This window comes from Pinus tabuliformis, chromosome 3_2 (genome assembly GCF_031772625.1).
Source record: "Pinus tabuliformis cultivar Carrire ecotype Pingquan chromosome 3_2, CPIR1, whole genome shotgun sequence".
Classification (NCBI taxonomy): Eukaryota; Viridiplantae; Streptophyta; class Pinopsida; order Pinales; family Pinaceae; genus Pinus; species Pinus tabuliformis.
The window spans coordinates 981737371-981809459 of NC_142302.1; the positions used below are offsets into that span (position 1 = coordinate 981737371).

The following is a 72089-nucleotide window of genomic DNA, read 5'->3' on the forward strand; positions in this document are numbered from 1 at the left end:
AAAGGTGTGTAATTTTTATTTTTTATTTTTGCATAAGCTTGGTTTGAAGGAATTCAAAGGGCATAGTAAAGCATTATTATCGGTAACTGATGCCCCGAGGAAAGAAAATGCAAACACCTAGTAAGGAACCTGAAAGCTCTAGCATGACTCATGAAGAAGAGGAAGAAATGCTACATGATATATCAAAACTACAAGAACAAGTGCAACAAATGTCACGCTCACAAAAGCTAACAGATGCTAAGATAAATGGCGTGGAATCTAAGATAAAGGGCATGGAAGCTAAGATGGATGATCTGAAGACAGATTTGAGGACAGATTTGAAGACAGACATGGCAGATTTGAAGACAGATTTGACAAATTTTCTACAAGAAATACTTACTAATGGTGAAAAGGTTGTAAAGGAAACTCATGATGTGAATAAAAGAAATGTTAATCATGATTCCATAGACTCTAATGTTGGATCGAAGACCCACCATATTCCAAAAATCGATATGAGGAAGTTTGATGGCAAGGATCCCGCCACATGGATATTACAGATGGAGCAGTTCTTCGATCTCAATAATGTGCAAAACACACAAAAGGTACGTATGGCAACTTTATATTTGGAACCAAATCAATTTGTATGGTATCAATGGCTTTGCTCTCGTAAACAATTTATCACTTGGGCAATTTTTACGGAAGAATTGATAGCACATTATGAGGATACAAAAAGCAACACTTTTTTTAGCCAATTGATAAGTCTCAAACAAAAGGGTTCAATAATGGAGCACATTGAGGAGTTCCAAAAATTGAACATAAGGGTAAAAGATATTCCAGAGCAGCATAGGATTGATGTGTTCATAGGGTCTTTAAAGGATAATATCCAACATGATGTTCGACTTTGGGAACCTGATTCATTAGAGAAGGCATTTAGGTTAGCAAGAAAAATGGAAAGCAAAATTATGGCAACCAGGAAGCATACCACTCACAACTATAAAGACGGAAGTGCAGTTGCCCCTAGTCTTCCACAACCTATAAGGTTGACACCACAACAATTGGAAGAAAAAAGAGCAAAAGGGCTTTGTTATAGTTGTGATAGCAAATACACTAAAGGTCATAAGTGTGCTGAGAAGAAATTATTCTACATAGATTGTGAAGAGGAAGAAGAAAAGGAGCAAGAAAGGTCAAAAGAACAGGATATGCTCCAGGAACAAAGCCTAGATGAAGAACAAATAAATCCGACCATATCTTGTAATGCATTGGCGGGAATTACCACTCCTCAAACCATCAAGATAGAAGGACAAATCAAGAAGAAAAAGGTGATAGTGTTGATTGATTCAGGAAGCACCCACAATTTTATTCATTGTAGGGTAGCAAAAGAATTGAATTGCTTCCTATATCCAGCACCAGAGTGTCAAGTGATGATTGCAAATGGAGGAACAATAAATTGCTCTGGAAAGTGCCATAATATCAAGCTATCCATGGGAGAATATGTATTGACTAGCCCAATGCTTTCCATTCCAATGGGAGGTGCTGATGTTGTACTAGGAGTCCAATGGCTACAATCCTTGGGTACAATAGCTTTTAATTTTCAAGAACTTTTCATCAAATTTTCTGTGGAAGGAAAGGAAGTTGAATTAAGGGGTATTGCAGGGAAACCAGGAAAGATAATCAGCTCTAATGGTATGACAAAGCTTCTAAAAAAGGAGCAAAGGGGTGTAATTGCACAATTATGTTCGCTAGATGTTTCCACATTAGAATCATCTATTTCTCCAGATCTCCAAAAAGTCCTGGACAATCATTCCAAGGTATTTGAGACTCCCAAAGGTCTCCCACCTATGCGTGATCATGATCATGCTATTCATCTGATTCCAGGAAGTGTTCCTCCAAACATCAGGCCGTACAGATATCCCTATGTCCAAAAAAGTGAAATTGAACGTATGGTTGCAGAAATGCTAGAGGCTGGTATAATTCAACCGAGTCAAAGTTCTTTCTCTGCTCCAGTAGTATTAGTGCACAAGAAGGATGGATCATGGCGCATGTGTCCGGATTATAGGGAGCTCAACAAGCTCACTATTAAAGATAAGTTCCCCATTCCTGTCATTGATGAATTACTGGATGAATTGCATGGATCAATTTACTTCACCAAGTTGGATCTTCGTTCAGGATATCATCAAATCAGAATGAAGATTGAAGACATTCCGAAAACGGCATTTAGAACTCATGAGGGTCATTATGAATTTTTGGTCATGCCTTTTGGCCTTACCAATGCACCTTCAACATTTCAAGGTTTGATGAATTCAATTTTCAAACCATTCCTTAGAAAGTGTTAGTATTTTTTGATGATATACTTATCTACAGCAAGTCTTGGAAGGATCATGTTGAACATGTTGACAGGGTGCTACAATTATTGGAAGAGAAACAATTATATGCCAAAAGATCCAAATGTTTCTTTGGAGTCCAGGAGGTGGAATATTTGGGTCATATTGTATCTCATGAAGGAGTTAAGGTAGACCCTACCAAAATAAAGCCATTAAGGAATGGAAAATCCCCACATCCATAAAGCATTTGCGCGGATTTCTTGGGTTGACAGGGTATTATCGCAAGTTTGTTAAGAATTATGGGAGAATAGCAGCACCTCTAACGACATTATTGAAGAAAGATGCATTTTCATGGACTCCGGAAGCAACAAAGGCCTTTGAACATCTTAAAGAGGCAATGTGCCAAGCACCGGTCTTAGCTACACCGGACTTCACAAAAACCTTTATTGTGGAATGTGATGCTTCAGGAAATGGAATTGGTGCTGTTCTAATGCAAGATGAAAGACCCATTGCTTTTGAAAGTCGTCCAATCAAGGGAAAGTTTCTAAGCAAAGCTATTTATGAGAAGGAAATGTTGGCAATACTCCATGCACTTAAGAAATGGCGACCCTACCTAATGGGAAGACACTTCAAGGTAAAAACGGATCATGATAGCCTTAAATACTTTTTAGAACAAAGATTATCCTCTGAAGAGCAACAAAAGTGGGTCACAAAGATGTTGGGTTATGACTTTGAAATCATCTACAAAAAAGGGAAGCAAAATGTGGTGGTAGATGCACTCTCAAGGAAGGATGAGGATGTGGAAGCATTGTTGTGCGCTATTTCTATCATCCAACCAGATTGGATAAATGAAGCAAGGGAGGAATGGAAGAATGACGAAGAAGTGTGGGCACTTATTCGAAAGCTACAATAAGATTCCAGTATGTCTGATACATTTAGCTGGAAAAATGATTCGTTATGGTACAAAGATCGCTTATACCTCTGTAAGAATTCCCAGCTAAAACAAAAGATTCTTATGGAATTGCACACTTCTCCCTTAGGAGGGCACTCAGGATTTTTAAAAACTTACCACAGGGTTAAGAAGGAATTTTTTTGGGATGGCCTTAAATCAGATATTCAAAAGTTTGTGGCAGAATGTTTGGTTTGCCAACAAAATAAAGTTGAAACAATTAAGACACCGGGTCTATTACAACCTTTATCCATTCCAAGCCAACGTTGGGAGGAGGTATCAATGGATTTTATCACAGGTTTACCCAAGTCTGAGGGAAAGAGTGTCATCATGGTGGTAGTTGACAGACTTACCAAGTATGCACACTTTTGTGCATTATCACATCCATTTAAAGCTAGTATAATTTCTACTGCATTTATGGAAACAATTCAAAAGCTACATGGAAACCCAAAGATTATTGTAAGTGATAGAGATCCCATTTTCACTGGAAATTTTTGGACACAATTATTTTCTTGTCTTGGTACTCAGTTAGCTCATAGCTCATCTTATCATCCTCAATCTGATGGGCAAACTGAGATAGTAAACAAATGTTTGGAAGGATATCTTCGTTGCTTTGTATCTGATAAACAGACACAATGGGTCAAATGGTTGCCTCTGGCTGAATGGTGGTATAACACTTCCTTTCATACAGCAACAAAAATGACCCCATTTATGGCACTTTATGGGTATCAACCACCATCCATCACATCATATTTAAGAGAAAATTCTAAGGTTCAGGCAGTGGAACATCACATCGAACATCAACAACAAGTCCTCCAACTCTTAAAGGATAACCTCGTGTTGGCACAGAATAGAATGAAACAACAGGCAGATCAACATCGCAGTGAAAGAAGTTTTGATGTAGGTGATTGGGTATTCCTACGGCTACAACCATATAAGCAAATGTCCCTCAAGCAAGCTAAGAAGGATAATAAATTATCACCAAAGTATTATGGTCCGTACAAGGTGTTGCAAAAGATTGGTACTATGGCATACAAATTGGAGCTTCCTGCAGCTTCTCGATTGCACCCAGTTTTCCATGTTTCATGCTTAAAGAAGGTTATAGGCGACAAGCTCCCAGTTCAAACAATATTGCCAGAACTTGACGAGGAAGGAAAAATTATATTGGAACTAGAAGCAGTTACAGAAACAAGAACTCGACAGCTACGAAATCGATCAATTTCAGAGTACCTTATCAAGTGGAAGAACTTATCCGCTGAAGATTCCACATGGGAGGATGAGAATTTTATGCAGAAGTATCCAGAACTACTCAAGCGTTGAGGACAACACTTTTTTGAAGGAGAGGGGCATGTTGGGTCCCTATAATACTAGTGATTACCCCATTACTATTGTAGTTATACCCCTTATTTATATTGTTGTGCCCCCATTACCCCCATATTGTTATTAATGTGCCCATAGAATCCCTCTATTGTTATTTTTGTGGCTTTATATTATTATTGTTAGGTCGGCTGGATTATATTGTGACTCCATAGACTCCTATATATAGAAAGGAGGTTTTGTCATTTGTATCATCCAAGAATTGTTCATTTATGTAATGTAAAGGAGGTTGCCCCCTCGAAGAGGCTGAATTCTAAGGCGTTGATCTATCTTTTCTATCTTTTCTTGAGCTGGTTACATAACAGACACAGACATAGTTGACATTCAGATCAAAGATAAGGATTTGATCCAAGACCAAATTGAAAAATTAATTATATGGAAGAAGAAAGAAGACTCTCATGTAATTGGTATCTCAAAAAGAAAAGAAAAGGATGAGGCATATTTTATTTGGAACAAAGAAAGTTTAATTTCTCAATTATCAAGGATTGGATTAAAGAATCCAATGAATGGTGTGATGAAATTTGGGATAACACATTAGAGTTGTAGAAGAATTTAATATTCCTTATTCTACATATATTAGTGAAGTCTTACCTTTATCCCTATCTGTCCAATGCATAAATGAAAATAGGGATACAAGTAATAGTCAAATTATTCAAATTATTGGTTGGAACACTATAGATACCCGGAAACATTTTCAACTTCCATATTAATCCATGAAATCGATTTCAATTATTTCTTCTAAATATAGAAGAAAAATAAATATGTATTAAGGAGGATTGGTCAAGGTAGAATCATTATTAAAGTCAAATGATTTTTATTTTTAGAAAAAGTTTGAGGAAAATTGGAAAAATATATTTTTGTTGTTTTCCTATTATTTATACAACTCTTTTCTATGAGGAATGAGTTGATAATTATTGTAATCAATCAAATTGATATTTGTTATCACGCATTGTACATATATTTTGAGGAACTAGAATTTTTTTGAACGATCTCTTTTGCGCAAATGGAGTGTATGTGATACACCTTTCTTTTTCCCTTTCAGTTCCACAAATTTGAATTTATCAAATTGTTTCCTTTCATGAATAGTGAATTGCTTATTTTTTTCTTTAATCAATACATGTATATGGTTTATTAATCTATTTAATATTTTAGATTTTTTTAAGTTCTTAATTTTATCATTTTTTGTATATGATATTCATACTATTATTTATAGATTTCTCTCATTTGAGATATGTTAATTAGTTTATTTCCTGCGGATTAGATTAGAATTGCATGCAAATAGTTCAAAAATTAAAAAAACATAATTTTTTCAAGCTCTCTCATTAGAGCACAAACCCTTCAAGTGGCTGACTGAATTCAAATTTCATCAGGAGTAATACCACCTTTAAATAATTGTATATCTCTTAAAGGCCTGCATTCATATACTTTTCCCTTCCCTATTGTTGGTTAAAGGTGTTGGAAGCAATATTGAGAGGGGGGTGAATTAGTATTAATCAAGTCAATAATATTTTTCTTTTTGCATACTCAAACTCATATACGCTACTTCAGTTAAGGGAACTCACGTGTACATGCAACTATGTTTAAGGCAACTAGGGTATATCCAAAAAACTTATGATTCAGTTAATTCATCATATGTTGATCTTCAATGCATCAGTGCTTCATTAACCATATAAACAGGAACCAAGTGCAGTAAAGAATAGACCATCACACATAAGAAACACACATGAACACCAAGATATAAGGTGGAAACCCAATGCGGGACAAAAACCACCTGTTGCTGTCTTCTTTTTAATATAAGAAAACTTATTTACAATCTTGTACTGGTGTTGAATCATACCAGTACGTAGGCACCCACCTGCAAAAGGCTACAACCTTCTCTCATTCTCCAGCTGCTACTGGAAGGGAGCTACAACCCCCTAGCTCTTGTACTAGTCAATCTGTTTACTAGTACATAGGCGTCGACCTACTGAAGGCTCCAACCTTCACTCATTTTATAGCTGCTATTGGAAGGGATCTCCAATCCCCTGGCTCTTGTACTGGCCGATATGTTTACCAGTACGTAGGCACCAGCCTACAGAAGGCTATGACCTTCTCTCTTCCTCCAGGGTTCACGTTTCATAAATTTTAGACTGGTTACTCCTGGAACACAACACCATAATCTGAAGGCCACGTTTCATCCAATTTTCATACTGGACCCATCAACAACATTGAAGCTCAAAATCAATCACCACTACAATACAACCATTGCATTAACCAATCATTGAATACTCAATCATCAATCTCTGAATCATTGAAGGCCTATCATCAAAACAAAGTCACCAGAACACAGAGCAAAACCCAGAACTCTGCAACACCCACTAGAACCAACTGCAAATTCAGATATCATATTTCATCATGTATATGCTACTTTGATGAGTCAAACCAGTGTGTATACGCGCTTTTGCCAAAGCGAACCCGCGTACAGATTTGCAAATATTTACTCATAACTTTGCAACTATTCCAAACATCAGTCATGCTGAGATCATAACATTTAGAGAATAAAATGTGGGTCAATAATTCAGATCTAGTCTATCCATGATCAAACAACATAATGATAATACATTTCAAGCCTTAAGATCCTGATCCATCATCCATTATCATCCACATAGGTGCATCCTTAGTTCAGATCAAGCAAAGCATCACAAACCCATAACCTGCATACTGGATCTCACACTTCATCAGATATTAAATACTTGCACATCTTGGCCTAATGATCTTCTCCTCCTTATATAGTTTTAGGCCTTTCTCAATACCATGGACCAAAACCACTTAGGACCAATACCTTGGACCAAATACCTAGGGTTGATACCTTGGACCAATACCATGGACCAAATACTTCGGACTAAAAACTTAGTTTTCCAAGGATACACGCTTTTCCTTCTGTGAAAGTGCGTGTGTACGTTATATGCTCCTTTTGTTCTGTTAACTGCGTGTATATGCAACTTTGTCATGGTGAACCTGTGGGTACCTCTTTTTCTTCATTCTTTGTAGTCTAATCATTAATTCTTTGCTATTGACTTGCTACACTGTGATCTGTCATCTGAGTGAGTTGCCATCAAGGACAACACATGTATCATAATGCCAACAAAAGGAGCTTCTCAAACACTAGCACTTAGTTAATATTAGGTAGTTATTACCTATTTAAACTTAGAATAATCAGTCAATAATAGTGTGAGGTCATATATTTTCTTTTTTTATTTAGTTTTAATAATTTTTAGGCTATTTTATCACAGGAAACCAGGCCTATATACGAGTGAGTACCACCAACCAAACAAGGGGCCTAATTGGGTGGTATATCCCATCTTTTCGAGTGGAGTTTTTTGGTCTGTCAACAAGTACCTACAAGGAGTTGCATTCATTTTTTAGAAGCATCCATTGAGTAGTACCTATGTAGTCTTTTGTATTGTATACCAATGTTAGTACAAAATAGAAACACTTTCCTAAAATATGCATAAGAATAGGCATTAAAATGGCACATAGAAGGATATTCGTAACTTGAAAAAAATGTATCAATTTGGATGGAAAAGGTAATAAGAAAGGATGTAAAGTGGGAATATGGTGAAAATAAGGTATTAGATGGGTGCTAAAAATATTCCAATTTGGCAACCTATCACATACCACTCATCACTACTTCAAGTACATGTGACTTTACTCTCTATGCAAGGTTGAATGTCCCCTGTGGGGGTTTGTTTTGCACAATTTCTCCCATTTCCCGACACCACTCATAGGTCAATTCTTGAATTATGTGATGAGTTCCCACGCTTCCCATTGGAGTCTAATAGCACTCCACAACCACCACTTAGACTTTATAACTATGGAAGGTGGTTTTTGTAGCCATCCCATGCTTTATTTAATGAGTTATGGGTTGGTTGGAAGAATAAGGAAATTTTTCAAATTTAAAATTTGGCATAAAAAATTTGGGTGAGGTTTTTTGGAAATAGTATGAAAGGATAATTCTAGCAATCCCCCTCCTGAATTCCCACTTGTTGTATCATAGTTTGTATCATTCCTAACATTCTTGGTCAATTGTCTAAAATTTTTACATTAATGAGAAATAATGACATTGTAAACCATATAGTTTGTTTTATCATAACAATGTCATTTAAATGTTGATATAGGTGATAATAACTAATTATTTATAGTAGTCTTAGAGTTAAAAATAGGTTTGTTACATTACCCAAGTTGACATTAGCATTAGTCCTTGCACCAAAGAAATAAGGAAGATTCCATTCTAAGGAGCATGAAAAAGTCCCTTGAGGGTAAACTGAAGAGTCGATCCCTCTGGAGAAAAACTCGACTAAGATTTTTTTATAAACTAAATATAAATTATTCCAGTCATAATATTTTGAGACTCATTTCCACCTAAAACATCCTCATCTAACTAAAATTTCTAAGACTCTATTAGTTGATTATTATGATCAAACAAAGTTTGAGAGACTCCCAAAATCAAAGAACCCTCCTTTGGCACCTTCATCCAAAACTTGTGAGAAAATGTTTTATAACAATCTACAAGAATGTGGCCATAGTTATGGAAATACACACAAGAGAAACGAACATGGGCGCAATTCAGGAGTCAAGTATTTTATACATATATTTGGACACTGCAACCCAAATCACATATGTCCATAAACCAAGGGCTTCTAAGTCCCTAAAAGTGTTGTTTCATACCCTAAAGGAGCAAGGTCAGTTGATTACATCATCTCCCAGAAGTTTTCCATGAAAAACCACTCAGAACTGGTCAAAGCAGGACCATACAGACTGCCCAGTGCAAAGGGTGCAATGCATCTCACCTGCCACATGCAAAAAGTGTGATGCATACTGGAAATCCCTTTTACAGGGTGCGATGAGCAAGAGCAGACAAATGACACAAGCATTTTGCTAGGTGGAGACCCTGAGAATCTTCTAGAAGCTGCTCATTTGACACTTGCCTCCCTGAATTCGCCCAAGGATGAGTAGGAGATCATGAAATCTACAAATGGAACCAAGAACTATTAGAGAGATGACACTAATCAAAATCCCAGAAGCTAACTCACCCCCCTGCAAATATCTATAAATGGATCCCTCATCCCAGAGATCCAGAGGTTGGAATTTGGTAATTTTCAAAGAGGTGTTGTTGGTTTCCCTTTGAAGACATTGTTGGGTGATCTTGCTTTATGTGAGGTGAAGAGGGTTTTCATGCTGGGAGGATGGTGCTGGGTCAAACCAAGTGGTTGTAATTCTCTCTTCTACTACTCTTACTAATAAAGCTATTTGAGTTTTCCTACATATTCTTGTGTATCTCTGAATATTGTGTTGATATATGCATTTGTATGCTCAATATATATATGATCCTATATTGTTTACAGTGAAAGATCTCTATGCTTTGATGGTATTATGCTGCTGTGAATCTACAGGTGCTCTTTGAAGCGGGACAAGTAAGGAAGAAGTGGCGAGATTCTATCAAAGGGGAAAGGAAACAAGCAAGGAGCCAAGCGGAAGACTGAGGTTGGTACTCTCTGCTTCTTTCTCATCTCTCTCTTGTAAAGGAAAAAACAATTGAATTTAATCTGTTTGTTTCTAAGATAGCTACCCGTCTTAGTGGGACTAGCAGCTCTGAATAGACACTAGATTTCCCGATAACAAAATGGCAACTCCGCTGGGGACCGATTGGTTTGATTTCTTGTCTCTATTTGTTTGATTCATAAACCACAGATGGAGCTTGAAGTCAAGTCAGCTAGCCTTCGAACTGCATTTGCTATGCAAGTGCAAAGTAGATCAACGCTGCTTCAGTCAATCTCCGGGTTTGTTTATGAACTGAACAATTGACTTGAAAACATCTTAAGTGCCCTAGAGGTAGCTTGAGTAACCTCAATAGATGAGCCCTATACTTTGTAGTTACTAACTATCATTTGCTCGGCCTAAATCCCTGAACTAAACTGCAAATTATGACCAAAAACCAAGTTAAAGTCTCGTCCCTGGACCATCACATCTTGTCTTCTTGGCAATCTAGATGCATCACACCTCTCGTGTGCAGTAGGTGGGATGCATCCCTGTTTCCCTGTGTTATAGGTGCAATGATCAGACAAGAGTAGATCTGCCTCCAGATTTTGGTTTTTTCTTCACTCTCTTCAGCTTTATTGAGGAGTTTTGTTGTTATTGATCAGTAGACCACTGTTGAAACCCCCTTTCTTTGCATCATCCAACCTCCATTGTGCAAAGATTTGTGAATGTTTTTATATATTTTTCGCCATTCATGGTTCTCATTTACAAAATGGTAGCTTAATCGAACTGTCGTCTTTGGATTTGAAAGTGTCGCAAGTGTCATTTTCAGTCAAGGAAAAGAATCTCTCTTTTTGATAGTCGATTACATTGTTACTATTGTATTTGATCTGAATTAATAGTACTTCAAGTGTCGAAAGTAGTTTTCAATTCAAAATCGCAAAGAGTCGTCTTGTCTCCCTTTTGTTTTTTCTTTTGAAAAGAAAATCGTTAGTACTGTCGCTTTGAAAGAAGATATAATTCAGATTTGTGCTTACCATTCTTTTTGTCATTCACACATTAAGAAAGCAGAAAATAAATACATGCACGTGCATTTGCATTTAGACTGCTTGTTGATTATGATTTAGGACAGTGCATCTAGTGTGTGCTCTCTGCTCTATGTTGAAAGAATTTCATTTCTCTTTCCTTAGTAGCTAGGATTTTCATTGCAAAAAGAAGATTAAATGAATGTTTATCATCTTAGATTGCATTTTAGGAATTGTATATCTACATCACGCGGTGAACCTGAAAGGAAAATTTCTTAAGAAAGATCAACTATAAAATAAATTCAATGAACATAAAAATGCTTTGGAACCTAACGCACACCATTTAGAAGTCTAGGCTAGAGACGTATTTCGGTGTCGTAAAGCTTGGTAACTATCACTTTCATCGTAGGTTGGGTGATTCCTCCTCTTTGAGACGAAAAGTACCAGTACGGAATTGTGCTCCCACGTACCATCGAGTATATATTTGGAGACCAAAATAGGCTATATCCTTTATCCTTAGGAAGCCGTGTTTGCCACCCTATCGATCGCAATGCACTAAACATAGCATTCGGGAAGACTGAATGTTGTACCGTAAAAAGTATTCTGCAATTTTGTGATTGGTTTGGTAATCCCTCTATCTAGATTTCCAGAGTAGTCTCTTTCATTCCTTTTCAAACTCCTTAAAGGAAAAGGTCCATCTGAGCACTTGTCACTTCAAGCTCATTAAAAATTGAAGGTGATTAGAGTCATCTTTAGCTTTTTCTCAACTCTTTAAAATTGAAAAAGCAAGTTGTGTCAAAGTGTCTAAAATTTATTTTAATCAGAATAACATCATTGTTCCCTCGTTGGTCTTAGGTTGAGAAAATGGAGTCCACCAACCAAGGATTTCCCCTTGGGGGAAATCCTAGTCCTTTCTCCTCTTGGGGAGATTTTGGTGCACCTCATATGGCCACATTGTCCCTTCTAGGACTGACGATTAACCTGTCGGTATGGATTTTCTTGACCTCTATTGTTCAAAGCACTGTGTTTCCTGAACAATCGAATCAGCGACTAGATGATACCAGAGTTCCCCCCCAACCTTCTACTTCATTTGTCTCTCCCTCTCCTTCTTCCTTTTCACTTGGTGAAGATAGTAAAACTAAAAACCAAGTAACTGAGAAGAAGAAGAAGGAGCCAATGGCAAAAAGGGGCAACCGTGCATCGTCTAGTGAAAATCCACACACTGCACCGTCCAAACCTAAATCTCCATGTGTCATCTGCAAAGGAGACCACTATCATTGAGATTGTCCTTGCATCCCATGGATCCTAAGGGACTGGTCTCCCAGCTTGCGCAATCCGGTGTCGTCAACCTCTGATGATCATGTTGAAAGTACATCGTCAATTAGTGAAAGCGAAGTCACCGCCAGAAAGGAAAATATAAATTTCCCTGTAGACTGTGTGAAGGCGATCATGCCCTCCACCGTTGTCCCTTCCTGGACAAAGCTAAAAGAGTCTTGGATAATCGCCCTGCATCACCGCAACGACTCCCTCCTGGATACAAGAAACTCTTGCCGAATCCATTGCTAGCTGAAAATCCCACTGACCCACCTTTGGTGTCAGTCGAAGCACCTATCAATGAAGATAAACCCTCTGAGTCCACATCGGACCAAAGTCAACAGGTCGAGACGGCAGTTGACCCCATTTTGGCTTCATAAGATTTACCTTTAGATGATACAGTCACCAAAGAGAATGAGAATGACACCGTTCAAATTCTTTTCGTAAACACAGACTCTGATGAACATGGGGGAAATCTACCCATCCCTTTAACGCAGCAAGGAATTTCATCAGAGTTGTATCCGGCCGTTTATTCGGTCCCACCTCCAAGCAACCTAGTCGTTTCTTTCGATTGGAATCTAGTAGGTAGACCCTGTTGACCATCTAATGTACCATTCCGAATCATAGTGCAAACTTACAAAATGGTCATGGTTGGTACCATCATAGATGAAGGGGATTCTATGAGTATCCTTTCCTCAACTGCTTGGAAAGCGCTTGGTTTGCCATCGCTTTTGCCTAAGACGCGAAATCTGACAGGCTTCGATAAAGGAACCAGTCGACCGTTAGGGATCCTTCCAAGCTTTCCTATAACTTTGAGAAGGAAAACCATTTATCTGAATGTAATGGTAGTCCAAGGACCTTTAGATTACAATCTACTCCTTGGGTGTGACTACATTTATAGCATGGGAGCCATTGTCTCCTCACTCTTTCGAACAATGTGTTTTCCGCATGAAGGCAGAGTGGTCCAGCTCGTAGACCAGCTTTCATTCCCCAGTTCACCCATATCTAATAGTCAAATGCCATCCCTAATAGGTCTTTTTGCGCAAGGAATGTCTCATAAATCTCCAGTCCATCCACCTGATGAGTGCGAGTGATTCAGTGGTCGTGACTGAAACCCAAGGGGCATGCACCCTGGTCTGCCTTGGCAGGAAAACTTTAGGTATAGGGTAGGTTTCCACAGAGGATATATGACTGGTCTGACACACCCGTCTGTTTAGGAAAATGGGATTAGACCAGAATAAAATACCTCTGTTAGAAGGTAGGCCTTTCCTGATAGAACAAATGTTTTGTCTGCAAATTGAAGGGTAACTTTGAAAAGGTGGGCCTTTCCCGATAGAACAAATGTTTTGTCTGCAAATTGAAGGGTAACTTGGAAAAGGTAGGCCTTTCCCGATAGAACAAATGTTTTGTCTACAAATTGAGGGGTAACCTGGGAAACTCTACTTCGCTATACCTGGGGGCATGCAATCATTTTTGCATGAAAGTGAAAAAAGACCATTGATTTTCTTAGTTTGTAGGTTCTTAACGCTTTAAACTCGTAGGATTGGTTGTTCCTAGCTTACATAATAAAAGGAGTCGAAGCATAATTTCGAATGGTGCAAGCTCCCTAAAAAATGAACCTATCGATGAGACATCCTTATTATACAACTGGCATGAGAAATTTTACGCGAAGTTCAAGCTCGTTAAAAAATAAACCTAGAGTTTAAGCTCATTAAAAAATGAACCCACCTTTGGTAAATAACCATTGTGAATGATTATCATCAGCTTTTGAGCCTTGGTCGTGTTCTTACCATCACCTCCACTCTGTTTTAGCCGATCATTCGCCTCCATTTGATTGTTTACCCCTTTTGAGGAACAACTGCGACGAGTGATCCTATTAGCTACCTTCTTTACACTGTCGTGATTGGAAAGTTTCAAACCTTACCTTGAACCAGCTGCTATCTGAAAACATCACTCGTTCCTCAAAAAACGAGTCTCCTTTAAGCTCTTTTCATCTAACTCATAAAATATGAAAAGATTGCCGAGCAATTAGCCTCTCCAGCTCGTTAAAGTGATTGGAAGTGCTATCCCTCCTCTAGATTTTAGTATTTTTGGACCTGAGAGATTATTACACAAAAAGATTGAGCGTTTGTCTTGTTCGGCTTGTTAAAACTATCGAAAAGTCATCCCTTTCATATTGTTTTATACTTTTTTGGACTTAAGGGATTATATTACGAAAAAGGAATATTGGAGTTTTCTTTCTATCTCTTTTTAGACTCTATAAAATTGAAAAGGACCGAGTTATCCTTGTCGTTAAACTCATTAAAACAATAGCGACAAACTTGTCCATTCAGACAAGAGCAAGTTTCACTGTCGCTAGGCTCGTTAAAACATAGCGACGGGTTTGCCCGAAGGGAAAATTATAGAACAAGCATATGTTATCCTCCTCAAGCTTGACAAAAATAAAGAGGTACTGGTCAGAAATGACTGGGGAAAATTGGGAAGAAAACTTGAAGAAACTTTATTGGTAGCAGGTCGCTCTTGAACATGACACTTTCACTCCATCACAATGATTGAGTTAGGTTGGGTTATTCCGTTCACCGATCATATCACCATTGGTCCACCGTACCATCCACTTTTGGGGTTAATGCTACCAGTGCATTTTAGTGTCACCGATATGTTCAAGAGAAGTCGCTCAGAGAATTCACCTACCCAGCTTGTGTCTTATCCGCTACAATACCTTCACGCTTCATTCTTTCATGACCGCCACCCTGAACCTTGTATCATCAGATCGTTTTCACCTCTACAAAATCATTTTCTCTGTTTCGTGTCGTAGATGTGGGATCCATTAATTCCCTCCTACGACAGGTCACTTCTTGTCGCCGTTAGCTCATTATCTAAGAAGCCGACCTAGGAACAACCCTTCCAGTACTTTGAAGCTTGCATGCCTCAATGGCAAGTTTCTCACTTCCAACGACAGGTTTACACTAATGGCCTTCGACCGAAAGATTTTGCGTGGTGTTCGACATCAACTCATGTATTCACACCACGTGAATTGTACTGCAGTACCTTGAGAGTCATCATCATCATCGGTGATTCCTCTCGTGTTTGTTAATAGCTTACATCATTGGCTAGTAATCAAGCGATGTCCTTCCATGTTCGACATCAGAACATCTTTTCACATGGATCGACTTGTACTTTCGAGTGAAGATTGAATGAGCTTTGAAGACCCCGGATCTAGTTTCATCCATCTGGGCTGTGATATAATCAGGAAAATAAAGACATCAAATGTACATCATTGCTGCACAGATAATCATCCAAACTAAGGGATGATGGCTCTACCAGAATCATTAGTTTGCACACAGACGGTTGTCTGTCCTATGTACATGAAAATGAATTTATCAAGCTAAGCATGGGAATTCCCGCCTCAGCTAGATCATGAAAACATTATGAAGATAATGTATTGTATTGTATCTTATTACAAGTCACCTTCTAGTGCGAAAAACCTCGGATCCTCATTATAAAGCATTTCACCCGACATCAAAAGATTTACGACCTCATGCTTTAGGGGGCAACTGTTATAGACATATTTGGGCACTGCAACCCCAATCACATATGTCCATAAACCAAGGGCTTCTAAGTCCCTAAAAGTGTTGTTTCATACCCTAAAGGAGCAAGGTCAGCTGATTACATCATCTCCCAGAAGTTTTCCATGAAAAACCACTCAGAACTGGTCAAAGCAGGACCATACAGACTGCCCAGTGCAAAGGGTGCGATGCATCTCACCTGCCACATGCAAAAAGTGTGATGCATACTGGAAAGCCCTTTTGCAGGGTGCGATGAGCGAGAGCAGACAAATGACACAAGCAGTTTGCTAGGTGGAGACCCTGAGAATCTTCTAGAAGCTGCTCATTTGACACTTGCCTCCCTGAATTCTCCCAAGGATGAGTAGGAGATCATGAAATCTCCAAATGGAACCAAGAACTATCATAGAGATGACACTAATCAAAATCCCAGAAGCTGACTCACCCCCCTGCAAATATCTATAAATGGATCCCTCATCCTAGAGATCCAGAGGTTGGAATTTGGTAATTTGCAAAGAGGTGTTGTTGGTTTCTCTTTGAAGACATTGTTGGGTGATCTTGCTTTATGTGAGGTGAAGAGGGCTTTCATGCTGGGAGGATGGCGCTGAGTCAGACCAAGTGGTTGTAATTCTCTCTTATACTACTCTTACTAATAAAGCTATTTGAGTTTTCCTCCATATTCTTGTGTATCTCTGAATATTGTGTTGATATATGCATTTTTATGGTTAATATATATCTGATCCTATATTGTTTACAGTGAAAGATCTCTATGCTTTGATGGTAATATGCTGCTGTGAATCTACAGGTGCTCTTTGAAGCGGGACAAGTAAGGAAGAAGTGGCGAGATTCTATCAAAGGGGAAAGGAAACAAGCAAGGAGCCAAGCGGAAGATTGAGGTTGGTACTCTCTGCTTCTTTCTCTTCTCTCTCTTGTAAAGGAAAAAACAAGTGACTTTAATCTGTTTGTTTCTAAGATAGCTACCCGTCTTAGTGGGACTAGCAGCTCTTAATAGACACTAGATTTCCCAATAACAAAGTATAGCATTTTTTCTCCTAAATTTGGGCAATGTACTAAAAAAACCCCATGGAAAGGTCTAAACAAATTAATTCCCTAGCTACCAAGCACTTCAAACTATTAATCAAACTCTCATCCACCAAAATTTAACAACCAAAATATTCCCAATAGGCCTGATAGGCTATTCTAACCAAAATTGCATAGGAAGCCCCAAGAGTTTTATCCACACTATAGAGAAAAGAATTGTTAGAAACCAAATACATCTGAGGATTCATAGGGCATACTCCTTTTAGTTAAAGATAAACCCGCATCGGCCTCACACCAAATAATGAAACATTGGGTAGTAACCTATGACATAAGAAACCCAAGAGATCAATAGATCCACCAAGACATGTCATGAATACTTAGAAATGAAGGTAGCATTGGTCAAATCCTAAATATGGTTGAGTAATGCATCTTTACTGACTACTAATGAAACCCCTCCTTGTGTATTTTTCAAAACCGTTTTTTCTCTTATTGGCCTTTAGACCCTCTTTTCACCAACTATCACCACCTTTTAACAGAGATAAATCTAGGTTTGATCTAAAAAAGCAATTTCTTCACACAATTGACAAAGAAGGGAAAATATTGAAAATAAGAGACAAAGGTTCTAGAGATTGATACACTAGCTTAATCTCAATAAACTAGTTAGAATCTTGGACCAAAAGTATATCGTCCCTTAACTCCACCCCACCTAACCTTTTCTTGTCCACCCTCATGGTACCTGAGAGGGGATCCATATAATTGGCCCTGGGAAATTCTCATGTTAGAAAAGTATGGTCATATGTACAAGCATTGAATCCAAATCCAAATGAAAAAATAGCATTGACAACACTAACGACTCCCAAGTCCTTTCTTTGTACCACCCCCTTGTTTAAATATTTGGAAATCCACTTGACTAGTGAAATAAAGCTATGTGAGGACATGGAAATCGTGTCCTCTAATAAGGTGTTGTCAGAGAAGTCCACCAAAGATATATAATTATCCTTTTTCATCGAGAAAACCAACATTATTATCAATTTATTATTTCAGCATTATATAAGTTAAAAAAATCGATATTTTTAAATAATTTAATTGATATATAAATGATGAAATATTGAAATTTATATAATGACAAGCCAATTATCACAATTAAAAAGAAAATAAAAATATATATTATGATTATATCAAATTATTCCAAAATGTTATAATATGAACTACCCAACTACGAAATGCATTTTTGATGATATTTTCCAATATAAAAATTATGATATATAACCATCCTCGTTAAATGAGTATAGGCCAACATTATTATCAAACTATTATTTACTCATTATTAGTTAAAAATACATTTTTTAAAATAATTTAATTAATATATAAATTATGAAATTTTAAAATTTATATCATTACAAGTGAATTATCATAAAATAAGAGAGAACATAATTTTATAATTATATCAAATTATTTCAAATATTATAACACAAACTTATCCAACTATGAAATGTGTTCTTGATGATATTTTCCAATATAAAATAGGTGAAAAACATAATAACACCTTTCCAACTCATTTCCAATATAATAATATGTAAAAATGGCCACAAACATGGTAGCAAATTCTGAAAAGTTGATTGAACTACTAAACTAATTTAATGCTACATAATATAGCATTAGAAAATTAAGAATATGAATTCTTAGGAATAAGTAATGTGGAGAAACGTAACCAACCACGAAAGAGATGAGATTATAAGGGGTGACCATTTCTATGCAAAATGCTAAATTAAGAATTTACTTGAAGAAAAATACTTCTTTTGGCTAGGATTACTTTAGAGTGATAAGGATTTTGTTTTAGCATAGTCTGCCATGTTATGCATGACTTGAACATTGTAAAATGTGAAGGAATATGAAAGATAATATATAATTTCTTGGTTAAATTTATAATATATGATATTTATTAGTATCACTTAATGTTAATGTTTTATGCGTTAAGAAATAAAATATAAGATATAAAAAATGAGTCGAAAAGGTTTTAAGTTATTCTAAATATATATTTATTTTATAATATTAATATATAGTATATGCATTTAATAGGTGTAGATTTAAATTTCACTAACTAATTAGTAGTTAGTGGATAATGATGATAATATTATATGAGAAATATAATTTATAAGAATGTGGTCTTGGATTTTGTGATAGTTTGGAAACTCATAATCTTATATTTCTCTTAGATCACAAGTTTAAATAATTATATAAGGCGATATGAATTAATGTGTACATTACTATTATATTCAATACGAAACTTATAAATTTAGCTTCGATGAAGATATGCTTGAAAAATATCAAATCTGGATGATGAATAGTTCATCTAAAATTAACTTTGAAAAAGAGTAGAAATTTTGGAAGTGAAAATTTGTCATGTTCGAACATTCCCATACTAATTGATGAACAAATAAGATCACCATTTTCCTGTTAGTGGAAAAATAGGATAAATGCAACACTCATTGAATTTGGACATTATTAGGTGTCAAACCAACATCTAAATGAATAATTGAATTTAATTGTAGATATATGTTGATGAGACTAGTCACCATGCTCGAATTCCCCAATGTTGATTCAATTTTGAGTTATAGGAATTTGAAACTTGAAGCTTGATATCATCATTAATACCCTTCCTTATAAGGTGCAAGCTGAAAATTTTACTAAAGGGATCTACACTTGATCTTTTGGATTCTTTTTTTCTTCAATGGTTCATCAATAAATCTAGTGGTTTGTTGGCTGTCAATTTTGATTTGATTAATCTATTGGTTTTGGTTGACCACTAACCATTTTTATTTCATCATTGTAGTACCCCCTTAATATGTACAATGCACCATTCTTTTGACTCATGTTTCAATTAAAAAAGATATAGAAATAGGCTCTAATCATGCCCAAAATCTTCAACAAGAACAACTATTTGAAATCTTTCTAATATTGTGATTTCTCTATTAAAATGTATCTTTACCTATGTCTGAACTAGATGGTAAGACTTATGCAACTTCTTAACTTGTTGATTCCATCACAAAGAACATATCCAATAATAATGAACTATTTCCTTTCTAGCCTTCATCTTTAGACACTTATCTGAATGATAATTTGTTTTCCAACAATGAACACCAGGACAGAGGTCAAAACACTTTGGCCCATTTATCAAGAATTTTCCTAGTGTTTTTATCATCATTTATATCATCAACATTCTTAACTTCTTCATTAAGTTTTGAAGTCCTAAAATTTTGTCTTATAAATTGAACCTATTTGGAGTATTTGTGATATATAAGTTGTTTCCTTTGTCATATCCTAAGCATGTCAATTTTTGTTGACTTGTTTTTATTCCCAAGATCTAGTAATCATATTGGAAATATCATTTTGATATTTTTGAAATTCACATTTACCACTAACTTGCTCACACTATACTTATGTTTGTGACTCATCTTCAACAAAAATTTCCTTCATTGGTCCACTAAATGTTTCCTTCTCCTGACTAGTTAAGGAAGCATTAACCATATCTTTTTTTGTATTTGTATCAAATATCAGGTCATTTGTATCACAAATAATGTCCATCATTTTTATGAGGTCATATGTTACACATGTTGCATCAACCATGTTCTCAATTTTCTTATCCTTCTCTATTCAATTTAGTTTATGTGCTTCAATAAATGTCCTTGAAATCAATTTGCTTGTGAAGATCAACACCTTGATTATCCAATCCATATAAGAAGTCTTTTAATTATCTAATTTGACATTTTGCAAATTCCTTCCTCCTTTACCCATTTTAGATTTTCCACTTGTCACACTCACTTGTACTCGTTTGCTTGCACTTGCTTTATCATGCTTGCTTGTTAATTATCAACATTAGGGTGTAGAGCTAATATTGTTCATGCACCCAAAAGTGTAATTTTGCAATGATTATATTCTGAAAATGACCTTCATATTCAATTGTGGGCAGTTCTTTATAACAATTTCCAAAATTAACTTTGAAATGGTTTAAACTTGAGTCTTTTACAATTCAGTAAATTTGTTTAACAATGGATATTTACATTTCAATTCAATTACTTTGAACAAAATCAAGGCCTAAAAAGACACCTACATTATTTTGTCATGGATCAATTGAAGTATATTTTACATAAACCATATATGGTTATGATCTTTGAATTTTTGAAATTTCTCAATGAAGAACTCTTAGCTCTCTTTGTACATGCTTTAGATGATCAATATTTTTATCTCTTGTTACTTCATGTGTATGATACTTAAATGAAAATTTGAAAATATGTTTTGAGTATAAAAACTAGACATAAAATATTATAAGCATATGAGAAAACAAGTGTTGCATGCAGCCGGTAGTCCCTGCCTATATAACCGAAAAATTAGCTTGCAAGTGTGTGACAATTGTTGCCGTTGGCAAGTACTAATTGGAACGAATTGTCCAAAACGAAATTACTGGCCAATGCCAATTCCCCATTTCATTTCTTCTGTTACCAGACAGGGGCTTCTCCAGATTTACAAGAGGCATGCAGATATGGAAGAATTGCAGATATGGAACATTTCATGCATCTCTAGATTTCAAAGAGGCATATAGATAAGGAAAACATCAATCTTGGGGCCCGTTCATCGGACTACGTGTGGAAGTCTTCCATTAATGTTTTATTTGGGATAAGTTTCAGCGAGAACCAGCACGCCCGATTTTCATCTCCTTGCTAATCAATAAACTCTGTTAATGTTCGTTGAAATAACAACAAAACTGCCATGATAAGAATCAAAAAGAGAGGAGTAGATTAACATCACCAATCTGATACAGAGTTTTGACCAACTAAAGGTAAGTCCCAAAGTCTACAATAATGTAAAAAAATACCTTGGCAGTCCAGCATTTTCCTTCATCGTTATGAATGGCATCTACTAAACCGGTGTAGTTCCAATTCTTTATGACATTGTATGGGCCATCATGTATTTCAACTTCTATAGTATATCCTCCATTATTAATCAGAAAAATGATAGGATTCTGCCCATTTCGAATCATAGTAGACACATCCTGGACTGTCACCTATTGAAATAAGGAAGAATACATTTAGGGATAAAAACTTACTGATTTTTGGACAAAATAGATAACCCGAAGGAATTTAATATTTCAAATACAGATTCATTGTTATTCATTAAATAAAATATTACAGAATTTTATATAAAAATCCTTGCATCTGCACCTGAAAGCTTCCATCACCAATGCATGATATTAAACGCTTCTCTGGCATTGCTTGAGCATATCCCAGTGTTGCTCCTACAGACCAGCCTATCGATCCATACTACATTTGGAACTCATACCTGCCAAACATACATTTAGCTCAACGAGCAAACAACTGCAAATATAGAGACAAATATACTTGCGAACAGAGCACCATGAGAGTGACAAATAGAGCAGCATAATAGTAGGTCCCTCTCATCAGAGAACAAACATTTCTCTTTCATCACTCATTGCTGCCACTCCTGCCATTGCATTGCTGCCACTCCTGCCATTGTAGACTTCGGCTCTGAAGCCTATCCAACAACAGTCTCACCGGAAACCTTCCTCCTCTGCAGATGGTAAAGACTAATTTCATATTGTGTATATATTCACTCTTTAAGTATTTTAAATAAAACAGTAATTTCAACAGTGATGACTCATAACTAATAATCCAGTGATAATGTGACATCTTCCGATTCTATAAAAAGCGTACTTCTACATGGCAAACTCATATATTCACTCTTTAAGTATTTTAACTAAAACAGTAATTTCAACAGTCATGACTCATAACTGATAATCCAGTGATAATGGCCACCCATTAATAGCAACCACTCATCACAAAAGGTAGTATTGTATTCCTATGCGTTCGTGTAGATCCATGAGATTCTTATAGACATATGATTGTAGACAAACTATTTAAGGAAGAGAAATAGATGAGCTCAAAAAAAAGAAACTGACATGTCACAGAATTTCTTTTCTCATTGAAAGAATAAATGGTACCTTCTGTGTAATAAAGATCTTTCCTTTCATATGAAGCTGCCCAGGCAAAATCAAAGGCTACGCGACAATTACGAATTCAAAAATGTACCTATGGAAAAAATACTTTAGGACCCCATCTAGATATATCTTCTAAACCCATCCAAATGCAAATTTTATTTATATAAAACGCTAAGGACGTTTACCAAAAGCCCGGAATTTGAGAATCAAGAGACCCTCGGGAATAAATTATTAATATTGGAGCAGTGTGTCTCATTGGAGCAGTCGGGAGGTCAGAACCGACTTGAGGCCGGGGTCGGGCCTTGGTCCTCCATTTCTTAATGAAATCCTAGCTCCGACTACACCGGCTCCACCTGGACATTCGATTGCACGCCCTCCTTTCTATTAAAAAAAAAATCAGAACTACTCATATTGTAGCATGAAAAATAAGTTTCCAATGTTAAAAATGTCATTCTCTTAATTTTTTGATAGCCATAGCCACAACAACTAATAAAATGAATGTTACGTTATCTTTTTTCAACGCTTTCTGTCACAAAAATTTGACATATTCTGACTCTATAAAAAGTGTACTTACATGGAAAACTCATAAATCCACTCTTTAAGTGTTTTAAAGAAAACAATAATTTCAACATTCATGAGTCGTAATAGATAATCCAGTTATAATAGCCACCCATTAATAGCAGACACTCGTCACAAAAAGTAGTATTGTATGCCTATGCATTTATGTAGATCCATCAGGAAGGATATTGTGCACATGAGATTCTCATAAACGTATAATTGTAGACAAACTATTTAGGGAAGAGCAATAGATGAGCTCAAAAGCAAGAAACTGACAGATCATAGAATTGTTATTCTCATTGAAAAAATAAATGGTACCTTCTGTATCAAAAGGAAAAAATATCGGTCTATTGAGATCGAGGTCCAGAAACGTTTGGATGGGACCAAGATTCTGGTCAAAATGTTGGTCAACAATTGTTGATCAGGAAAATATTTTGATATAATTATAGATTCCAACCCAAAGCAAACTCCACCAATTGTTACGTATTTGGCAAAATTTTTGGGTATCTCTCTTTGAAACTGTTTGAATTTCTCTGCATATATCTTTGTTCTTCCGTCTTCCGTCTAGGGCTGAGAAAAAACGATGAAAAGCTGACAATAACAACAAAACTGCCATGATAAGAATCAAAAAGAGAGGAGTAGATTAAGATCACCAATCTGATACAGAGTTTTGACCAACTAAAGGTAAGTCCCAAAGTCTACAATAATGTAAAAAAATACCTTGGCAGTCCAGCATTTCCCTTCACCGTTATGAATGGCATCTACTAAACCGGTGTAGTTCCAATTCTTTATGACATTGTATGAGCCATCATGTATTTCAACTTCTATAGTATATCCTCCATTATTAATCAGAAAAATGATAGGATTCTGCCCATTTCGAATCATAGTAGACACATCCTGGACTGTCACCTGTTGAAATAAGGAAGAATACATATAAGAATAAAAACTTACTGATTTTTGGACAAAATAGATAACCCGAAGGAATTTAATATTTCAAATACAGATTCATTGTTATTCATTAAATAAAATATTATAGAATTTTATATAAAAATCCTTGCATCTGCACCTGAAAGCTTCCATCACCAATGCATGATATTAAACACTTCTCTAGCGTTGCTTGATCATATCCCAGTGTTGCTCCTACAGACCAGCCTATCGATCCATACTGCATTTGGAACTCATACCTGCAAAACATACATTTAGCTCAACGAGCAAACAACTGCAAACCCAGTGTTGCTCCTACAGACCAGCCTATCGATCCATACTGCATTTGGAACTCATACCTGCCAAACATACATTTAGCTCAACGAGCAAACAGATGCAAATATAGAGACAAATATACTTGCGAACAGAGCACCATGAGAGTGACAAATAGAGCAGCATAATAGTAGGTCCCTCTCATCAGAGAACAAACATTTCTCTTTCATCACTCATTGCTGCCACTCTCCCATGTTTCATTCCTTCTAGAGTGTATATTCATTGTATATATTTTTAATCAATACCCAAATTTTGGTATATTATTAATTAATACCCAAAAACGCCCGTTTAAAGCAGACAGTAAGGATTACGAACTCGATCTCTAAGCTCGAACAGAGAAATAAATAAATATACCTCACCACTCAGCCAGGTAACTTTACGATCTGCTTGTTCATGTTTCATTAGTTACAGGGGATATATTCATTGTATATATCATTTAGCAATATACGGAATTGGTATTAATTGAAAATATACATCGTATAAATAGAAAATATATGAATGATTATATTTCAATCGTCTTAGATTTCAGAAGATTTCATGCATGGTGTTCTTCTGTAATTTCAATCAGCGTGATCTCTAAATATTCATTCACATCATGGCGGAAGCTTACACACAGCTGGAGCTTAACATCATCTCGGCTCAAGATCTCAAGGAGATGCATCTTTTTGGCATGAAGGAGATGCAGACCTACTGTGTTGTCTGGATCAATTTTGAGAAAAAAGTGCGACACAAATTAACAGAACAGGTGGCGCAAACCCTACCTGGAACTGTTGGAAATTTCAGGTGATTTCAAACTCAAAATACCAGAGAACAACGCTCTGATACCACTGTTGGGAATTTTTCTGGTAAAATTCCAAAAACAAAATCACAGAACAAAGAACAATACTCTATTTGAAACACAGGATCTTATCATAGCGGAAACTTAAAAAAAAAAAATATTTGCAGGGGACAAAGTTTTCACACACAAAAGATTTCTATTCATTAATAAAAGCAACTGTTGTTACAAAATATGATCTTCCTCTCTCAGAGAGGGATTTACAAAACAAAAGATTCAGACTGTTGTGTCTGCTGTGTATTCTATTTCACTGTTGCGGCTTTCTTTTACATTCACTCGCTGTTGCGTGTTACAGATGCACTGTTGTGCATTACGATACATTTACACTACTGTGTATATTTTCATACGCGTTGCTGCGTTCATCCATCTTCTCACTTTCATCAACACAACAAAAAAAAACATTACATATATATATCAACAATAAGAACTTACTTCACGTTTTCACTTCTCATGCTTCCATAAAAGAACTAATAAAAATTAAATGCTTTTACCAACTATTACTTGAGCCCATACTCCCGCTGAAATAAAATTAAAAACTTCACCAAAACTTACCAACTCACAGTAAATTGCATTTACTGTTTTACTGACATTTACCGGTGGTCAATAATGTAACTTTTACTTCACGTAAAATTCATGCTGCAGGCCTGTACTTAATCGTTGACTTCAATTGGATCGCATCGCAGAAGGCTATCGGGAGGCTGAGACAAGTTGAGAGATGAGCGATCAGCGATGTGCGATAATATCGCATCGCTAAAACATATCGCATTGTAAGAGACAGGTGCATAACGCGCGTAGGGTGAAACTTGCGATCTGCGATATGCGATAATTATCGCATCGCAAAAAAAACATATCGCAATTGCCAGAAAACACAGCACATAACAGAGGGTGACATGGTGAGTTTGCGATTTGCGATTTGCGATAGATCGCATCGCAAATAAAGCTTCAGTTGAAATTATTATTTCAACACTCCCCTTTAATTTCAACTGCTGGGTTATCAATCATACCCAGACATTTCCTCAAAAATTCAAAGCTTTTCTGGTCCAATGGCTTTGTCAGAATGTCTGCAACCTGTTCCTGAGTTCTGCAATGTTGTAAAACAATTTCTCCATTGTTCACCAATTCTCTGATGTAATGGAACCTTGTATCAATGTGTTTCGTTCGCTTGTGAAACACAGAATTCTTGGACAACGCAATAGCTGAGCTATTGTCACAAAAAATCACCGTTGCTGTTGCCTGCTCTTGGCATAAACTTCTTAACAGTCTCCTCATCCAAACCGCTTGACACGTTGCTGTTGTAGCTGCCACGTACTCTGCTTCTGCTGTAGACAACGCCACGATTGGCTGTTTCTTGGACGCCCATGAAATTGCTCCTGAACCCATGTGAAAAACGTAACCGGATGTGCTTTTCCGATCATCCACACTTCCAGCCCAATCGCTATCGGTGTAGCCAACTAAATCTGAATTTTCTGAAAAAGTATATAAAATGCCAAATCTTTTTGTACCTTTGACATACCTCAGAATTCTTTTTGCTGCCTGCCAATGTGCTTCTTTTGGCTTCTCCATGAATCTGGAAATTAAACTAACAGCATGCATTATATCTGGCCTAGTTGCAGTTAAATACATAAGGCTACCAACTATGCTCTTGTACAAGCTAGGATCAAAATCCTTGCTGTTGTCCTCTTTGCTGAGTTTTAATCCCATTACCGTGGGAGTGATTGCTGCCTTGCACTCTTGCATGTGGAATCTTTCCAACACTTCATTTACATATCTTGCTTGAGAGATAAAAATCCCATTTTCATTTTGATCTACTTCTATTCCTAAGAAGTATCTCAGCAAACCCATGTCAGTCATCTCAAATTCTTCTTTCATGACTGATTTAAAATTTTCAATGAGGTAGTCATCATTACCTGTAAAAATCACATCATCAACATACAAGACAACAATTAAAATCTTACCATCCTTTTCTTTGATGTAGACGGTGGGTTCTCCCTCACATTTGTCAAATTCATTTTCCAGTAGATAGGAATCTATCCTACTGTACCACGCTCTTGGAGCTTGCTTCAGCCCATAAAGAGCTTTCTTCAATCTGCACACTTTGTGCTCTTGGCCTTTCTTATCATAGCCTAGTGGTTGTTCAATGTAAACCTCCTCCTTTAACACTCCGTTTAGGAATGCCGACTTCACATCCATTTGGTAAACTTTCCATTTGTTTTGTGCTGCTATGGACAGCACTGCTCTCACGGTTTCCATTCTTGCAACCGGTGTGAAAGTTTCCTCATAATCTCTCCCATACTGCTGCTTGTATCCCTTGACAACAAGTCTTGCCTTGTGTCTTTCAATTTTTCCTTCAGCATTGCACTTGGTCTTATAGACCCATTTAACTCCAATGACTTCTTTACCTTTTGGTAGCTCAACCAAATCCCATGTCTTGTTTCTTTCTATGGCATTCATCTCCTCATCCATAGCTTCTATCCATTTCTTGTCTTTAATTGCCTCTTCGAAATGAATAGGATCATCAACATGACAATATAATGCAAACAAAGAATTCATTCCTTCATTATAAATGTCACTCAAGTTTCTGAACTTCTTACCTCTTTCATTTGGTGTGCAAGTGCTTGAGGACGCACTTGAATTTCCTCCTTGTGGTGTGCTTGGAGAACCACTTTCATTTATCCTCAAAGGTGTTCCTTGTTGTCCTTGGGTTGGCGCTGCTGTTTGGGGATGCATTTCAGCCATCTCTTCATCATCTTCATCATGAGACAAACAGTTTTTAACATTCACTGTTTTCTCTATGCTTCCATCCCAAGCTTCCTCCTCAATAAACTGAACATCTCTGCTCACAAAGAACTTCTTGGTGGATGGGATATACAACCTGTAAGCCTTGGATTCCTCACTGTATCCGATGAAGATACATTTCTCCCCTTTGCTGTCCAACTTCCTCCTTAGCTGATCAGGAATGTGTGCATAGGCCACACATCCAAAAATTTTCATGTGGGTGACTCCTTGCTTTCTCCCACTCCATGCTTCTTCTGGCACTTTGTTCATCACAGCTTTTGTAGGACACCTATTCAAGATATATACAACACAGTTTACGGCTTCAACCCAATAATCATTTGGCAAATGCTTTACCTTCAACATGCTCCTTGCCATATCCATAATGGTCCTGTTCTTCCTTTCAGCAACTCCATTTTGCTGTGGGGTGTACCTAGCTGTAAATTGTTTATGAATTCCATTTTCTATGCAAAACCATAGGAATTCCTTGGAGATATACTCACCTCCTCTGTATGTTCTCAAAACTTTGATGCGCAACCCACTTTGATTTTCCACGAGTGCTTTGAAATTTCAGAATTTTTCAAACACTTCACTTTTATTCTTCAAGAAATAAACCCAAGTTTTTCTTGTAAAATCATCAATAAATGTTAAAAAATATTCGTTGCCTGCTAAAGATTGATTTTGCATTGGTCCACATAAATCTGAGTGGACAATCTCTAAGGGTGCTTTTGCCCTTATGCTTTTCCCGCTTGGAAAACTTTCTCTGTGTTGTTTTCCCAATATGCAGCCTTCACAAAGGTTGTTCGGTTTCTCTATCAATGGTAATCCTCTTACCATTCCTTTTCTGCTCAACAAGTTAAGACCTCCAAAGTTGAGATGCCCAAATCTCAAGTGCCACAACCAATTTTCATCTTTTGGTTGGCTTTGGAAAGCCTCTTGGGTAACTGCTGCAATTTCTTCTTTGTTTTTCAAATCTGCTCTTATTCTGAGAGGGAACATTCTGTTCCTTGTCATCCTCACTTCAGCAATACATCTTTTGCTGGGTGCAATATCCATGATGGTGCATACATCATTCTCAAAGAAAACATTGTAACCCTTTTGAACAAGTTGTCCAATACTCAAGAGGTTACATTTCATTCCAGGGACATAGTAGACATCTGCTATGGTTTTCCTTTCACCTTGCTTTGTAAATATTTTAACTTCTCCTTTACCCATAACAGAAATTTTGCTATCAGTCCCAAGTGTGACTTGTGACTTCACACTTTGATCTAAAGCAGAAAACAGGGCTAAGTTTCCTGTCATATGGTTGCTGCAACCGGAGTCTAGAAACCATATATCTTCACTATTTGTTTCAGCCATGTTACAAGCTAACAATACATTATCTTGGCTGACATTTTCTCTAGTAATATTTGCATTAGATCTATTATTCACATCATGCTGCTTCTTCCTACATTCACTGGCATAATGCCCATATTTTTTACAATAATAACATTGGACATTGGGTTTTTCATACCTTTGTCCTTGAGCATGATGTTGTCCTCCTTGTTGGCTGCTGCCTTGACCTTGGTTCTGATTTGGATTACTGCCTCTTCCTTGAGCATTCGTTGGACTGTTCCTTCCACCTCTGTTCTGGCTTCTGCCTCTTCCTCTCTTGTTTCCTCTACCTTGACCTCTTCCTCTTCCAAAGGACATCTGGGTCTTGAAGGCTTTCTCTAGAGATGAGTTTTCATTTCTACTCAACCTTTTCTCATGTGTGATCAGTGATGCATGAAGCTCATCAACTGAAAAGTTTGAGAGATCCTTTGTCTCTTCTATGGTGGTGACAATTACATGGAACCTTGAGGGTAGGCACCTCAATAGTTTCTCCACAATCCTCCTTTCTTCAAGTATCTCTCCATGAGTGTTGTTGGGAAAAGTATCCAATACGGAATGACCCTATCCCACTCTAAGGGTGATAGTACCTCAGCAACAACTGAATGCAAAGCTATTCAAGATTACTTCTTTATGAGATGAGAGAGAGAAGAGAAAAGGGATCCACTAACCGTTATCTTCCGCTAATGGTTGATCCAGTCTTCCCTCTTTGCTGCTTGCTCCTAGCTCCTTGCTCTTTCACCGACCCAGCTACACAAAGATCCTGTAAAAGCACAAAGAAAGGAAACTACAAGAAGCATACATCCATAACTGATTCAAGGATTAGAATAAATCAAATATACAAGCATCAATTCACCATAGAGACACATGCATATAGAAGAACCTCAAATACTTTATTAATAGAAGAAGTAAAGTTCTGAGAGTGTTACAACCATAATAGGCCCAATCCAGCAACACCTCCCAGCAGAAAGAAATCTCCTCTTCACCTCCTTCAAAGCAATCACCCAATAGTTCTATACTCAAACCAACAACACTTCCTTACTTGCACAAAATTCCAGCCCCCCTAGACCTCATGAGAGAGCTCTATATATAGGAGTTTTGGAGAAAGGATGAGTCAGCTTGAGGCTGGCATGAAGCTGACTAGTGTCCTCTCCCACTTCAGTTATACTTCAGTTCTTGAGTCCACTTGGAGTTTCTTGCTTCCACTTGGAGATCTAGATCCTCTTACTCATCACAAGGCGAATTCCCTGATCCAAGTGTCATTTTGGAAGCTTCCTGGGCATTTGACACCTTGCAGAATGACTGTGCCACTTGGCCAATCTCGCCCAGTGTAGGTAGCCTTCATTGCTTTTGACATTCAGCACAGGTACAGAGTGGAGCAGTTGACATTCAGCGCACATGTTCAGTGGAGCAGCTGACATGATCCAGAAATAGCTTGTTTTTGAGTGTTTTCAGGTGGAGAACTGATTTTTAGTGCTGTGGTTTGCTGACCTTGTTCCTCTAGGGGTAGGAACAACATGTTTAGGGACTTTGGATCCCTCAGATTATCGACATTTCATGCTTCATGCTGTAAGGCACAAAAATGTCTATAACAGTTGCCCCCTAAAGTATGAGGTCGTTTATCGGGTGAAATGCTTTATCAGGAGGATTCGAAGTTCATTCAATCGCTGAGAGGTGCCCTGTAATAAAATACAATACAATACATTATTTTTCATTCTGCTTTCATGATCTAGCTGAGGCGGGCATTCCCATGCTCAGCTTTATAAATTCATTTTGGTACATAGAACAAACGATCGTCTGGTGGTAGACTGATAATTCTCTGCTGAAATTATAATCCTTTGAGTAGGATGATCATCTGCTGCAATGATGTACATAACAAATGTCTTTATATCCTGAATATATATATCGCAGCCCAGATGGATGAAACTAGATCCGGGGTCTTCAAACTCGTTCGATCTTCACTCTAAGTACAAGTCGATCCATGTGAGAATTGCGCTGAAGTCGAACATGGAAAGACATCGCTTGATTACCGGTCAATAATGTAAACCGTTAACAAGCGCAAGAGGAATCATCAATAATGACAATGACCCTCAAGGTACTGCAGTACAATTCACGTGGTGTGAATAAAGGACTTGGCGTCGAACACCACGCAAAATCTTCTGGTCGAAGGTCATTGATGTATACCTGTCGCCGGAAGTGAGAAACTTGCCATTGAGGCATGCAAGCTTCAAAGTACTGGGGGGTTGTTCCTAGATCAACTTCTTGGATAATGAGCTGAAGTCGACAAGAAGCGATCCGTCAAAGGAGGGCCTTAATGAATCCCACATCAGTGACACGGAACAGAGTTAATGATTTTAGTGGAGGTGAAAACAATCTGTGAAATATGATTCAGGGTGGCGATCATGGGTGGATGAAGGATAATGTATGGCAGTGGATGGGACACGGTTGACTCTTTCGGAACACATCTCTTGAACATATAACGACACTGATGTGATGGATCGGTAGCATTACCCCAAATGTGGATGGTTTGGCGAGGACCATGGTGATGAGACCGGTGAATGAAACAACCCAACCCGATGTGATACAGAGGACAAAGTGTCATGTTCAAGAGCGACTTGCTACCATTAAAGCTTTGAGGTTCTCCCAATTTTTCCCCAGTCATTTCTGACCAGTACCTCTTTATTTTTGTCAAGATTGAGGAGGATAACATATGCTTGTTCTATAACTTGCCCTTCGGGCAAGCCCATCGCTATGTTTTAACGAGCCTAGCGATAGGGAAACTCGTTCTCGTCTAAAGACAAGTTTGTCGCTATTTAATAATTTTAACGAGTCTAACGACAAGGAAAACTCGGTCCTTTTCATTTTTAGAGAGTCTGAAAAGGTACAGAAAGTTAACTCCAAAATTCCTTTTTCGTCATCTAATCCCTTAAGTCCGAAAAAGTATAAAACAATACAGAAGGGATGAGTTTTCGATTACTTTAACTAGCCGAATAAAACAAGCGCTCGACCTTTTTGTGTAATAATCCCTCAGGTCCAAAAAGATTAAAATCTAGAGGAGGGATAGCTCTTCCGGTCACTTTAACGAGCTGGAAGGCCAAAACTCAGCAAACTTTTCATATTTTACGAGTCAGGAGAAAAGAGCTCAAAGAAGACTCGTCTTTTGAGGAACGAGTGATAAACAGGGATAGCAGCAGATTCCAGGTACAAGTTGGAATTTTCCAATCACGGCAGTGTCACAAGGATGGCTAAGTGAAATCACTCTTCGCAGCTGTTCCTCAAAATGGGTAAACAATCATATGGAGGTAAACGATCGGCCAAATGAACGGTGGAGGTGATGGCTGCAGCAAAACACGACCAAGGTCTTTTTATGGTTGATCAGGGTATATTCTTAATGGTTATTTACCGGGAAGTTCATTTTTTAACGAGCTTAAACTTGCTCAAAAGCTTATGTTTATTTTTTAACGAGCATGAACTATGACGCTAAAACTGCTCGGATCTCGCTTTTCTATTTTTTAACGAGCATAAATTCCGCGATAAAACTGCTCGATATACCAGTCATAAGATAAGAAACGTCTCCTGTGAGATAGCTATTTTTTATGGAGCTTTATCTCACGAAGCTATGCTCCTCATTTGGCAAATTTTGACCTTTCCCCCACATCCTTTCTTTATGTAAGTTCGGAAACGGCTAATCCAAAAAACAGATAAATAACCACTCTTTGCTTGCACTCCAAAAGGTTTGCATGCCCCCAGGTATAAGATGTAATTTCAAGGCTGTCCCTCCTCTCCTCCACCTTTGTTTTTCTTTGGGTGTTCACAGCTACTTGTCGTCTTGCTAGTCTAATGTTAACGATACTTGTCTTCTCGTTATTTTTAACGGGTCTTACGCGGTACTTGTCTTCCCGTCGGCCCAACTTTTAACAGATCCTTTGCAAGATCGTAAGAGAACAGCTACTTGCGACAAGAGAGCAGCTACTTGCGACAAGAGAAGAACACTACTCAAAGAAAAAACATTAATGTTATTGAGGGAGGCTTGCCTCTTTCTGGTTACCCAAAGAATGGTTTTATTTGCTGCCGCAAATGAAACTCTTTCTTCGGCGATGTCTATCATTAGGTTACTCAAAGATGGTTACAATTTGTTGCAGAAAAGGAATCTCTTTCTTTGGAGGCTGCCCCTACTTATCCTTTAAAACATTTGTTTTAATGGGTGAGGCTTGCCTTTTACCCAAAGATGGTTACAATTTGCTGCCGCAAAGGAATCTCTTTCTTTGGTATTGCCTACCTATTTAGACAAAGGTGAATGACTAGAAATCATCAAACACATAACTTTGACAAAAGAATCTTATTCTAGAACAACCCTCTCTTCCTTTTTCGGATGGGGTACGGACTAGTCATATTCTTTCGTGGAAATTCTACCTTATACCCAGGGTTTCCTCTGCCCGAAGCAGACCAGGATGCATGCTCCCTGGGTTCCAGTCCCATCTTTTCGAATCACTCGCATTCATCGGGAAGGAGGACTGGGGGTGGAGACATTTCTTGGGTGAATAGACCATTCAAGGTTGGTATTTGACTATTTGCGATGCGTGATCCCGGAAATGAAAGTTGGTCTACGAGCTTGACCATTCTTCCTTCGTGTGGAAAACACATTACTCTAAAGAGTGAGGAGACTATAGCTCCCATGCAATATATATAGTCTCGTCCAAGGAGTAGGTTATAATCCAATGGTCCTTGAACGACCATCACGTTCATTTGAACGGTCTTCCCTTTCAATGTAACAGGCACATTGGGGAGGATCCCTAACGGTCGACTGGTTCCTTTATCAAAACCCGAGAGATTTCTTATCTCAGGCAAAAGCTCTGGGGAACCCAGTGCTTTCCAAGCAATAGAGGAAAGGATACTCACAGATGCCCCTTCATCAATGATAGTTCCAGCCATCACCATTCTATAAATTTGGACTATGATTCTGAATGGTATACTGGCTGGTAACCGGGGTCTGCCTAGTTGGTTCCAATCAAAGGACACAACCAGGTTGCTTGGTGGTGGGACTGAATACACGGCCGGATATGATCCTGACGATGTTCCTTCCTGCGATAAAGGAATGGGCGCATTGCCCTGATGCTCATCAGAATCTGTGTTGATGAAAAGAATCTGGATGGTGTCATCCTTATTCTCTTCAGTGAGGGTGTCATTTGATGATGAATCTTCAGTGACGGTGTCATTTGAGGATGAAACCTCCGAAGGAAGAACCGGGTCAACTGCCGTATCGACCTTTAGACTTTCGTCTGGTCTGGATTCAGTAGGTTCATTTTCAATGACTGACGCTTCAGCTGACCACTTGAGCAGGCCAGCTGTATTTTCAACCAACGAAGGACTCGGCACGAGTTTTTTGTATCCAGGAGGAAGTATTACCGGTGAAACCGGACGATCTTTCAAAACTCTCTTCGCTTCATCTAAGAAGGGACAACGGTGGATGGCGTGATCGCCTTCACACAGTTTGCAGGGGGATCTTGCTCCCCCTCTTCGTCTTGAACCTTCACTTTCGCTGGTTGACGGTAAGCACTCAACCTGACTATCAGAGGTTGACGCCCGAATTGTGCAACCGAGGGGACCAGTCCCTTAGTATCCGGGAAATACAGGGACAATCTCTATGGAAGTGGTCTCCTCTACATATGACACATGGCGATTTAGGCCCGGTCTGTGCTGTGTGTGGGTTTTTGTCAGATGTCTTTTGCTTGCCCCCAGTCGCCTTAGGCTCCTTCTTCTTCTTCTCCTTCTTCTCCATGGGAGCTTGGCTTTTGCCGACTCTACCCTGCGAAGATGAAGGATTGGAGGAAGAGTTATAAGAAGTAGAAGGCTGGTGGGCAGCTCTAGACTGATCTAACTGTTGACTCGACTGTTCAGGAACCATGGTGGTCTGAACTACATTAGTTGAGAAAAGCCAAATAGGCAGGCCAATTGTCAGTCCTGGAAGCGACAATGTGGACATGTGGGGCGCACCAACTTCTCCCCAAGAGGAGAATGGACTAGGATTTCCATCATGTGGAGTTCCTTGGTTGGGGCGTTCCATGTTCTCAACTTAAGATCAACGCAAGAATAGGAGGTGATTATGTTCCGTTTAAAATAAATTTTATAACGACGCTTAGACACAACTTTCTTTTTCACTTTTTAAGAGTCGAGAAAAAGCTAAAGATGACTCTAGTCTCCTTCGATGTTTTAACGAGCCCGAAGTGACAAATGCTCGGATGGACTTTTTCAGTTATAGAGTTTGAAAAAGGCCAAAAGAAACTGCTCTGGAGTTCTAGGCAAAGGGTGTGCCAAACTTTTCACAAAACCACAGAATACGTTTTACGGTACGAGTGGTCGATCTTTGTGAATGCTGTGTTCACTGCATTGCGATCAGTAGGGCGGCCGACGCGGTTTCCTATTGGATAAAGGCTTTATTCCTATAGGGGTCTCCCAATATATACACGACGGTACGTGGGAGCACAAGTCCGTATTGATACTTATCGCTTCACCGTGGAGGAATCACCCAACCACTCAACGCTAAGATATCACGTTTAACGACGCCGGAACACGTCTCTAGCTTAGACCTCTATGTGTTTGCGTTATGTTTCAATGCGTTGTTATGTAAATTCAATTTATTTTAAGGTTGATCTTGTTTAGCAGTTTGCCTTTATGGATCACCACGAGATGTATGATAACACTCCTAAATGCAGTCTAAGATGATAAGCAAGCTTTTCAATCTTTCAACTTTGAAAACCTTAACTACTGAGGGAAAAGAAAGATAACACCTTTTCACACAGATCATAGAGCACACACTAATGCATTTTTCCCTAAATCAACATGCAGACTGTCATAATGTATATGCACAATGCAAGTATTTCTTTTCTCTTTCTTAATGTTGGTGTAATGCAAAAAGAAAGCTGTTGTATAATTTTGAATTCAATTTCAAGTGAAAGCAAACAAGCTTGTCCAAAATCAAAAGACACCTTAAGATTTACTTGTTTCGACACTAGAAATATATAAATTCAAACCATATGACGAAAGTAAAAGCTCAATCAGCTATGAACAGCAAACAAACTAACTCTTAAGATCAAAACGACACTTTATCACAGGTCTAGATCTAAGAGGTCACAGCAAGACTAGTTCACTTTCGTTATGGGAAACTGTAAATGTACAAGAAATACACAAAGAACAAACACAGTTTCTTTATACAACTGAGGCGGAATAGTGACAAGGAAAGTTGGTTTCAGATAGGCACACTGACTGGTAACAAACAGCAAAAACAAGAGTGAAAACAGGGCAAGAAACAGCAGGAAACCCCAGCAGCACAAGGCAGGACTCGTCCAGCGCAGGTGGAACACTGCCTGTTTGACCTTCAGCGCAGGTAGCCCCTTCGGGAACTGCGCTGAAATGCAAACAGCCTTTGTACAGCCTGCACTGAAGAATGAAACTTTCGTTTCTGGTGGTTTCCGGGTCACAGATTGCTCAAAAATTCACAGTTTTTGCTCAAATCAGAAGCTATCAGTCAAGGACACACTAAGGGATGACAAGGAGGATGAAAAGCTATCACTAAGAGCTTATTAGAGTCCTTGTGGATCAGATCTTCAAGTCATAAACTTGCCCAGAAACTGAGCTAGAGTAGCTGCCCTCTACTTTGTATTTGAATGATTCAAACACAGTTCGATTCGGTACTCCCTTTGTTTATGAAATGAATAGCAAAAAACACAAACAACCAACAAGATACGATCCCCAGCGGAGTCGCCAATTTGTTGTTGGGAAAAGTATCCAATACGGAATGACCCTATCCCACTCTAAGGGTGATAGTACCTCAGCAACAACTGAATGCAAAGCTATTCAAGATTACTTCTTTATGAGATGAGAGAGAGAAGAGAAAAGGGATCCACTAACCGTTATCTTCCACTAATGGTTGATCCATTCTTCCCTCTTTGTTGCTTGCTCCTAGCTCCTTGCTCTTTCACCGGCCCAGCTACACAAAGATCCTGTAAAAACACAAAGAAAGGAAACTACAAGAAGCATACATCCATAACTGATTCAAGGATTAGAATAAATCAAATATACAAGCATCAATTCACCATAGAGACACATGCATATAGAAGAACCTCAAATACTTTATTAATAGAAGAAGTAAAGTTCTGAGAGTGTTACAACCATAATAGGCCCAATCCAGCAACACCTCCCAACAGAAAGAAATCTCCTCTTCACCTCCTTCAAAGCAATCACCCAATAGTTCTATACTCAAACCAACAGCACTTCCTTACTTGCACAAAATTCCAGCCCCCCTAGACCTCATGAGAGAGCTCTATATATAGGAGTTTTGGAGAAAGGATGAGTCAGCTTGAGGCTAGCATGAAGCTGACTAGTGTCCTCTCCCACTTCAGTTATACTTCAATTCTTGAGTCCACTTGGAGTTTCTTGCTTCCACTTGGAGATCTAGATCCTCTTACTCATCACAAGGCGAATTCCCTGATCCAAGTGTCATTTTGGAAGCTTCCTGGGCATTTGACACCTTGCAGAATGACTGTGCCACTTGGCCAATCTCGCCCAGTGTAGGTAGCCTTCATTGCTTTTGACATTCAGCGCAGGTACAGAGTGGAGCAGTTGACATTCAGCGCAGATGTTTAGTGGAGCAGCTGACATGATCCAGAAATAGCTTGTTTTTTGAGTGTTTTCAGGTGGAGAACTGATTTTTAGTGCTGTGGTTTGCTGACCTTGTTCCTCTAGGGGTAGGAACAACATGTTTAGGGACTTTGGATCCCTCAGATTATCGACATTTCATGCTTCATGCTGTAAGGCACAAAAATGTCTATAACAATGAGATCTTATTTGTGTGACCAGGCCAATTACTTGAGTGAAGAATGAGTCAATATTGTCTGACTCCTCCATGCACAGGTTCTCAAAATCTTTCCTCAGCAACTGTAGCTTTGTTGTCTTCACTCTCTCCATTCCTTGATAGGCTGTTTTAAGAGTTTGCCATGCTTCTTTGGATGTCTTAGCTGCTGCTAACCTTGGAAACACGCTTCCATGCACTGCTTGATACAAGAAGAAAAGGGCTTTTGAATCCTTCTTCTTGTAGCTCTTCAACAGATCCTTCTCTCCCTGAGTTAATGCATTAAACTCATTTTCATCTGCTGGTTGTTCAAAACCATCTTCAACTATTTCCCATAAGTCTTGGGAAGCAAACAAGGCTTTCATTGTTATTGCCCAATAGTCATAGTTTTTACCATCAAATAATGGGAGTTGCATACCCATGCTATTGTTGGTGCTGGTGCCAACCATTCTTGCACTACTTGACTATGCTTCAAAATACAGTCAAGTATTTAAGAGAAATACCTTGGATTCTTTTGCCTAAGTCTTCACACTGTTGGAGAAGTTGCTGCAGTAAGAATCCTTTCTTCAGCTTCTTTGAACCCTTCAAAGAGCCTGGACTAGCTCTGATACCAGTTGTTGGAAATTTCAGGTGATTTCAAACTCAAAAGACCAGAGAACAACACTCGGATACCACTGTTGGGAATTTTTTCGTTAAAATTCCAAAAACAAAATCACAGAACAGAGAAAAATACTCTGTTTGAAACACAGGATCTTATCACAGCGGAAACTTAAAAAAAAAAAATTTGCAGGGGACAAAGTTTTCACACACAAAAGATTTCTATTCATTAATAAAAGCAATTGTTGTTACAAAATATGATCTTCCTCTCTCACAGAGGGATTTACAAAACAAAAGATTCAGACTGTTGTGTCTGCTGTGTATTCTATTTCAATGTTGCGGCTTTCTTTTACATTCACTCGTTGTTGCGTGTTACAGATGCACTGCTATGTTTTACGATACATTTACACTGTTGTGTATATTTTCATACGTGCTGCTGCGTTCATCCCTCTTCTCACTTTCATCAACACAACAAAAAAAAAACATTACATATATATATCAAAAATAAGAACTTACTTCACGTTTTCACTTCTCATGCTTCCGTAAAAGAAATAATAAAAATTAAATGCTTTTACCAACTATTACTTGAGCCCATACTCCTACTGAAATAAAATTAAAAACTTCACCAAAACTTACCAACCCACAGTAAATTTCATTTACTGTTTTACTGACATTTACCGGCGGTCAATAATGTAACTTTTACTTCACGTAAAATTCATGTTGCAGGCTTGTACTTAATCGTTGACTTCAATTGGATCACATCGCAGAAGGCTATCGGGAGGCTGAGACAAGTTGAGAGATGAGCGATCATCGATGTGCGATAATATCGCATCGCTAAAACATATCGCATTGTAAGAGACAGGTGCATAACGCGCGTAGGGTGAAACTTGCGATCTGCGATATGCGATAATTATCGCATCGCAAAAAAAAACATATCGCAATTTCCAGAAAACACAGCACATAACGGAGGGTGACATGGTGAGTTTGCGATTTGCGATTTGCGATAGATCGCATCGCAAATAAAGCTTCAGTTGAAATTATTATTTCAACAGGAACGACAAGGTCATTTTCAGAGTGGAAGAGCGTTTGCTGCGCAGTGAAACCTCTGCTGTGATGGTGGAGATATACTGCGTGGGTGGCCTCAGGGACAAGCTTGTAGGCACTGTGAGGGTCTTCCTTTCCACTTTCCTCAAGGACTACGGGAGCCCAGATTCCAGCGGGATGAGCTTCTCGGCACAGCAGGTCCGTCGTCCTTCTGGACGCGCCCCTCAGGGCATTCTCAACCTTGGCATCATGATTCTTGATGGAGTGGATCTTCACAGAATGAACAGATTCAACCCTGCAACTGATGGGGCTGTGGATTTCAGAGATTTGACGAGGAATCATGTCCAACCCAGGCCGTCATTTCTCAGACTTCGGCTCTGAAGCCTATCCAACAACAGTCTCACCGGAAACCTTCCTCCGCAAATGGTAAAGACTAATTTCATATTGTGTTTGGTGGAAAGAAATTGAGACGCGGTGGTAGCCAGCTACCTGAGAGGTGGCAAACGGTGGCAGACGGTGGTAGCCAGCTGCCTAAGAGGTGAGAGGTGGCAGCTATATAATAAATTTTGCATGCGCTTAAGTTTCATGTTTGTCACCACAATTTTCCAGACTTTGGATAAAATATAACTTGTCACCACATTTTTGCATTCGTATAAGTGAAGCCTGCAATAAGAGGTCCTTTCTTGCCCAGCCAAAAACCTTCGTTAAAATTTTGATAGACGAAAATTGTCGTTCTAAAACATTGGTTAAACGATGATAATGCCAAAAAAAACATGATCAATGAATGAATTAATGCGCGGTCAACGATCTATCGATCGCTATAGTCCCAGGCAGGGACTAATAACCCCCATCAATGAGCACAATTATTCTTAGATCCCTTATTTTTATTTTGAGATAGCTTGGCACATCCACAATGAAAAGAAATGAATAGTTTTATTAATAGCTATAGTATATAAAGATATCAACTAAGCTTCCTTTCTCCTTTTTAAATAAGAATATATTTTATTCATTTTAATGAGAATATCTAAGCTTCCTTTTTTTTTTTGTAGAGAATATATTTTCTTCATTTCAATGAGAATATAAAAACTTTAGGCTTGTTTTCTCTTCCTCATTTAAATATTTAAGCTGTAATTTGAAATATGACTTGGAACATATTGAGTATACAATGGAGACATCCATTTTTAGCATGAAAATCCACATGTGGTTAAAATAAGTAACCCTTGCATCAATGTGATGATAAGTGTTGAATGCATATATAACCAATTCATGTCTTCAAAATATTTTTTGCACTATCATAATGCTCCACTCATGCATCACAATTTGTTTATTCCTCTTACTTTTCAATATGGACAAAAATTATTGAATATAAGGAAAGGACTATTTTAGTACTGATTTATAGATGTCAAATAAAACATGTTACTCATCCTTGATAACACTATGCATTGATTGATTTGAGGATATGTGGTAGCATGTAATCTCATTCACAAGCATATGTGTGCTCCTTGACAACAAGATTGCGTTCTTGTTTCTTTCCAACTAGTGTGTGGTTTGTTGTTCACAAACACACAAAAAAAATCCTCTTTCTAATTAACATGAGGGTTGTTTGCAAGTTTTGTGGCTCTCTTTATATATGATGATGGTGCACGTGGTTCGATTTTTTACTTCCACCACAACAAACAAACTTGGGCTAGCAAGAATGGAACTTGTGCCATACCATGAGAAATCTCGTTAAAAATCTTCATGCAAAATTTGCATTCATTTCTAAATCATTACCTATGAATATATGGAAATCAATATTCATACTATGGCATGTACATGTAGTTGATTGCATCTAATTAAATGATATTAGACATTATCAATTTAATGACTCTTTCTTTTGGATAATGGTGCATGTGTGCTTTTAGTTGAGGTTCATTTCTATTTCACATGAGGTCTCTTACACCATTGTGTGGGCTTGTGTTTTAGCCCATTCACATCATGCATGATAGAGATAAACCATTTTGTGAAAATGTGTGAACAATTTCTAATTGGATCTTACAACATTTAATCTTCTTTGTAGAAGTAGATTGTTGATCTTGATCACTATTGGATGAATCTACAATTTGTTGAGAAGTCTAACTAGTTTGTAGCTTCAACAATTTCACAACCTTTACACCAAATATATTATTATTTCTAGATTAGTTGAGAACATATTTATCTATGTGTCAATAAATATTCATATTGTTAGATAATACCACCCTGTGTCAATCAAAACGATAATATTTAGCTTTTGCAAGCTATTTCTTCTATTGGACATCATCTATGTCATTTGCATGGTAGTTGATTTTCTAATATAGAGATATTCATTTAGATCACTTAAAACATAGATCCATTTTTTCCTTCATCAAGTAGTAAGCACAACTAGAAATAGATCAATTCATCCTTTCAATAAGAGCATTACTAAAAATCCTCAATTGGGGTGTTAACTCAGGGATGTAGTGTTTAATGTTGATGGGGGGCTAGGATAGCTAGAGTAACTTGCCATCTCCTCTGAAATTCAACCTTTCCTCATCAAGATGAGTGCCATTATATCAGAACCATGGTGGCATCAACAAGGGTTTGGGTTTTGTTTTGGAGAATTTAGCATCTAAGGATAAATACTAATTCCATAGATAAGTAGTTGTATCTAGAACAACAGTTTAAAGTGTTTTAGACTTTTCCTATAAGCAATAGATAAGATGAGAATATAGAAGACCTACTTGTAGTTCCACTTTCGTCTCATCTCCCTTGTATCGATTCTGTCACTCCTTCCCATACTTAATCCGCTTGAGAAGTACCCTGTAAAAACAATAGAAGACAAAGAACCAATCAAAGCATACAATTTATAGCATATAAGTGAAAGGAATCATATACAATTCACACACATAAGCATTATGAAACAACACAAACATATGGGAAAAAGGTTCAAACACTTTATTAGACAGAAGGAGGAATTACAACCATTGGTGTCTGATTCAAAGCCATTCCTCTAGCTTGGATCCCATCCACATCACATCAAAAGCATGACAAACTTGTAGCATTACAATACTTGCTTCAAAGCCAAATCTCATAGCATCTTTATCTCCTTACAATTCAACATAATCTAGCACCTGATCACTTAGATGAGTGGTCAATTTATAGGAAGATGAAGCATTGAATGGCCTTCCATACTTAGATTTAGTTCGATGGAGGAAGGGATGAGAGGATAGGATGCACCTTAACTCATTCCTCATCCATTTTCAAGCTCATAAGAGTTGATAAGTGAGGGAACCTTCTAGATGACTCCAAAAGATAAGAATATTCCCAAACCCTATGTGAATTTCACTCATTCTCACCTAGCACAGGTGAAAGGAAGACTAAGTGCTCTGCAGAGCACCCTAGCAGTGGACTCAACTGCTCTACAGCACACCTTCATAAGGGCTTACTTGCGCTGGTCCCTCTAGAGTCTATTTTTGGATGTCTTCAAGTCATGAAACTGTCTGGGAAGGAGGCATTCAAAGGGGTGACTTGTTTAGGGCATGAAACAACTGAATTTAGGGTTTTATGAGCCCTAAAACATTGATCTGGATGTTGGGATTTGATGTGCCCAAATGGATCTGTAACAGATGCCCCCTAGAGCATGAAGTTAGAAAAATTCCAACGTCGAATGAAATGCTTTACGATGTGATGAGGAGGTATCGAAGTGGAAGGTGACCTGCATCAATTACAATACATATATCATGATATTTGATTTTAAATGAATTACTTAGGGAAGGAATACCCATGCTCAACTTATAAACTTTCATTACATGTACATAAATAGTCATCTACAGATATAGACCCATGATTGGAATGACCATCAATGTAAATCCATTGTACATATGATTTATTACTCCTGAAATCGCAGCCCGGATGGATGAAACTAGATCTAGGGTCTTCTATGTCGTTCAATTGTTAACTCAAGTACGAGTCTAACCCTGTGAATATGTGATCTGAGGTCGAACATGGGAAGACATCATCTGATTACCAGCCAATGATGTAAGTCGTTAACAGATGCGAGAGAAATCATCGATAATGATAATGATCCTCAAGGTACCGCAGTACATTCTGCATGGCGTGAATGGATGATTTGATGTCGAACACCATAAAAAGTCTTTTGGTCGAAGGCCATTGATGTATGCCTATCACCGGAAGCGAGAAACCTTCCATTGATGTATGCAAGCTTCAAGGTACTGAATGGGTGTTTCTATGTCAAATTCTTGGATAATGCGCTGATGTCGACAAGAAGTGACTTGTCGCAGGAGAGCCTTGATCTATCCCACATCAACGATGCGAAACGAGTGTAATGATTTTGGAGATGGAATTTGACTGATGACACAAAGTTCAAGAATGGTGGTCATGAAAATAAAGGTTTATGGTATCGCAAAGGATGAATTTTTTGACTAAATGACTTCTCTTGAACATGTCGGCGACACTAAAGTGAATTGGTAGCATTGAACCAAAACAAAGTGATGGATGGTATGATAGACCAACGGTGTGATAACCATCAAGCTAATAACCCAACCCAGATAGTCACGGTGATGGAGTGAAAGTGTCATGTTCAAGAGCAACGTGCTACCATAAAGTGGTTTTCCCCTTTTCCAATTTTCCCCAGTCATTGCTGACCAATACCTCTTTATTTTTATCAATATTGAGGAGGATAACATATGATTTTTATATAATTTCAGCCTTCGGGAAAATCCATCGCTATTTGATGTTTTAACGAGTCTAGCGAAGGTGAAACTCGGTCTTGTCTAGATGGACAAGTTTGTTGCTATTTGATGTTTCAACGAGTTTAAAGACAAAGATAACTCAGTCCTTTTCATGTTTAGAGAGTTCAAAAAGGGACAAAAAGGAAACTCCACAAGTTATTTTTCATAGATTAATCTCTCAATCCCGAAAAAGTGTAAAATAATACATGAGAGACATCATTTCCAATCCATTAATGAGCTGGAAAGGACAAGCGCTCGACAATCCTTTCATATTTAGAGAGTATGAAAATATCTTAAAAGAGGACTCCAAGGGGGTTCCTTTTTCGTTTTTAATAGAGCTCGAAAAAGAGATAAAAGTGTGCTATGTGGTCAAAGGTACAATTTACAATCGAGCACGTTGAATTCTGTAAGTCAGTTGTAAAACCTGCTCAAAACATCACCAAATGGATTAAAAATATTTGTTTCATAGGAAAAAATAGGTAAATACTAATGTTTACTCAATTAATTAACATGAAATAAACATAAAACAAGTTTTTACCATGACATTTTACCATTTAGAACTTACCATTCAGTTTTATGCTTTGAGCTTAGTTTTTACCTCGATCTTCACTAATTGATTGTGAAAGTTTTTGTGGACCATTTCTCGAGCCGTCCAAACCAAGTAGGAGCTAAACCTCTCTACTTTCTTTTTAATTCATTCTTTTATCATTTCATGCAATTTTTAGGGTTTTTTGGGGCCCTGGGTTTCATTTTTTCCCTAGGATCAAGGCAGGCTTTCACATTGAAAACTATGCTGAAGAGCACCCAGATAGAAGGTTGCATGCTCTACAGTAATCTGTCTTTGTGCCTTGGCTGCGCTGGGTGAGTTTAACTGTTTGCTCCAAAATTTGTCCTATTTTTTTTCATGGAAAGGATCCTAACTTAGCTTATGATTGTGTTTCGGGCTTTCATCAGATCAGAATGTCAATTACATGGCGAGAAAGAGAGCATGAAGAATAAGACATGGTTTCCCTAAATAATCCAGGTACAGTTGAGGCCCTAAAAAATTGTGGGTTACTCAAATAATTTAAGTTGTTCGGAATGAGGCAACAAATAGAACTACTGCAGTTCCTTGTTTGTGCATGGGATCTAACAAATTAGACTTTTCACATTAGGGACAAGATGGTCCCTATTACCATTGAAGGTATTTACTTTCTTACTAGACTGTCAAGGCGAGGTGCCCCCGTCTCACTTTCTGGATTTTCCCATGGAAGTGAATCGATGAGAGATTATATTAGACAATTTTTTTCGGTCAGGTACACAACCTAGCAAGGATAGGAAAATAAATAATAGAGATATAAGTGATTTTCCTTTAAGAACGATCCTCTTCATAATCACAAAATTGGCTGGTAGTGTGACACTACATCTGTCGAACAAGTCTTATATGCAGTATGCACTGGAGTGTCTAGAGCCAAAAGTTTTCAACTAGTGCGAGGCTGTGCTTTCTTTACTAAAAGAACAACTGACTATGGTAAAAAGTGATAAGACGAATAATTTTTGTTATGGTTCAATCTTAATTGCTTTTTCCTTAGAGAGAATCCCATTGATGCAACCACATCATGTATCATTGGGTATGGTTGGTCCTAGAGATCCACGTATGCAGAGGTGGGTTGAATTGATGGCTCAATATGCATGTCAGTCAACAATCATTTTCTCCTCTGCATTTTTCAGCTGGCTTGAGCGACAACATCTTGTTATTGAGAAGCATCCATACTTAGGGATAGATTTCCGTGGAGATCCAGATTTGATTCTACCAGTTGGAGCACAATGGGGTGCTATGGGTAAGTTGTTTTACCAAAGTGTTTTTGATTTTTCAAGTTTTTACATTTTTTTTGTGTTTTTCAATGTTTCCAAGACTAAACTAAAATTACTCTTATGCATGCAGATGTGGGTACTGTTCGACTTTCGGGACAACAACAGGTTGCAGGTGGGCCAGCACAGAGAAACATCGAGAGAGAAGTTCTCCAGGACTTGGATTTGGCCAAGACCTTAGCAGAGTTGCATGATCATATAGAGGGCTTAACCCTTGGTATTCTGGATATCCAAACCGAGGAGTTACCTATGAGGATACAGTGCCACACTATTGGTGTTCCTAACCGTTGGGCGAGGCTTTTGTGCATGATAACACAGGCTGTGACATGTTACCATGAGCACCATTAGATCTACTTATGATGTTTTGTATGCATTTTTTAGTTTTTTGGGTCAGATGACCAAACGTGTCTTGGGCACAAATTTTGTAAAAACTTTTTAAAACACCTATCTATTTAATTTCAGAGTTTTCTATGGCTATATGCAATCCTATACAACTAGTGATGTGAATTGAAAATATTACTTTTACATGTGTCGCAAATGTCTATTTAACACATAATTCACTAGTGAATCAGCGAATGTGTTAAGATTTCTAGAAATGTGTTGATATTGAATGTGTTCAAAACCTATTTCCAAAATATGAACTCTACGTAACATACGAAAAATTGTTGGATTTCAGACAATATAAATGTTTGTTAGTTGTAGTACAATGAGTTGTGAGTCTAGCCTAATGATGATTTGGCAAATGCCAAGTGAAATGGCATCAGAGAGTAGTTCAATCAACGCGCTATACTCAGTGATATTGCTTGTCGATAGACTGATACAAATCCCTTGGAAACTCACTAACTTCCCACTTGGAGTGAAAATAGCCCATGCTATAGAAGACAAATTCTGTGTACTACGACTAGCACCATCAGCGTAACCAACAAAAGGTTCTGAAGACTTCGACATCTGCAACAAATTCAAAGCAGATTACTAACCAGATAAAAATCTCTAAAAGACACACACACACATGCAATGAAAGCATATATACAGTGAGTTTTACTACACTTAATCAAGCATAGTAACGTTTTTGGTACATCCTGTTTCAGGGCTGTGATGGAATCCCATCATAATCTACTAACTCATAGGCACCTTTTTCCAAAACATCCTTGACAACATAAGGACCCATCCACATTGGTTCAAATTTCCCTGCTCCAAGTTTATCAACTTCCTGATCATAAAGCAAGACCAAGTCTCCTTCTAAGAAGATACGAGGCTTGAGATTTCTATCATATTGCACCTTAATATGTTTCTTATGCACTTCGTTAGCCAATGAAGCATTATGATGGGTTTCATCCAGATGGATTAATTCCAAGAAACACACTTCGTCTTTAGAAGTGTCGGGTAACAGGTCAATCACAAGTTTGAGTGATGAAATTTTGCATTGTATTGGTAAGATTGCTTCCAAAGCATACACCAACTGAAAGGGTGTGAATCTAGTTGCATTTCTCATCGAGGTTCGATATGTCCACAAGGTAGAGTACATGATTAAGTGCCAGTTTCTCTTATGAACCCATATCATTCTTTGCAACATCTGCTTCAGGACTTTGTTGATGGCCTCAACTTGTCCATTCGCTTATGGGTAATATGGGGTAGAACTATCATGTGGCATTCTTAACTTAGAAGTCAATTCAGCCATCATGTGATTGCGAAAATGCAACCCATGATTTGTAACTATGGCTTTTGGTACACCAAACCGAGCAACCACATGGTTAAAAAAGAAAAGAGCAGTCATTTCACAACTGTTGTTCAATGTTGGTATCACCTCAGCCCATTTGGTAAAATAGTCAAGGACGACTATAATATACCCATGCCCCTTGGCCGAGGTGGGGTTACATGTCATAAAATCAATGCCCCATTTGGCGAATGGGACAACAGCAACGACTAGATGCAATGGTGCAGGTGGTAATCTGGTTTTTTGGTCATATATCTGGCATGCATGACAACTTCTGATGGCAATAATGCAATCTTTAAATATAGTTGGCCAGAAGTAACCAACACGAAGAATTCTCTGTGCAGTTGCATATCCAGATAAGTTTCCACCACAAGCACCTGAATGACAATCATTCAATGCTCTCTCGGCTTCCTCATTCATGAGGCACCTCTGTAAAACCGTATCGATACCACGACGGTAAAGTGTGTCGCCAATGATCAGATAATCTTTGGCTTGGTAATGAATACATCGTTGTTGCGAGCAAGAGGTATCTTGCCGGAAAGTTTGGGTCTGGAGATAGATCAGTATATCCCCATACCATGTGTCAGATGACAAAATTAGGAACAGAGACTCATCCAAGATTGATGGTTAAGATGTTGAATCAATGGAGGTCAAGGGAAGGTCGCACAGTAACTGAGCAAAAACTAGAGATTTCTTTCATTTGGACTTGATGAATTCCAAATCAAATTGCTGTAAAATAACTATCCATTTTGAGTATTTCCCCCCAACAATTGACGTGACAAAATGTATGTCATAGGGTTGCAATCTTAAATGACAGTTGTTTTCCGTAGCAAGATGTAATGGCGAAATCTTCGAAAAACTTGCACAACTGCCAAAGCTAGTTTTTCGACATAAGAGTACTTACTTTCTGTATCACTGAGATTACAACTCAAGTAATAAATCGGATGTTCAATTCCATTTTCTTCCTAGACTAAAACCATGCCAATGGTTGTATCTATAGCAAATAGATATAGGTAATAGTCATTTTGATAATTTGGAGAGTACATTAATGAAGCTCTAATCAAGGTATCTTTAAGAGCATCAAAGGAAGCTTGCGCAACCTGATCTCAATGGAAGGGTGTCTCCTTTTTCAAAATATATGTAAAACCTTTAGCCATCTTAGCGCAATTAGGAATGAACCTCCTCAAAAAGTTTTCTTTTCCTTGGAGTCTTTGTAACTATAAAAGATTTGAAGGTGGAGGCAAATCCAAAATTGTCTGAACCTTTAATGAATCAAGTCGAATTCTTTCTCTAGACACTACAAATTCGAGCAATCGACTAGAACCAATGCAAAACACACATTTGTGTGGATTGAGTCGAATCTTGTAGTGTCGGCACCGTAAAATATTGCTCTCAAATGATGTGGGTGATTAGTCCACTTTCGTGAATGAGCAGGTAAATCGTCAAGGTAAGGTTGAACAATGTGCTTGATTTCATGGAAGGCATAATTCATTGCCCTTTGAAAAGTGGCCCTGGCATTATTCAAACCAAATGAGAGTTTTCTATAGGTGAATGTGCCCCATGGATAAATAAAAGTTTTTTTTGATTGGTCCTATGGGCATATATTGATTTGATTGTAGCCAGAAAATCCATCCATAAATGAGAATATTTCGCATTTGGCACATTCATCAATAATTTGGTCGATAAAAGGAGTAGGATAATTGTCTTTTGGACATGCCTAATTTACATCCCTATAATCAATGCACACTCATATTGTTCCTTATTTCTTCATGACAGGAACAATGTTTGGAACCCAGTCAGTAAGAGGGATAGGGTAAATGAAACCATCTCGCAAATTTTTTCAACTTCTGCTTTAATTGCAGTGACTTTCTTTGGATGAACAGGTCGAAGCCGCTGTTGAACTGGCTTGACATCAGGGTACATTTTGATTTCGTGTTCAACAATACTAGAGTCAATGCCTGGCATCTCCTCGTAAGACCATGAAAATATATCTCTAAATTCACGAAAGAGAGTACGGTAATTATCGAGTTCTGATGGAGAACAAGATTTGCTGACATGAATATTCTCTACAATATTAGTCTTGGTTGAAATATTAATAGAAATTGTTTCTTCAATATTTGACAGGTTTTGTTCAGATTCTACTGTGTCTATGAAAACTGAATTCAAAAGGAAATCAACGATTGAAGGATGGTTTAGTTCATTTGAATAATCTTTAATGTCATCTAGAAGATGGGAACGATGATGATAAGCTTCCCATGGTTCTTCTCCTATCTCATTGATTGGATGATTCCTTCATCTGTAGAATGTATATGCGAAAAAGGATCTGAAGAAGTACCATATTCTAACAAATGGTCTACCCATACAATGGTTGAGTGCGGATTTGGGTTTTCCGCACAAGCTCGAAAAATTGATTGCTATGACGATTCAATGGGGCTTAACGACATCACCTCAATATTACTATCAACTTCAACCTTGTTGGTAATCCTCCTTAAATCAGATGAGGTGGAGGAAATCATGTTGCAAGTCTCTACTCTTGCCACTTCCACCAAATTAGATGGTGACGGTAGCGTAAAAGTACCCATTAGGGAAGGATCTTTAAAGAGACCTATTCCAACACTTTGAAGTGACAGTGGGGGTCCATGTACCAACGGAATGCTTCCTGTAGCCTATGAACTATTGACAAAGAATGCTAGATGATCAATGACTGTGATTCCACCCTTAAAAGGGAATGAAATAGTACGAAATTACGTGGAAACCACAACAGCCATAGCATATACGCATGGCCTTCCCAGTAAAATGGTGTAATCGAGGGGTCCGTCAACTACCTCAACTTCAACAGTAATTGTTTTTCCCCCTAGTTCGACTTCCAGGTTACTCAAAATTCCATAAGGAGTATATGTTCTTCTATCAAAAGCCTTTAACGTGGTTGGTGATCATGACAATGGTGGTGAGCCAAGCGTTTTCCAGTAGCTCATTGACATAATGTAAGTAGATGCCCCCTCATCAATAATAGTTCAGTGAACATTCTTATTGAGAGCTTTTACTTGGATTAGGAAATCTAACTGCACTGGTAACTGTGGTGTATATCCCACATGGTTAAAAACCACAAGATTATAATTCGTAGGATCTATTCCGCCAATTGTTGACAACAAAGCATGCTTTTGGGAGGGACGGTTTTGTAACACCTCGAGTGTCGACATAGCATAAGGTGATTGAGCAAGATCTTCCACTATGTTATAATTTTGAGCTACTCGAGCCCGAGGGTTAAATGTCGATTTGTGCACAACTCGGTTTGGTGGTTTTATTGTCATGTCTGGTACAATAGGTGGAATATTTTTAGATGAAGTCGAAGTTGAAGGATTAGGTTGATCAATGGCTTGATTATTCGACGACGACGGTGGATTTACATAATCTTTGTTTCTCGTTGACACCAACGCTTCATTTTGTTTCTTTGTGATGGATAACATGAGTACTTGGGATGTGGAAGCATGGTTTGTTGCAACCAAATGTGTCTCTGGGTTTGGAAACGGATCAATCAACACTGCCGATGTGTTTGAAGCCTTTAAAAGTATAGAGACCTCAGAGCAGTGTGGACAATCTCTCGTAAAATGCTCGTCATTACAGATTAGACATGGATAACAAGGTTTCCTTGCCAAAGTAGAGGAATCAAATGATTTCTCTAGAGGGGAATTATCCTGTTTCTTTTTGTTTTTCCCCTTTTTCTTACTTCCTGGTTTCTTTGGATTTTTGCCTTTGTCAGATGACACGTCATTAATTTTGGAAGCAAGAGTATTTTCTGATGCATTAGTATTTTGATTGGAAATGGAAAGAGTTTGACCAGATGGTCTTCCTACTGTTTGCTTGCTCGAAGAACCGATCACACCATCGCCGACATGAGAGTCCTTAATTGATTGTGGAGGAGGAGGAACAATGAAAGCTGGTCGGGTGCATTGGGAATTTGATCATAAAGCGTGCCAGATTGTGTGTAAATCAAATCCAAGTATTGGGCACGAGAAATTACTTGCTCTTATATGACAACTCCACCTTTTTCCACATCCTTGGTGATTGATGGTAGCAAGGATTTTATGAACCACTCAGCGAAAAGCTGATTGGGAACATATGTCTTAACCATTTGATGATGATGATGCCACTCATGAATATGATCTGATATATGGGTAGCAGTAGTTTGTTTAAAGTTGGTTAGGAGTTCCGTTCGAGTTTCGTATCTCATGGGTAACTAGAAGTGGGTCAAAAATGTAGTGGCTAAAGTGGTAAAATTGTCGAAAGAAGCTCTTAGGAACTCAATGTACCATTTAGCATCCTGACCAGTAAGTGTTCTTTGGAAAAGACGAAGTCTAACCGAATCACCATTTAAGGAGTTTGATGAACACCACAAATGAAAGGTTATGACATGATTTGATGGGTCTTCTATGGGATTTCCGTTAAATTTCGGAATGTCATATGGTAACTTATGTGGAATTATTGGCCACCAAGTTGCATAGAAGATTGGATCATTAGTGAGCCGATTTAAATCTTGAAACTTTAAAGTTGCTAAAAATGGCAACTGTCGATTCAGGTGAGGTTGAGCATACCCAAGATGTGATGGAATTGCCTGAGCAATAGGTATTTGCATACCGACATAGGGCGTCTGCATTTGGTAACCTTGGTAAGGTTGTTGTGGAACAAACCCAACATAAGGCAGTTGTTGATAACCAGGTTGAATTTGTGGTTGTCCATAACCTGCAAAGCCTTGTTGATTAGGACCTTGGTAAGCTTGATATTGACCAAACCTAGGTTGAGCCTATTGAGCAAGTCCAAATTGGGGTTGGAATTGCTGGAATTGGGGTTGTTGAAATTGAGGCTACTACAGTTGTTGAATCAACTGTTGTTGTTGTTGATTTAACGGTTTTTGTTGCCCAGTAATGAAAGGTTGGCTAGGTTGTGAATAAACCATACCAGTGTAATTTTAGGTCAGTCCAGATAAGGGTATAATAACCTGAGGTTGTTGTTGAACCCTAGAAACAAGTGGTTGTTGTACAACAACCTGAGAAACTTGAACTTCTTGACCTGAAACTTGTGGTTGCGAGGTAGAAGGACCCGTTTGTACCGGTTGAGATATAACAGTTTGAACTTGTGACTGTGGTACAGTAGTAACAACATGTGTATTAGGAATAGCTGACACAGTTTGCATTGGTTGTGTTGGATACACAAGCCTTGGTTGAATTGGCATTGTTGGTTGTCATTAACAAAATCTAGTTCTAGGTTGACTTGAATACTGCGAGATATTACTATATGATGGTCCTCCGGAATAAGGAGGATAAGCATATTTCTCTCCATATGGTGGAAATATAGTATTTATTGGATACATAGGTCTTTTTTGACCAGATTTCTGAGCTTGATATTGATGTGCAGGATCAAACTGTTGAGTTCCCGTTAAAGAAGAACCAGGTAAAATTTCGATTGAGCACATGGGTAATGACCATGGTGTAGAAGAAACCCCTGAGTGGGTTCCAAACAATGATTGGTAACCAACCGAGATGGACGATTCACCATACAGGTGCGACTCAGGTGTTGTAGAAATCGAAGAGGTTGCAACAGAAGACTTTGCCACAGTTGCATTAGATGATACAGTGTGAGATGTTGACAGTTGTTTAGCCATGGTTAACTGACCCAAAAGTTGTCCTAAAGAATCAATGGGTACTTGAAAATAAGCATGATCAAATGGAGCAGTGAAATGAGGAGTATGAGGGTAAAGATAAAGCCAAGTTCCAAAGTGGAATGGGGTTCCAGGTGTAGATTCTTCTTCCAATTCTTCCTCTATAGCAATTAAAACTAGTGGAAGAACTTCACCGTCAGGTCCATAAACGATTTCTGGTGTTGATAAAGTTGAAGTTTCAGTAGTCACTGATGTCTGAGGGGTAACCGGTTGATCATCCTCCAGTAAAGTAACAACTTCTGAATGTTCAATTTCGAAGTCCAAATGTTCGGGTAAATGAACAACAGTTTCAGAAAGAGGTTCCTGAACAACTTCAGGTTCAGAAGTAACTTTTGTTTGAATTGGGATAGGTTCTGGATTAACTCCTCGTTAAACTGATTCAAGTTCAGAAGTAATTTCTTGTTGAGCAACTTCAAGTTTAGAATCAACTTGTTGTTGGATAACATCGATTACTGTTTCACTAGGATTAGTGCTAATGTCCTCAGGTAATTTTGAAACTTCTTCTTCAGAAATAGATGTACCAGAAATGGTTAGAGTAACTGGAGTCTCAATACATACCAGAATAGATGATTCAGGTAATTTAGATGAAGAACTAGGAGTTCTTGATGTATTAGACTCAGTTAAGCGAGACCACTTTGAACGAATAGGTGTAGCTTCAGGCAGCAAAGGCGGTTTGCTCACTGTTCTTCGTGAACGACGGGGTAAGGGTTGATGTTCCTCCACGATTTTTGATTAATTTTATTATCAAAAAAGAAATAAATAAAAAGGGGTATACTAGGCAAAAGGTTTACCAAGAAACTTTGAACTGCATAATACCTCCTGCCGAACCAAGAAGTATAGGAAGGCAATCTCCCCAAATGTTGTGTTCAGTGTATCACAGTTTACAAGGTGGCCGACGCGGTTACTTAAGGATGGATAGCAACCTAGAGTTTTCCTCCCATATATACCCGAAGGTACATGGAGGCCCAGTCCGTATAAGCGCTGTCTAATGCAAAACCGCTGCTATAGCTCCAAATCTCACTCTTGAGGTTTGTGATGCTGCACTCATGGCCCAGGGCAACCCCTCCTTCCAGACCTGGTCCAAAATTAAAACAAAAACAGTGTTTTATTCCCTATATATGACATTGCCCTGAGCTAAACACGTGTATACGTGGGTATGTGTATACCCAACCAGCGTATATGTCTTAAAAAACTTAAAAGAATTAAATCTCCTTAATTTCGGGTGGAGATCGTGGGTTTTACCTGTTGATCACCTGTTAGTGGTCGTGGCCCAACTGTTCCCAACGAATTCCCAACTAAAAAACTACTTTGGGAGAAGTATAAAAAGGCTTCAATGGGAAGGCCTAAGGGAGGAGAGAAGAGAGAGAAAGGTTATTATGCTGATATTTCCCTAACCAGGTCTGAAGATCCTAGTGCCTCCTGCACTTCCCCCATTTACAGGAAACCCTTGTTTCCTTGTGTGATGATGTATATCTACCATTTGAGATATCATGGAGTAAGTCATGGAAGGATTTTGTTAAAGGCTTGAGACTGGACGAATCCGGAGGATGGTTCCGCTTGGAGCCTACGAAAGGACGAATCAGGTGAAATTATTCCTTTCTGTACTTTATTTTTCTATAATAAAGGAAACACTTGTATTTGTTCCTGACATAAATCTTCTTCATGTTTATGATATCCATGTTATGATTCATATATGAATAGTTGTTTAATTTCATAACTAACTATCTTTCACTATATTATGAAGATGATTTCTTTATGATGTTTAGTCCATATACTACTATACTTTCTTGAATTGATTGTTTTGTAGGTTGAAGGAGCAAAAGGAACTCCAAGAGGGTTTGGACCCTGGAAGGCTCTTCTCAAACGTAGGACCCCCAGGTACGCCCCTTATCATATAGTTTTCTTATATTAGCATTATGGCTGTATGGAATGTGTGTTTCTCTGTATAGACAACCTCTGATCTGCTAGGGTTTCAACCCAAAGACCCTAGGGGAATTTGTCCCTTAACAGAATTGGCGACTCCACTGGGGACAATAGTATTGTTGTTCCTAGTTTGGGTTTATTCAAGCCAATCAGGGCTCAGCTGTCTGTTTGCTTGTTGTTGCTGTGTAGTCTGTTCCTGTAGGAACTTGAATTGTAAGTTTGGTTAGTTTCTTCAGATTTTTTTTTATTTTTTCTTGAAATCTTTTATATACGCTATTTTTCTTGTTTACGGAAGCGTATATACACATGTTTCCTTAAGTATACCCGCGTATACGCAGGTTTCCTTAGGCTTAGTCGCGTATACATGCAGCTGTACATCAATACAGTCGCGTATAGTTTGCAATTTTCAAGATTTTTAAAATCTTTTTGTTTCTGAAGGCCTGTCTGCTGGTTTGATTCAGTCCCGAATAGTTACTTTTTTGTGTCAGTTTTTAGTTTTACAGCAAGTATTTGATTTCAAATTCTCTTCAATTTTGGAAAGTGTTGGTCTTATTGGTTTTATTTGCAAGCATCATCGTCTTGTTAAGCACACAAGATTTCTTCTTAGGAGTCTTGGCTACTCTATTTTTCTAGAGCAGAAAGGCTGATGTCAGTCTTTGTGTCAAATCTTGTTTTGGTGACCTTTTGTGTTTGCTTGTTAAAACTACATTTTTATGACCATCTACTTTTCTTGCTTTCGAAAGTTGTTGATTGACACTTTCTTGAAAATTGTCTTTTTGATCTTTTGGTCTTTGTTGCCAAACCTCTCATTGCTGCTTTTGATTGTTAAAAGCATCTCGAAACACATCTTTGTTGTTGAAATTTCATCCATTTTGTGTTGTTAGCTTGCAAAGTGTTTGGTGCCAATTTTTCAATCATAAAGTTTTAGTCTTGTTGAGAGCACTTTTGAAAAGACATTTTTGCTCTTGCTTTTGAAGAAAACCTTTTGAGAAAACTTAGTTTTGCTTTCTTGAACTTTGTTTTGATTTAGTTCCTTTTAGTGAATGAAAGTGCATTTTTGTTTGTCTTGAAACTTGTTTTTAGTGTTTAGACGAAATGAATGATTAGCAACTCATATTCCATCTAAACATTTTATGTGGAAAATTAAAAATTGATAAACAAGTAACTTTCATTTCTTGATTTAGAGTAGTCTTAAATCTTGAATCAGCATGTACTTATTGCATTAGGATAGAGTTGCACACCTTTTTAGGCATCTATAGTTTTGTTAACTTTTGTGAGTGTGAAGCGTGAGTAAAAGAAAAGAAAAGAAAAATTTGTTGTTTTTTTTGAAGTTCCTCTGAACCCTGTAGAAATTTCTTTCATCGAAAAACGAGAACAAGTGCATTTGCATGTAGTTTGGTTTTTATTAATTTCTTTTGCGTCAAAAAACCACTAGTTTCACTTCTTCTTACCCCGTGACTTAAAGAACAGCCCATTTAAAAACAAGCTCTAATTAAAATATACTAGAACTTTTTATAATTGTCAAGTTAGACACACCAACAAGTTTTAAGATATTTTAGGGCCTTGGATTAGGCGAGTGGAGAGATAACTCTCGAAGGCCATTTAAACTTTCAAACATAGGAGTCTGAATAGTGAGTGAAAATCCAATAGCGTTAGGGAGACCAGGAAAGCTCTGGATCTGGGAGTTAAGCACGAGGGTTTTTGAAGACAGGGAAGAGAGATACCCCCTCTCCTACTTGTCGGATCTAACCTCAAGACTGTTCTGCCTGGCTTCTGATATGAGTTGGTAACCTTAGTGGCTACTCCTAGGGATCTACATAGGTGGCTACGGAGGGGAATCTAGTGGCACCTAAGGTCGACGTTGTATCACTCTTAGTGGTACTACTGGAGGGCACCCTTGTGAAGCTTGGGGGCTTGCACCGGCGTAGGTTGTTTTTAGGAGGTCAATGTAACTTCCTCTATTACATTCGCGGATAGGACTGGGCCGTCATTATCCCAGACTATCTTCAGAAGGCCCCCTACTTCACTTTCTTGTATTTTGGTGTCTGGTCCTCATCACCCGGAGTGGAAATACTTGAAATTTGTTTGACTGGCTGATATCTTTTAGGGACTTTTTTAGTGTGTGCTCTGTGCTCCTAGTTGGCCTAGATTTCAATTTTTTGAGTCTTTAGCTAGATCTTAATAAAAAATTCAAAGTGGCTGACCGATCACCTAGACGGTCTCGAATACTTCATGGTCTTTCACCACCAAGTTTAGAGCCTTCTCCTAGAAGGTGCAGAGGTAATACTGCCGGTGGGTTTCATCCCGTGGCAGCTGATGCATCGGGGATTGATCCTCCTCACAGAGATAGTGTTCAAAATAGGCTTGGTACTTCCACATAACAAGAGAGGAACACTCCAGTTCATTCTCGGGTTCTATTTCAGACGGAAGATAACATAGAAGTAGAAGAATTTCAAGAGTCATTAGCGGCTCCAAATTCTCCCTTACCTTCTAGCTATCTGGAAGTATTACAATACGTTGGGACCTCGACGCATAGACCGTCAAGTCCAGGTCGCACTAAACACTTACCATATGACCACTACTAGAAGCATGGCTTCTACTACAAGTGCTACAACTATGCAGACTCCAACGTCAGCACATGGGGGAGGAACCATTTCCATCACCTCTGCATTTTTATTTGGGTCTTTTGCTAGCACATCTTTTGTTGGGTCTACCTCCATTCCTTCTACGAGTGAAAATTCCAAATCCAATGCTTTTAGTACTGGATTCTTCCCTTTTGGCACCCATTCACAGGGTATTCCATTAGTTCTGTTTAGTGCCTCCACATCCATGATGGGTGGATCGGCTTCATTCTAGGGTTTTCCTTTCAGAAGTGGTCATATACCACATTCTAACTCGACAGTAGGATCTATGCCTTTTTCTTCTATAGGACAAAGCAACAATCCTTTCCAAGGTTGGACTAACCCTGTGGTTAGTGGCATGGGAACTGGGAATCCGTTTTTGAGCCAACAAGGGAATGGGCCGTACTCCACAGTTAGTTCATTTTGAAGTATTCCTCCCTTAGCTGCTGCTTGGAATCCTTATTAGGGGTTATCGACTCCTTATAATCCTTTAGGAGGAAGCTTCGTTGGTCATGGAGGTTTTGCGGTCGGAGTTGGTCAAACTCCGAGTTTCGCTGGATCACAAGGCTTGCCTTTTGGTTCAGCTGGTTCTGCTGGATACTTCAGGCAGCTTGGTGCCTTTCAAAATCTAGGCCAATCTTTTCAAAACTTTGGGAGCTCTGCCCAGTCTGGGTGGAACCCCTAAGGTCCTCCTAGGCTTCCTTTTTTGGCAACTTTGAACTTGCCAGATCACACGAAATTAACAAATGATCCAATCAAATACAACCCAGCTTGGCCTCCGATCCCAACCAAACTCCCTTAGGACATTCCAAAATTCGAAGGGAAGGGTGGTGAAGACCTAGGCGACTATGTAACCACATTCCATTTGTGGTGCTCATCAAACTCCCTTATTGATTACTCGATTAGGTTGAGAATTTTTCAACGCACCTTGACTGGTAATGCGGTGAAGTGGTATATTGAGTTGCCAGGGGGAAGCTTTACATCTTTCGTTGACTTAGCTAATATTTTCTTAAATCATTTCCAGTTGCCCGTCCATTATGATGCCAGAATGTAACTTCTGGCCAATTTCCGTCAGGACACAACAACACACGTTTCTGATCATATTCAGGAATGGAGATGGAGAAAGAGGCTCATTAAAGCCAAAATCCCTTCGGAATACCGTCTCGAATGGTTTTTGAAATCTTTACAACCTGAAATCTCTAAGGATGTCTCCATGTCCGGAGTCTATTCTGTGGAGCAAGCTATTTTTAGGGCCCAACAATTAGAATTGATTTACTCTCAGTCTAGGATCCTTCAAAAAATATTGCCAGATGCTCCTGGGTCTAAGGTTGATACATCCAAGTCAAAGCCAGGTTCCCATGTGGATGGTATCGTTGGATCGGTAGACACAAATGCGGTGAACTTGTTGAGCCAATTGCAGCAGTTGTCTTTACAAACTGCTTCTAACAACCAAGTCACATCGTCTAACCCTTTGTCTTCCCAACCCTCTTCAGTTAACGTCGTCCAATCTACCAACCCCAAAGGAAATCAAAATTCCAATGGGAAGAAGAAAGGACGAGGTAAGAAAAAGAGTCAAGATGGGAATACTAATACAAATTTTCTTAGCAATAACGTTGGTGGTGGTAGAAATGAGTCTAAAAAGAAAGTTAAGTTTCCATGCAAGTTATGCGGTGGAGACCATTTAACTCACCTCTGCCCCAAGATTGAAGACGCTTAGCACTTGTTAGGTCAGCAAGGGACTTCTAGTTCTCAAGCTGTGTTAACCAACCCTTTTCCCCAAGGGCAACAACTTCTTGCTGGCACAACTTCAAACCCTAGAACCTCCACAGGGGGCAACCAGGAAGGGGAAAAGTCATCAAATGTTTTCATGATGGGTTCCAATGTCCATGTGGCCACTCGGTCACGTGATTACGGTGAAGCCGAAACTTCCAAGGATAAAACAGATCCCAAAACTACCAACCCACTTGATATTGAGTGACCCTCTGTCGAGACTATACCACGGGTACCGAAAGGTTCCGCTAAATGCGCGACTATCAGTCCTAATGCTAGGGCTGCCCAGAACTACTCCATCGTTGAGGATCTGGCTCAGAGTCCATGCGCCATGTCCGCTTTAGAGGTTCTCCAGTCGTGTCCAGCTCAACGAAGTGCTTTACTTTCGGTGATTGGGGCAGTTGATCCAAATAATTCTTTAGCTCTCACTTTTGATATGCATAATGTCAAAAAGAGACTTCCTCATCATATGGTTTTCCAGATAAAGTCTACCTACCAGAAAACTAATATTTTTCAGACGGTTATAGATGAGGGAGCTTCCACGTGTGTCATGTCTATGTCATGTTGGAAGGCCATTAGATCACCTTCGGTTGTTCCTTCACCTACCCTCTTGACAGCGTTTGATGGTCATTCTCATAGGCCATACGAGATTATCCCGGCCTTTCCTATATGTGTTGGGGGAAAGGTCGTTAATATTGAAGTAGAAGTCATTGATGCTAACCTGGATTACAATCTCCTCTTAGGAAAGAACTGGGTATATGAAATGGACGCCGTTGTTTTGACTCTGTTTCGTGTTATTTTCTTTCCTCATGAAGGGAAAATCATTAAGGTTGATCAATTAGACTATTCTCTAGTTGATCCTCAGGCAACTTCGGACTCTGTTGTTCCCTTAGTGGATAACCCTCGTCCGCCTATTGAGAATCTAGGAGTTGGGATGTACTCTTCATTGATGGGTACGTTTGACCTTCCCCCTCCTATGGCTAGAATAGATACAATTTCATCCTCCAAAGACCCCTTACAGAAAGAGTGTGTTCAAGCTCATTATTTTTCGGGTTCCGGAACCTTATCTTCATCTGCAACAACATCAGATGACGACAAGGTGGGTGGAATAGAATCTCTTATGTTTGCAGTGGAGCCTAGATGTGAATCTATCAATAACCCTGCAGGTGATCATCTTACTCCTTCCTTAGAGAAAGAGTTCGATGGTGATGTGGCTCATATTCGGAACCTTGATTCCACTTCGGTGTTGGATTGCTCAGATATTGTTTTTCCATCTGACGAAGCGATATTCGAAGCAATAATGGTTGTAGATCGACCTTTGGATGATTTACATCGTCGGTCATGTTTTCATTCCCCTTTGCATGAAGTCGAATCCAGTCTGACTAGCGATGTTTGTATGGTCCTTTTGGCTCCAACATAGTCATTTGTTGAAGGAAGTATATTGATTGGTTCGATAATAGTACCGATAAACATCCCTAGGAGCAAGTGGGCGGAGCCCCCTGATGAGCTCTACCTTAAGAAGTATTTTGCGTAGCAGCTAGGCAATGGCTTCTTTGTACATTGTGTATATTTGTACATATCTCATCAAGAGTTTTTGATATCAACATTTTTTTTTCTGCTATGGTAGGTGTTGATGGATGGCTTGGTCTATTTTGGATTCGCCGATGGTGCTAGTCAGCACACTCAGAGCCTTGCTTCCATAGCTTGGGTACTCTACTATCCAAATGGTTAGTTGATGGTATCAAGGGGAGTATGCATTAGTCCTGCTTCAAATAATATGGCTGAGTATACTGCCATCATTAATCTCTATCTGAGGCAATTTCTCACGGAATTGACTCGTTGGTAGTTTATCTTGATTCACAATTGATAGTGTCGCAATTGAATAACATTTATCGAGTAAGGGATCCATGTTTATATCGCCAGTATTTAAGGGTGAGGTTGTTGCAAATATCATTTACATATATTAATTATTTGCACATTCCAAGATCTCATAATTGGTTAGCTGATTCTATCGCTAATCAAGCATTAGACTGGCGCATTAATCATTCATCACAATAAAATCAAGCATCAAAAAGTCGAACTGCATACATACATACATACATACATACATACATACATACATACATACATACATATATATATATATATATATATATATATATATATATATATATATATATATCATAAAACATCTCGAGTGTACATAAGTCTGTTGAAAAAATATACAAAATTGGGACTCAAATGGCCATAATCATGTCTAGTACATCTAGTGCCCCAGCTTAGGATGAGTGGCTAAGTAGGAAGCTATCGTATTGGTTACACACCTAAAAGTGCGAACCCAATCATGTGGCATGCCAACCACATGACGTTGCATATCCTCAGGAAGATCCTCTATCGCCGCCATCAGTACTCCGTGAGTGAGTCTCACCAAGTGCTGCTGGACGGTGTGAAGTAGTCACTCTATGTCTGCAGCTGCCTCTTCAGCCCGTCGGCCGCGACGTCTGTGCCGTGGGAAATCATCTGGTCATACCGGCCCAATATCTGGAACATGATCATCATATTAGTCATTTGAATCCTATCAAAAACATTTTTCAAAATTCATTATTATATCTGAAAAATCCAAAAAAATCAAAAAATACTTACCAATGTCACCCCATGCTGTGGTTGGTGGTAATACTAGATCGGGATCTCCTCAAAAATCCAACCCATCATAAGGGTAGTCATCTATGGCGATGATTTTCTGATCCCACCAGGAAAAGAAGTCATCGTCAAATGCAGTCCGTGGGACATCCCCACCCCCTAGACGTTTCATCAGGTCAGCCCACCTGCCCATGCGTGGATCTCATGGGGTGCTGATGGAAACTACTACCCTAGGGCGGAGTGCAGGGACCCTCTCAAAAAAGAAAGAACACAAAATAGTCCCATTATCGAAGTTTTTAGTCTGCCCTCTCTTGATGGAAGTGAGCTGGCTTTTCAAGCTGGCTAGAAGAGGAGTACACCAGTCAAACACGGTGGTGAGACAGTCTACTGCCAAGCTCATGGTTAGCCATGATGCCTGGTGTAGAGAAGCTGATCCGTTCACTCTAGCTATGGTGAACAGGATTATCCTCAGCGATAAACTCTCCACATGTGTGATTGAAATCTGACTTTCAACCTTTTCTGGATGTCCCGGGTAATAGATATGTATGTAGTCCTCAATCGAGAGACTGACTCATGTCCTGCCCCTGGAATGTACTACCTCTCCCCTTCGGGAAAGGCCCGTGATGAAATAAATGTTGTCCACTTCTATCCTGAGTGGCATCTGGTCAATCATAAATGAATCATCATCGATACTCTAGTAATCAATGAGCATCTCAAGCAGACGTGTGTTTGCTTTCATATTTGGCAATTTGAAGAATTTTAGCAAACCACATCCCCATAAGGCATCCAAAGTGTCAGGATCATTCATGACCTCATCATCCACTGTGGTATGCTCTCTTTCTCGCCAAGTGACCGGCATCCTGAAGAAAAAATGATTTTAAACCATTAGTTTCTTTTGTTTCAAATGTTCGCGGCATATACGCAGGTCCATTTGCACACAGTCACTTGTAGGGCCTGCGTGTACGCGGGTTGCATATACTCAACCCGCATATACACCGCGATGAAATTTTTGACAAAGAATTCAACGGTAAAACATAAATTAAAAATTCTAAAACTAGTCACAATTGATTGCAAGACAAGTATAAGAGTTACCTGGGGATTTTGGAAGAATCTGAATGGTTGAATTTGGCGTATAGAAAAGTTGCTTCTTTTGCTCCACTTCTCTGCTCTCAAACTCAAATGGTGAAAAGGGTGAGTCCAAAAACTCTTTTATAGGTTTTGAAAATGCAAAAAATTTCAAAATTTTATTTTGTTTGGCCTCATGTAACTTTTAACTTGGGAGTTTGGAATGTCGAGAATAATTTGATTTTCAGGACATTTTGTACGTTTTCAACGGTTTCGAGACAATTCCATGACTGTTGACCCATCATGGCAGGTATCGTTTTCTCACTAGAATATAGGTTAGGGAAGCCATTTTTCCATTGCATTATGCATACTAGCCTCCATCTGTCGATACATTTGCCATAGGGTCGATCCCATCGTGTTATGGTTCATAAACCATTTTCACTCGCCGATTCTTTAAATCATGAAACAATGGTAGAAGCCATCCTTTACATGGGCATCGTAGTTAGCACCTCACTGACATTTGTTGCCCATGCTGCTCCGATTTGAGTACGCTCGGGAGTCCTCTGTAGTCCTGCCATGACTTATGCGATGAAGACTCATACCTCTTTGCTTCTTCGCTTTCGTTCTGGCCTTATACCCTAGAGGCTCCTTTGTGTTGAGTTGTACTGATGCATTGCATTTTGACCATTTGCACCTTTTAGCCTTTAGCCAGCTTCACTTGGACTCGCATTTAAGCCAACTTTTGACCATGATGACTGCAAAATCAAACTTGCATACCTTTGACTTTTGCAACTTGACACACCCTGACCCGTGGAAAGAACGCACCTTTGAGTGTCATTTACCAGTTTTCACCTCCCTGCATTGAGCATAGGAATGTTTCAATCCCAGGAACTAGAGCATCTACTTCACCGACACTCATTCTTTCCACTATACTATAGCATTCTTTTATTCTTTCTCCAGCTTAAAATAAAAAGACAAAAAAATTACATATTCCAAAAAAGAATGGGAACGGGAAAATATTTCCATTTATTTTTGGCAGCTAGAGTCAGTCGTGTCACCCTTGAACAAAGCACTCAAAGCAAAGTCTCCTCCATTTGGGTGGGATTTAGTTTGACTTAGGTATGCCTTAACCTTGTTATTGAGTCAGTTCTCCCCCGATTGGTTATCTCTTGCAATCCTTTGGAGGGTTCGTTCGTGCCTCCTGCATGACGAACTTATATAGAGTCATCATATGTTGCCACATAGTCACATTGAGTCGTGCCTTTTGTTCAAGGGAAGTTAGCCTGAGTCAGCCTCTCTGCGGTGTCTCTTGACTCATTTTTCAGTCGGCCATCCCTGATTATCAGTATCATGTCTATCATCACATCAGCTATATTGGTCCTTTACTCGTGCCGGTTTGAGAAGGTCCCCATTGACTTCTTCCTGACGGGTCATGTCCTTATTGATGACAAAATCTTGCTCTGAGGACAGGCCTATAGCTGCACCCTGACCCTATTTTCATTATTGTTAGGTCACCTTGTGCTCAACATCGATCAGTATCATGGGTCTTTGACTGAGTGGTTTCCCTTGTGTTCAACATCAACTTACATTATCACACATTGGGATTCATGCAGTACCTTGGTTTCCATTTGACCCTATTGGTGGATACCTCGTCTCTATGTCAACTTTCATTATTGGTTGGTTCAGATGGTTTCTGTCGTGCGCTAGCCACATCTTGTGTACACCGGAAATGTACTTCAGTCGGGTTACTGCATCTTTTTCGTCTGATTCCTTCCACATTATTGACCTACGGGTTACACTCACGCTAGATTGATGAAGGATGCCTTAATGCCTTCCTTCTAGTGGATCTTTCCCTATCGACTCCGACTCATTGCTCTGGGGCAAAGATCTAGAGTCCATTTGGCAGTACCTTGGGGTTTGAAGTCATTAGTGGCAGATCCTTTGCTATCAATAGTGGGAAACCATCATTGTCTCCTGATCGATAGATTCTTACAGGTGTTCGACTCCAGCTCATCTATTCACACCTGTTAGATTGTACTGGGTACCTTGACGCTCATTATCATTATCGGTGAGTAGTCTCGCGTTTGTTAGCGGTATACATCAATGACCGGTAATCAAATGATTTCTCACATGGTCGACTTCAGATCATTTATTCCCATGGTGTAGAAATTTACCACGGCGGTCGGTGAAGACCTCAGGTTGCATCAGCATTCATTGGTTCACTTGACAATTGCTCCTATTGCTACTAGTTGATACGACTCCACCTTATATGTTGCAGTCATTCATGGCGACATGCTATATGCTGGAACCTGAGTTTGCAGTGTAGTACCATCCTATTCCATCATGTTCAGTTGGTACCTTTTGTGATCAGTCTTTGATATCAGTGATCTGGTTTATTCTTCAGCATCATTGACATTCTTATATGTGATATTCATACATGTACTTGTTTGATCATGATCAGATGATCCATTATGTATTTTCCAGTTCTTTATCTTGTATACTTGGTGGATCCACTTGTACTTGATATGCGGACATGCTTTACTTTCTCTAAGCATGGGTATGCTCGCCTCAAACAATGTTTCTTTTTGATCTCCTTTTGTGGCTTGGCAAGCTGAACTTTGGTGAATTCCTTCTCAGTTTTTGGCAGATTTCCTTTCCATGTACTTGCTTAATATATTTTGGCCATCATGTACCCCTTATGACCTCATATATTAGGGGGCATCTGTTATAGCTCCAAATCTCACTCTTGAGGTTTGTGATGCTGCACTCATGGCCCAGGGCAACCCCTCCTTCCAGACCTGGTCCAAAATTTAAAAAAATAGTGTTTTATTCCCTATACACGACATTTCCTTGAGCTAAACACGTGTATATGCAGGTATGTGTATACCCAACCCGTGTATATGTCTTAAAACACTTAAGAAAATTAAATCTCCTTAATTTCGGGCAGAGATCGTGGGTTTTACCTGCTAATCACCTGGTAGTGCCTGTGGCCCACTGTTCCCAACGAATTCCCAACTAAAAAACTACTTTGGGAGAAGTATAAAAAGGCTTCAATGGGAAGGCCTAAGGGAGGAGAGAAGAGAGAGAAAGGTTATTATGCTGAGATTTCCCTGACCAGGCCTGAAGATCCTAATGCCTCATGCACTTCCCCCATTTACATGAAACCCTTGTTTCCTTGTGTGATGATGTCTATCTACCATTTGAGATATCATGGAGTAAGTCATGGAAGGAGTTTGTTAAAGGCTTGAGACTGGACGAATCCGGAGGACGATTCCACTTGGAGCCTGCGAAAGGACGAATCGGGTGAAATTATTCCTTTCTGTACTTTATTTATCTATAATAAAAGAAACACTTGTCTTTGTTCTTGACATAAATCTTCATGTTTATGATATCCATGTTATGATTCATATATGAATGGTTGTTTAATTGCATAACTAACTATCTTTCACTATATTATGAAGTTGATTTCTTTATGATGTTTAGTCCATATACTGTTGTACTTTCTTGAATTGATTGTTTTGTAGGTTGAAGGAGCAAAAGGAACTCCAAGAGGGTTTGGACCTTGGAAGGCTCTTCTCGAATGTAGGACCCCCAGGTACGCCCCTTATCGTATAGTTTTCTTATCTTAGCATTATGGCTGTATGGAATGTGTGTTTCTCTGTATAGACAACCTCTTATCTGCTAGGGTTTCAACCCAAAGACCCTAGGGGAATTTGTCCCTTAACAACCGCACAGTGAGAACATTCCCATATACTTTACATATTGTAACATCGCCCTATATACCTAAAGGTACGTGGACAAGCTACGATATACTCACATATGTGGAATGAGGTATCACAATTGGGATGTATTACAGACAAGTTAGTGACAATTGCTTTGTTTTACGACTTCGGAACACGTCTCCAGCCTAGAACCACTAAATGTTCTCGTTGATGACAATGCTCGATTAGGTAAATTGATGTTAATTTTAGGTTGATCTTGCTTAGGAATTTTCCTTTCAAGTTCACCACGTGATATATTCTGAAATTCCTAGGAATGCAACTATCATGATAAGAATTCTTTCCATTCAATTTAACGATGAAAATCCTAGCTACTTAGGGATAGAGAAATCAGATTTCTTTCAATCAAAGAGCAAAGAGCACAATCTAAATGCAACTTCCCTACACTATTCCTATGAACACACACAAACTTTTTCAATGCAACATGCATGTATTTCTTTTCGATTTCCTTAATGTGAATATGAACAAAAGGAAATATACACATACAGTTAAACAATATTTGATAAGAACAAAGACTTTTACGATAGTTCTAATTCAAAGGAAGAGAAGACTTTATGAAACTTTCTTTTGAATGAAGATTAATCAATTATATCCTAACTTTGGCTATCAATCAATAATGACAAAGAAAAAATTAAGAAACATTAACCAATCCAATCAAAGTTGGGCTAGACCAAGAGATAGTGACTCATTTTCTGAGACATAGCATTCAATGATCAATCAACAAACAATAAAACAAAGAAAAGTTGGCAAAAACTCTTTCCAAAGGTGCAAAACTGATCCTAGGAGGATCAGTGCACCCATAGTGGGATACAGTGCGCTTCATAGCACTGTCCCTAAGCTAGGGGTGCTCTACAACGCACTGTGTCCCTCACAAGCCTGTGTTGGTGACAGTAAGCCATTTCAAGAGGCAATTTGACACAGTTTTGACCAATTTTTCAATGTAAAGAGCTGAATTACAATCTATGAACAAAAATAAGCTCTACAAGTATGTCTTAGGAGGTGGATAAGCTACTAGGAAGGAGGATTATCTCCCTAGTATGGTCACCAATTTGTTTTGGAGAATTTAACATCTACGAATAAATACTAATTCCCTAGATAAGTAGTTGTATCTAGAACAACAGTTTAAAGAGTTTTAGAATTTTCCTATAAGCAATAGATAAGATGAGAAGATAGAAGACCTACTTGTAGTTCCGCTTTCCTCTCGTCTCCCTTGTATCAATTTTGTCGCTCCTTCCCATACTTAATCTGCTTGAGAAGAAACCTGTGAAAACAACAGAAGACAAAGAACCGATCAAAGCATACGATCTATAGCATATAAGTGAAAGGAATCAAATACAATTCACACACATAAGCATTATGAAACAACACAAACATATGGGAAAAAGGTTCAAACACTTTATTAGATAGAAGAAATAATTACAACCATTGGTGTTTGATTCAAAGCCATTCCTCCAGCTTGGATCCCATCCACATCACATCAAAAGCATGACAAACTTGTAGCATTATAATACTTGCTTCAAAGTAAAATCTCATAGCAGCATTATCTCCTTACAATTCAACATAATCTAGCACCTGATCACTTAGATGAGTGGTCAATTTATAGGAAGATGAAGGAGGTTTTTTCATTAATGGTGGCATTGAATAGCCTTCCATGCTTAGACTTGGTTCCATGGGGGAAGGGATGACAGGATAGGATGCACCTTAACTCATTCCTCATTCATTTTTGAGCTCATAGGAGTTGATAAGTGAAGGAACCTTCTAGATGACTCTAAAAGATAAGAATATTCCCCAAACCCCTATGTGAATTTCGCTCATTCTTGCCCACCGTAGGTGAAAGGAAGCCTAAGTGCTCTGCAGAGCACCCTGGTAGTGGACTCAACTGCTCTGCAGCACACCTTCATAAGGTCTTACCTTCGTTGGTCTCTCTAGAGTCTATTTTTGGATGTCTTCAAGTCATGAAACTATCTGGGAAGGAGTCATTCAAAGGGGTGACTTGTTTAGGGAATGAAACAACTGAATTTAGGGTTTGATGAGCCCTAAAACACTGATCTGCATGTTGCAATTTGATGTGCCCAAATGGATCTGTAATAGGATTTAATTTGTTTTTCAACATCATTTTTCATTGGCTCTCTCTCGAGTTTAGGGAACCAAGACTCCACCCTACAAGCCCTTCCCTCCTCTAGAAATTTCCTCGCCCTACAATGAATTGTAGTCATCAATTGTAGTTTAGTACCTTGTTTGATGCTTATCTTGTTGGAATTATGATGCATGTGTTGTACTTGATGGAAACCCACTTGTAGCAGAACAAGTATATGGAAACTAGATGAATCTACAGGACAAATCAGAGGTGACAAAATGATGGAACAAAGATGAATCTACAAGTCAAAGGTGATAGAATGATGGAGGAGAATAATGGTCAGAGGTTTGATATAGGGAGATTTCTAGTGTGTGTTTTCCTTGGGAGATTGTTAGTGTGTGTTGTCCTTGATATTTGATGAATGAACTAATTGATAAAAGTATAAACAGAATGCATGGCAGTTGTGTTTACAGATGTGACAAAATTAAGGGCAGTTCAGAGAAATCAATTCAGAAGTGATGTATGATGCAAAGTCACATTATAACATGTCAATTTAGAGGTAACAAGGCAATGGTATAGAAGAACATGATGTTGGAACAAAGGACTATAGATCGAAATCAAGAAGTTGAAGAAAAAGGATGTTTTTAGGCATGTTAAGTTGTATAAGCGGGTTCACTGTACAAAAAGAGTGTATACATGTGGGTTCACTCTACAAAAAGAGCGTATACATATGCACTCAATTTCACAAGAGGAAAAGCACGTATGGGATGAAAAATTAAGAAAATTAAGGTGAAAGAATACCAAGGGTAAATACCATGGTATTAGCCCACAATATTAAGCGAAGTAACGGTTATTTGATCCCATCCAAGAATACCACAAGTTCTAAGTGTTGTTTTGGTCTGAGGTATTGAGAAATGCTAAAACTATATAAGGAGGAGAAGATCAAAGGGATGAGTGCACAAGTAATGAATATCTTATGAAGTGGTAGATCAAAATAAAATATGCATGTGATGGGTTTTTGATGCTTTTTTTGATCTGGACTAAGTATGCATTTGAGTGTTTGATGATGGATGAGATCTAATGATGGATCAGGATCATAATGACTTATCATTATGAGATCTGATAATGGATAGGCTAGATCTGAGTGCTAAAAAATGTTTTGTGCTTTAAATGCTATGATATGGGTATATCTGAAGACTAGAATAGTTGCGAAGTTATAAGTTTTTATCTACAGATCTGTATGCTGTTTCGCCTTGGTGAAGGCATGTATACACGTTGGTTCAACACTTCCAAGTAGCGTATGCAAAAGAAAAGCCTGTTGTTTAGAGATGACTGATATATTTGATCAGTGTTGTTGTTTTACTACTATCTGTCAATGATGTCTTCTTAGATCTGAAAGTAGAACTGAATGCATAAGGAGATTAAGTCTGATTGATTGATTCATTAAGTGAGAAGGATGATCTTTGTTGTTGTCTATTTAGATATATGTAATTTGACAGTAGATCTTCAGATTGTTACTAGTTGGTACAGTTTTTGATTCAGAAGTTTTATGATTCTGTAATTTTGGAGGTATACGTAGGTTTTGTTAAAGGAAGTAGCGTATACATGCAGGTTGGCTTCATTGAAGTAGTGTATACATTATGACACATGATTTTTGAGGTTACAGTTGGTTTTGGTTGTTGATGCAATGTTCTGGGTTCAGAACTGTGTATTGGTTACAGTGATATGTCTATTCTAGTTGATTGGTTAAATTTGATTAAGGTTTGAATGAATGGTTGATTCAGTTGTGTCAGAGGTTATTGAT

At 38.4% G+C, this 72089-nt stretch overlaps 2 protein-coding genes across 2 annotated transcripts; one reads left to right on the top strand and one right to left on the bottom strand.

Annotated features, from left to right (window-relative positions):
* Nucleotides 1-23984: 23984 nt before the first annotated feature.
* LOC149183901 (pyruvate decarboxylase 2-like) lies at nucleotides 23985-24836 on the bottom strand. The gene is made up of 3 exons (XM_089418810.1): nucleotides 24724-24836; nucleotides 24378-24566; nucleotides 23985-24248 (listed from the first exon to the last, which is right to left on the bottom strand). Exons 1-3 carry the CDS (start codon nucleotides 24826-24828, stop codon nucleotides 24222-24224), a joined length of 321 nt encoding a protein of 106 aa, XP_089274936.1. The 5' UTR covers nucleotides 24829-24836; the 3' UTR covers nucleotides 23985-24221.
* Nucleotides 24837-25509: 673 nt separating this feature from the next.
* Nucleotides 25510-40762, top strand: LOC149183902 (protein SRC2-like). Its single transcript, XM_089415138.1, has 2 exons — nucleotides 25510-25697; nucleotides 40390-40762. Exons 1-2 carry the CDS (start codon nucleotides 25510-25512, stop codon nucleotides 40760-40762), a joined length of 561 nt encoding a protein of 186 aa, XP_089271264.1.
* Nucleotides 40763-72089: the final 31327 nt, after the last annotated feature.

Bases quoted from the DNA above. Each gene is read 5' to 3' on its own strand.
- LOC149183901 (XM_089418810.1), bottom strand. From the start codon at position 24,828: ATGCAGTATGGATCGATAGGCTGGTCTGTAGGAGCAACACTGGGATAT. The intron at 24,567-24,723 runs GTGCAGATGCAA...TTATTTCAACAG, and splicing joins TTGGTGATGGAAGCTTTCAG to GTGACAGTCCAGGATGTGTC. The intron at 24,249-24,377 runs GTATTTTTTTAC...TGTTATTGTCAG, and splicing joins GGAAATGCTGGACTGCCAAG to CTTTTCATCGTTTTTTCTCA.
- LOC149183902 (XM_089415138.1), top strand. From the start codon at position 25,510: ATGGCGGAAGCTTACACACAGCTGGAGCTTAACATCATCTCGGCTCAA. The intron at 25,698-40,389 runs GTGATTTCAAAC...TTATTTCAACAG, and splicing joins GGAACTGTTGGAAATTTCAG to GAACGACAAGGTCATTTTCA.